The sequence below is a fragment of the Salvelinus fontinalis genome, chromosome 4, assembly GCF_029448725.1.
Source record: "Salvelinus fontinalis isolate EN_2023a chromosome 4, ASM2944872v1, whole genome shotgun sequence".
Classification (NCBI taxonomy): Eukaryota; Metazoa; Chordata; class Actinopteri; order Salmoniformes; family Salmonidae; genus Salvelinus; species Salvelinus fontinalis.
In genome coordinates, this window is record NC_074668.1 from 68,640,022 (window position 1) to 68,712,110 (window position 72,089).

The 72,089-nt window shown below is 43.7% G+C and overlaps 2 protein-coding genes across 3 annotated transcripts; both read left to right on the forward strand.

Annotated features, from left to right (window-relative positions):
• Positions 1-9,772: 9,772 nt before the first annotated feature.
• Positions 9,773-44,817, forward strand: LOC129852733 (transcriptional enhancer factor TEF-1-like). Of its 2 annotated transcripts, XM_055918394.1 has the most exons (13): positions 9,773-10,023; positions 30,880-30,944; positions 32,725-32,787; positions 32,879-32,941; positions 35,221-35,232; positions 36,332-36,466; positions 36,747-36,793; positions 37,115-37,176; positions 37,325-37,449; positions 38,713-38,886; positions 40,109-40,249; positions 40,880-41,032; positions 41,664-44,817. In XM_055918394.1, the coding sequence occupies exons 1-13, from the start codon at positions 9,822-9,824 to the stop codon at positions 41,775-41,777; spliced, it is 1,356 nt and encodes a 451-aa protein (XP_055774369.1). In that variant the 5' UTR covers positions 9,773-9,821; the 3' UTR covers positions 41,778-44,817. The 2 variants fall into 2 exon arrangements, with proteins under 2 accessions (XP_055774369.1, XP_055774370.1); XM_055918395.1 differs by lacking the exon at positions 32,725-32,787.
• Positions 44,818-48,697: 3,880 nt separating this feature from the next.
• LOC129852721 (ras association domain-containing protein 10-like) lies at positions 48,698-50,886 on the forward strand. Its single transcript, XM_055918378.1, has one exon. It carries the CDS (start codon positions 48,986-48,988, stop codon positions 50,378-50,380), a length of 1,395 nt encoding a protein of 464 aa, XP_055774353.1. The 5' UTR covers positions 48,698-48,985; the 3' UTR covers positions 50,381-50,886.
• Positions 50,887-72,089: the final 21,203 nt, after the last annotated feature.

Consider the following 72,089-nt stretch of genomic DNA (forward strand, 5'->3'; position numbering starts at 1 on the left):
CTACCAAGTAGAGATTGATCCCCGAGCGGGCGGCCCGTTGGTCGGGCGCTGGGCGGCGGGCTCTAGGCCTCACATTTGAGTGGGATATTATCAGACAGATTCACTGCACCCAAGCCTGCTGGTTTAAAGAGGCATGAAATAAACGCTTGGCCATTGCCAATAACAGAGGGAGTATTAGCGAGCTACTCTACTGAACCTTTTGCTCCCTGCATTGGGAGATTGGTATTGAAAACATTGTTCATTCGTTTATCAGCACTCCATACCCAGCAGATTTATTCATGAAACCTGGAGAAAAATCCAATACTACGTAGATCAATCGGTTTGTCCCTGTGTACGGCTAGACATTCTTGTGTTCCCCTGCACACCTTGTCATTTTCCCCTCCTTAAAGAGGCTACAGCAGAACAAAAATTGTGCCAATTGGACATTTTTGCAATACTGGTGCGCTGGGTTCGGTCAGTCAAAACTTGCGTCCATAGTCATAGATGGGGTAAAGCTTTTAATAAGCCTGTTTCAGAAAGAATAGATGTCTAACAGAAGAAACGTCACATTTCAATGTTGCTAGGTGTGTTCATCTAAGAAATGAAAAGCTTTCTGAATGTTTGAATTGTATCATTTCATGAATGTTCTATAACTTTATAACTCAAGGTCCATACCATACAGAAAGGGTTTCTGCTCGTCATTCTTGATACATGCCATTCCAGTTATAATGAACATGTTTTGATGAAGCAAACTGTAAATGGAATCTCAGTAATGTCCCATCATGGCAATATGCATAATTGGATACTTTTTGTTCCAAACATGAGGGCTTTGGCATACATTCAACATTACTGAAATAATTAGCCGAAGCCCATGGTACGCCTTTAAAACTCACAGCGAACATTGAGTTTTGTAATCACATGGTAATTATAGTTCTCCACAGTGCAGGCTTAACTACTATGGGTCATTATGGGGTGCGCAAAAGCCATTCACAGGATCATTATTGCACCCTCTGAGATAACAGCACAAAAGGACTCTACATGGAAAATTACATTTGAGACCTCTCATCTGCTATTTCATTACCCAGGTCTGTATGATCGGTGAAATGGGTTCTTTTAATTTAAGGAGCTGGATTCCATTTTAGCGTGAACGAGAGTGGTTTATGTAATCTGCCGATAAGTGTCATCTCCCATAATGCCATGTCACAACTATGGCCCAACCCTTGCCAATGCATTCACTTGTTGCCCGCTTTTGTCCTTATCTCGCTAATAAGACCATTTCCATGGTTCCGACCTTGGTGTGATAGGAGTATGCAATTATCTGTTAAGGCCCCAAGTGTTTCTACAGGTGACATTCCTACCTCTCTCTTTGGCCGGGATAATTAGTGTTCAGATTCTCAGACACTAGGAGACCAGCTCAATAGGAAACCTCACAGTCCCCATGTACCTCTCACATCTCAGGACTATCTGATTGATGCCACATGGTGTTGAAGACCTGGCATCTGGGGACAGGGATGGAGATGGAATTTGGGCGTACATAGTTTTGAGCATGAGTTCTGTGACACACTCTCTCAATCCATGTTTCAGAGGTATTTTTCACAAAAATGATGTATTTACCTATTCCTAACATCTTTTAGTTCTCTATCACATTTGACTGTCGACAGCATTATTGGCTTCAAATAGAATTTGAATGGTCACATGCGCCGAATACAACCGGTATAGTAGACTTTACATTGAAGCGCTTACTTTCGAGCCCATTCCCAACAATGCAGAGTTAAAAAGTACCTTCTAACTGCATCAGTAATGGCTGTTCTTCCATGTGGGCCTGGTGGCTACTGGAGGTTTTGTGATAAACAAGGTGTAACATGGTGTCCTGGGGATATGTGGAGTCTATGAACACCAGTAACAGGAATAAACAAGGAGATGGGTCTGTTCCATGACAGCCTGTGTGATGAGGTGATAATGATTCTCACTGCCACAGAGTCTTCTGCAGGAATAAAAGAACCCGGACCCACTCAGCAGAGAGTGAGCAGACACAACAAAATATGCACACTCTCACACAGATGTGTGCCATATAAATGTGAAAGGTCGGTGGAGATTATGGGGTTATTAAGGGGTTATTTTTAGGTTAGGTTAATTGAATAGACATTTTATGATTGTAGTTTGTAGAAATCCTTTTGAATTGATGCAGTAACCTTATTCACAAGAAGCTTGTTTTAAAACATATGGGTTGGAATGTACTCAACATAGTTGTACCGTAAATTAAAATGTCAAACCAAGCCATGGAGTTTACTAGGGTTACAAAGACAATGGAATCAGAATATAAAATATTAGGAACACCTGCTTTTTCCATGACAAACTGACCAGGTGAAAGCTATGATCCCTTATTGATATCACTTGTTAAATCCACTTTAATCAGTGTAGATGAAGGGGAGGAGACAGGCTAAGGAAGGATTTTTAAATCTTGAGACATTTGAGACATGGGCTGTGCATGTGTGCCATTCAGAGGGTGAATGGGCAAGACAAAATATTTAAGTTCCTTTGAATGGGGAATGGTAGTAGGTACCAGGCGCACCGGTTTGTGTCAAGAAATGCAGCGCTGCTGTGTTTTTCACGCTCAACAGTCTCCCGTGTGTATCAAGAATGGTCCACCACCCAAAGGACATCCAGCCAACTTGACACAACTGTGGGAAGCATTGGAGTCAACATGGGCCAGCATCTCTATGGAACGCGTTCAACACCTTTTCAAGTCCACGCCCTGACAACTCAATATTAGGAAGGTGTTCCTAATGTTTTGTATACTCAGTGTAGATGCTTATTATCTGTCCAAAAGTAATCTTGTTGTAGTTGTATTGTCATTGCTAAGGAAAAGCAGGACACAGAAAACATTCAATTATGGGAAGAATGTCTCCCCCCTGAATATTGTACATTTGACAATCTCAAACTTTGTTCCGTAGTGGTTTCCTTTGTTAGCGAAATCTCTTTCCTCCATCTTTTCCAATGACCTTGAGAGAGCGTGACACGTAAAATTGGCCCAAAGTGAAATTCTATGATTGTCAACATCTTTTGAATTGTCCATCCTATATTACTAGTGCAGTGAGCCGAGTCTTTGCATCTTTGGATAGCGCTATCGCCTTTGGAGTTCCAGTAAGCGGGTTTTTGGCAAGCACCCAGATTAGACAGTTCACTTCTCTAGGGACTAAACATATCAGTCATGATATAGTTTGTGTCATGTTTTATTACAGAATAGGGCTGAATTCTTTCCCCCTGGTATTTTACAAATGCTTACAAATCACGGTATTTCCTGCCAAAACCGGAAGTGTCATTCGAAAGCATTATAAAGCATGTCTGGATTTGATTGGAGCTTTGATCAGCATGAAAATTCAAACCTGATGCTACCTGAGCCTGATGAGACATATATTAAATACCTTTTATGAGCCACACATTAAAGACATTTAACGAGCCCAAGCCTAAAAATGCCCAAATGCCGTTATCCAATACATACAGTGTCTTTGGAAAGTATTCAGACTCCTTGACATTTTCCACAGTTTGTTACGTTACAGCCTTATTCTGAAATGGAATAGATGGTGAGAGACAGAATGCGAGAGAGTGCTTGTGTGTGCACTGATTTTAAAGCAACGATATTCGAGTGATAGGCTTTTTTAAAACTCTGCAGCTGTAATTAAAAAAATCATAATCTTTACAAATAAAAAACAAGCTGACCCCCGAAAGCCAAATGGAGATGTGTAGATTAGACGCTTATTCGGTCTTTATATTACTGTAGCATAGCCTATTCTGCAGCAAATGTAGGCCTTCCTGTCACAAGAAAAAAAGTGGTAAGTCTACATGCATTGTGAACTGCGCTCCATACTGAGATGGACTGTCTGTCCCCACCCTCAGCGTTAATTCATCATGCAGAGGCCGTAGAGAAGCCAGATTTAGGCATCGCATTTAATTGAACAGTTGCATTTCACGCCGTTGTCACGTGTGCTCCCTCTCCGGCCTCTAGGTTACCAGGCTGCTAGTAATGGGTCACACCTGTCACCATCGTTACTCGCACCTGCGCGTCTTCAGATTCACCTGGACTCACCTCCCTGATTACCTTCCCTATATATATGTCACTCCCTTTGGTTCCTTCCCCAGGCGTCGTTGTTTCTGTTTCATGTCTGTGCGTTGTTCGTGTTTCTTATTTTGTATTATGTTTCGTTTATTGATTAAATCACTCACTCCCTGAAATTGCTTCCTGACTCTCAGCGCACCCGTTACAACCATGCTGTTCATATAAATAAATTATTGTAACTTACCAGTTTCTCATACTTATTTATCCCGGGAGAAGGGAGTGGTTTTGGGCGGTAAATCCTGGAAAATCTCAGTAACCAGTTTCCCGCCATTCAACCGTATCACAGAACTCTCTGAGGTATAAGTTGTAATTTTCTTTGTTTATGCATGTTGATAAATAGATTTTTGCCCTGATTCGCTCTATCACTCTCTTGCTTTCTCACTTTCTTTTTTCTATCATTCTCTCTCTTCCTCTTTCTCTCGCCCTGTCTCCCTCCTCTCTCTCACTCTTTTTCTCTCCCTGTCTCTCTCTCTCTCCCCCTCTCTTGTGTAATAATGGATGAGACACATCAGTGCCTTATCATCCAACCAGAACAGATACCAGAAAACCTGCCATCAAACACCAGCCACGTGGTGTATCCTGTTAAGCTTCCATCATTTTGTTTTACAGATCCAAATCCCCAATCCTTGAACTGTTGGTGTGTGTGTGTGCGTATGTGCCTGTGTGTGTGTGTGTGTGTAGATGTCTGTGAGTTGTGAAAGAGGCGTGTAGGGGCACATCCTGGCTGCAATGATTGGGGAGACTTTTCAGAGAGGGGTACAGCCTCAGGAGAACCTGTGAACACACACACAGATACAATGAAAGCTATTGAACTCCACTATGATATTAAAGGCACATCAATACAAAATTATATAAACATAGGCCTGGCTTATGACCGTGCCACTGAGATTTAAAAGCATAGAATTTGCCATCCACAGTGTTAGGCTCTTAGAGAAGGGAAATTCTCATTTCCAATTTTATGTTAGAGTAGACACGATGCAAGAAATCATCCATTGTATGTGAAGAGGGTTACAGGAATATGTGTGAGGAGAAAAGTACACGCTTTGAGTACACGCTGTTGTTTCATCATTGATTTGATTTTTGGGAATTAAATTAATCAAATTAATTTAAAGTGGCCGCATTATAGTCATCACATACTTTTCATGTGGGGGTTTTGTTGATGTCGTTGTTCTTGTCCATTAGTCTTGTCATTATGATGACTTGAACAGTTGGGTTTAGTTGAGTTGGGAATTCGATTAGAGTTTTACAGAAATATTTCCAGACATTCAATTAACTGTAATGTCTCACAAAAGCCACAATGCTCTTTACCTGCTGAAGGTTGCAGGTGTTCGTATTGTTTCATAATTTTTGTACTATTACGCAAAAATATATGAATGGAGCCAGATTGAGAAGCTCCCATCTACCATACAGTTCCATTATTACAGCCAAATGCATTTTAATTAAGCATCTTTCTACTTTGTAGACATGCTGTAGGGCAGCTAATGCAATGTTGCTCTACCAGTCTAGCTCCATAATTGTATTGAAAAGTGTACAGCAAACACCTGCTTATAGTTATACGTTAGTGCACACCAGATGAAATTATCATGTTTGTTGGTGGGCTATTTTGTTTTGAGTGATGTACGATCGAGAGAAAAGCGCCTCTCCCTGGGTGGGAATGGGATTTGTCTGTAGCCTATGGTGTCCTTGTTCTGGGTATGTCTGAAATGCTTTCCCTGCTTTGAGAGCGAGGTGTAGCGACAGCAGCCCAGCCACAGTATATTGTTGCATGACTAATCTCTGTCTCCCATCTGCCACTGGGGCCTGGACAAACATCACCACTTCAGCATCATCTAGAGACATATTGCACTAATCACAACACTCGTCTCTCTCCCGGTCCAAACACACAGCCAGCTCAGCATAGCATACCTGTTATGGCTAAAGCACCCAGGCACATTCTCCTCTGTGCGTATTTATACATAAGGCTGTGTAACATAGACTAAATATTAGAGACACACTTGTTTGATTGCTGTAAAAAGTTCTTAACAACACAGTAACTCTGTTAGGTTACTATGCTCTTGGCATGGTGTGCATTTGGATTTGGCTCAGTTCATCTACATCATGTTCTATTGGTGAATTTCTTTCCCTTGCCTTTCATTACTCAAGTCTATAGGGGACAGCAATGATTTATGTTCGTCATGTAAGTGTTTTAGGGATGAAAAGTTAAGGTCTTGCGAGTCAGCAAATCCTCCATTCTCTCCTATCAAGAAAGAGAAGTGTTTTATTTTCTGTTTGCAAACATGCCCCTGCGTTTGTTTCTCCATTAAGACAGCTGAGTGACCATAGTTTAGAGGACCTTCATTTGAAGAATATTCAAGGTGTTCTATGATATTTGTCTTGTGTTTAAAAACATGTTTTATTAGTAAAAAAAAAAAAAAGTGCAAACAATGTCTACTGCTATGCTCTAATGATGATATCCCTCTGTTCAAAACATCAAGAATGACTCACTTGTCAATGTCGAGAGATCAATGAAACAAAGGGTTATCAGTAATTGAACGATAAAGACATACACATCAAACTCTGGCTAATTGAGTGAACCTGGCCTCATATTTCCTCAGCATGCTCAAGGAGGTGATCATTCGCTTGGACCCAGAACTCATCTGGTTGTCGAGGTGCTCTCCTGATAGATGCTCCTTATGGAATAGTGACAGAGGTCAATTATTTAGGGTGATTTATTACTAAGCCAAATGACTGCAGAGTCACTTCAGCCATGCCCAGTGATTAAGCTGTTTTAACTCAATAGATTTATCTGATGTTCTCTAACACTTGTTCAGGTTAATAGACTACAGCGTGCTAATGACACTGTTAGGTTAAAGTCATTCATTCAGGGGACATACTGTAGAGTGCTTCTGGCTGTGGTATCTTGGTGGGAAATAAACTTCTTAAGGTCCTTGACAATGTATTATTCCATTGAATTGACTTTGGCGAATGGTGGCAATAAACGTACCAATAACAAGAGAAATGTGTATTCTATGACACCAATATGTCCTAGAAATATGTGGACATTGTGATATAATCAATGTAACTGCCACTAAGTAAATGCATTTCTAAATAGCATTGACTTACTGTAGATCTGCCAGCTGTACGATGTGGATGCTTCTACTGGCCAAGAGAGGTACTCTTGAGCCCCTTTGCTGCCCCAGTCTTTTAAACTCTTTGTGATTACATGGCATGGAGTGTGTACCGCTGTTTCCCCCCTCAGAGTAATCCTGCAGCAGATGCGGCTGCACACCATCCTCAGCAATGGATGGAGGAGAGAGAAAAGGTTTATTTATAGTGGTTATATTAACAAAATTAATTTAGAGTACCACTTAAAATGAATGAATTAGCCTACCAACTTGTATTATACCATTTCCATGTTATGTATTACCTCTCCACCCCTACCCCCTCGATCTTTATACCCCAGATTCAAATATATACTGCTCTATTCTTTTCATGTAGCAATATGATAGGCCAAGGCTCTCTGCTGCCCTTCCCTAGCGGTAAATGCTAGTTGTGGTTGAGAGCTCAGCTTTTTGGGGGGGGACGGGGGTGGGGTGGTGGATTCAATAATTCATTGCACGCTTCAGTGTAACAGTATTCATTTCCTGGTGTGGCGCGTCAGGGGAAACAACCTGTAGAAGAGCGGGGAAACATCAGCCCATAAACACCCCTCCAAATATCAGTGTTGTTTCCCTCTTTTGGAGGGAAATCATGAGCTAGCATGGACACCAGACGTGTCCAGACACTCACGTTAGCTCTCTCTCTCTCTCTCTCTCTCTCTCTCTCTCTCTCTCTCTCTCTCTCTCTCTCTCTCTCTCTCTCTCTCTCTCTCTCTGTCTCTGTCTCTCTCTCTGTCTCTCTCTCTGTCTCTCTGTCTCTGTCTCTCTCTCTCTGTCTCTCTCTCTCTCTCTGCCTCTCTCTCTCTCTCTCTCTCTCATTTATATATATAAAATCTCTATCTTTCTGAATGGTGAACCCCTGGAAAGAGTATTCACAGCCATTTAAGAAAAATAAATACTGTATCACGGAGAATACTCATTTTTCAGAATCCCTTACGGCATTGGCAATGACAAATGCAAAGGCATGTTTTTAAAAGGTCCTCTCAAAAATACCACTATTACAACTTGACTGGGTTTGACTTGTTGAAGAAGTAAAGAAAAAATCTTGCTTGAGATCAGGTATTACAATCATGACCGTGCTGTATGTGATTACCGGTGTAGTTTATTATTCAGTCTGGGTGGGGGGAGCAAGGCTGGAGAAAAAGCCCAAGCCATTTAGTGGTCGAAATGGACGTTTTTTCCCCTCCCTCATCAGTCTGTGAGTAAGTTCTGCAGTGTCAGCAGTCAGCTCACAAAAACGGAATTCAGTAAACGCTCCCTTCACTCTCTGGGAGTTTTTTTCCCTCCCAAACAGCTTGCTCCCATCCCCCCTCTCCCCCCTCACGAACCGACATTCTAGAAGAAACATATGCTGCTAGTCCCACTTCACAACAGCTTGTGCTGCTTGAATAGGATCTTGCCTAGAGAGGAAGCGGTCGTCTGGAAGGGGAGAGGAGGATAAGGAGGGAGAGGGGAAGATAGGGAGGGAGACTGGGAAGTGGGGGGGTGCTAGAGTGAAGGGCTACAAAAACATCCACCAAATGAACTCCCCAGTTGTGATTTTCACCGTTAAAATTCAACTCAGCATGATTGTCTACAGCAATACATAAGAACCTACATTGCTTTCATGAGTCACTTTGTGGACAATAGTTTTGATTGAGGAGAGATGGACACTTTTAGTTTAGGTACTTTTCTGCCTCGAATTTAAATGTGATTTCCTTCTCCTTCGCTTACAGTTTAGCAGTTTGAATGAGTTTTTAATGGGGATCTAATTCAGAGCAGGTTGTTTACACAGCATAAATGCAAAGAAAATTGAGGAATCTCACAGTGGAATTTTCTGTCAAGGGAATTCACAATGTGGAAAACAGACTCTTTCCTTGAACAAAGAGGACAGGGGATATTTCTTTCCGTTTGAAATTTAAAGTGGTACAGATATGGTTGTGTCCTTTCTTGAGTGGGCTTCTCTATTTCTTTTTGCCTCATAAACATTCCACAGTTATCCTACATGAATTTCATCCAGATTTAAGAGCCTATTTGACAGTCCTGACAGCTGGTATAAAAAGGCTTCAACTGCTCCTGTGCAGGAGATACCAGGTGCGCTGGATATGTTTTAGGGTTATGTTCTCATTAGATATTTTATGTCTGGAGTCTTGTATTTTTTATTTGCCTGCTTATCTATTTTGGAAAGTCAAGGAGGTGATTCTACTACAACAAGCTAAAAATGTATCCTGTGATAAAGTCGCTGCACGTGACCTCCATCACATCATTTGTTTTAAATGGGAGACGACATTAAGTATTTTCAATAGTACCATTTAAAATGTCGGACAAAAACTAGCATAAAGGAACGTTTCAGTCCTTTACATGGCATCTAGTAAAACTGTACCGCAGTCATCCTAATCCTAACATCATAGGTAGACAGCCAGGCCAAGAATCCTCTCCTGTTTGGCTCACCACACTATTGACCAGTGGCCATGAGCAGTGTGTTGTCGTCTTGGAGGCAGATGTCTGTGCTGTGGAGAGTGACGGATGGTTTGTGTTTGTTTATTTGGGAATTCCAGATCTCTCCCTACTGTGCTCCAGGCTTCGGCTTGGAGATCCCAAGCACCACCATGGACCCCAGCAGCTGGAGCGGCAGCGAGAGCCCTGCCGAGGACATGGAGCGGATGAGCGATTCGGCAGACAAGCCCCTTGACAATGACGCCGAGGGGGTGTGGAGCCCCGACATCGAGCAGAGCTTTCAGGAGGCGCTGGCCATCTATCCCCCCTGTGGGCGCAGGAAGATCATTCTATCTGACGAGGGAAAGATGTACGGTGAGTACATGGGGTCAGGGATGTGGGTTGGTACATGGGAGGAAGAGCGAGGATACCCTCCTTTGTAATTATATATTACAATTCTTTTTTACGTACATTTTTTAGATGGTAGTCACAACATTTCACTTTTAAAACCAATTGCATATCATCCTTTCGCACTCAAATAATCTTGTTATGGGACCATAAAAAGTGCCCAAAGTGACTGAGGAAGATTTTCAGAGAGACAAGTGAAACAATAGACTGGGAGGGAAAATGTCAATCAGGAATTCATTTGTGGGACTTGCAGGCTGTTAAGGGCTCCTTGGCGGTGGCCATACATTCATGTCCCTTCTCTGCAGAAGTAGGAGTCTATAAGTAAAGCAGCATTAACTATTAGGCAGGGGCAGATGGCACTGTGGCTGCCACCAGCTGTGGCTGCCACCAACCCCCCCTCCCCCATTCCTGGCTGGGTGATGTCATGGAAAGAGGGAATATTTTCTTTCTGCAGTGTTGGACTCTCTCACAGCCTGTCAGTGTCAAGTGAAAGCAGAAAGCCCCTCGGGGTGTTAGTTTGCAGCTGTCATGTGATCCCTCTGGCCAAACCAAATGTAAAGTCTAGGAGTCGCAGCGAAGCCCCCTCAGCTGCCGGTACAAAGAGGCTTCAGACCCCACGACCAAGCAGCTCACCACCCCAGCACCACCTCTCTCCTACAAGCAGAATGGGAGTGCCAAAGAAACTCACTCACACTCCCCCTGCTCAGGATTAGAGCATAACAAATAGGTTTGCCTAGCAAGTTTTAAATGATTAACGCTAAGGACAAGACTCACTAGTGCAGACTGGACACGCCAGTCTCGTTTTTGGTTGGACGCATTCTTCTCTCTGATAAGAGATCAAATGGCCACCATCAGACAGTTATATTTTAGCTCAGGCACTTCTACCATTTCAAATTCCACAAAACAGCATTTAACATAAAACAGCACGTTTTGTGTCAAATGCAAACCTTCGGAGAATTGATAGGTCTTTGCTGGCTCTGCTGATGCATAAAGAATATGATAATAACCGATTCAAGGTTATTCATTTTCATAAAAATCCATTGTCTTCTGCTCTGTTTGTTTCCTGTGCTATGTAAAGGGATGTGCCATGCAGAGTGGTGTTTACAGCTATTCTGTCAGTGGTTGTGTTATTGGTGGTATTGAATGTACCTTGACCTGCCTGAGATCAGGGGGATTGAGCGGAGGTCAACCATGCCAAATGTGCTGGGTATCCGGTTGCATATATACTCACCAGCATAATCCACTGTGTCCCCGGACTGGCCTTTCACTGTGCCCTGAGCCAGAGATGTTAGCCCCTCACAGTAAAATATTGACTGAAATATACACTCATTGGCCAGTTTATTAGGTTCACGGAAATGGTTCGCTCCTACAGACAGTGAGTCACTTGGCCGTGGCTTGCTATATAAAGCAGGCAGACCGGCATCAAGGCATTCAGTTACTGTTCGATTGAACATTAGAATGGGCAAAACAAGTGACCTAGGCGAATTTGCCTTGTGTCAACAGTACAGGCTGGTGGTAGTGGTGTACTGGTGTGGGGAATGTTTTCCTGGCACACGTCAGGTCCCTTGATAACAATTGAGCAACAATTGAACACCACAGCATATCATGCCCCAAAGAAGTCAGGCTGTTCTGGAGGCAACATGCGTAGGTGTGTAAATCGAGTGGGATGATCCTTGTATTGAAATAATGCTTCAAGTACCACTGAATTTTATCAAGGGATCTGTTAATGGACAATTTATTATGTGAGTAACACTCTCTCTTAATTTTCATGCTGCACAATTCAATTGCTTTTCTGTGGCACAATGGCCAACGGATCCAAAGATGTGAAGACAACAAGCTTACATGCTGCACATGAAAGCTCTATACAAGGTTGTTTGTTGTGCCTTGGAAACAGACTGAGTCGAGTGCCAGTGTTCAGCTGTGTGAAAGAGCTTTTGAAAGACAGTGTGTAGAGGAAGATTTGGTTTTGTTTTTTTCAGGGGGCTGGGGAGGAGGGGGGACGTGGTCTTCTTTCAGTGCCTAACTAACACAAAGTTTGGTGGGACTTTGAGGCGGGAGGGCAGGGAGGGAAGCAGATTGGAACTGGTCTCAGTGTGTTTGTGGGCTTTTTCTGGGGGCAAGGCTAGCTGTTCTGTTCAGCCCTGCAGCTGTTGCTGGGTCCTAGTGCCAAACCCATCATAGCGTGAACTGTGACCCCACTCATACTCACTGAGCCATTAAGAGGACTGTAGCACTGCCCAGTATGGAAAATAGACTGCCTTTTTACTGGGACTGTTTTGATTTAAAAAAAACATGGGTATAGTGTTTGTTTACATATTATGACTTTGTAATTAAGGAAATAGTAAGAAATATCAAACATCTTACCTTCAAGCAATTTCTCCAAAAATAATTTCACTCAAATGTTATTGTTTTATTAAGAAACACTATTTGCACAAAAATGTAATAATTATCAAACATTGAAATTGTATTATTATTATTATTAGAAGAAGAATGCCCATTTTTAGAGTGTAGTCTTCTATGGATGTAGTCAGTGGTGTTGTAAACTGTGGAAAGATGCAGCTCTCAATGAGGCAATGTTGTCTCACAGGAGACACTGTGTCTGACTGGAGAGGCAAGAGGAATCTCACAACCCAGCCTCTTCATCTCCCTCAGGAATCTCACACCTTCCTTCCTTTCTCACCAATCATGAATTGTTGGGATATCTGTATGATGCCGGTGTCATTCTTTAAAAAACAGAGAACAAAGGGGATATCTCTAGAGGTACCCCCCGTGAAAGCAGATTTACCAGCAAGAGCCTCATCTTTAGACATACCGACCTGTTGCATTTCCCCGAGAAAAACTGAAGCGTTTTGTTTATGATGATAGATATGTGTCTGTTTCTCCCTGCATGCTACAGATTTCCATTAGTGAGGTGCAGGGCATCACTTCAGAATGCCACCAGAGATGATGAGAAAGCCATGAAGTGGTCCTCAGTGCTGATGGAGGGCATTGATTGGTCTGAAACGCCACAGTGATTTGTGTTTTAAGAGGGCGAGCCGGGCCCTGCCACCTTAGAGCATCTCCCCTCACAGAGCCTTGTAATCCTGGTCCACAGGGTTTGGTCCTGATGGACAGACAGACAGACCACCACCTCCCCTCTCATGGCATCTGTGACAGGTGGGGGGGTGGAGACGCAGGTATTTTGGTGATGAGAGACCCTGGGGATAGTACTGGGTACCGTGCATAAAGCTCATCACAAGAGGAACCGTCCTGAGTGCCCTTAAGCCCTTTGGTACCCCTGGGCCGAGTGCAGTTAATTAGCAACAGTCTCTATAGCAACTGCCTCATGGTTCAAAACAATGTCTAATTTCGGCTTCTTAGCCTATCGTGGCGGTGTTTACCTGAAGAGCTTTCTGGTGCCCTGAGTCTCATCGGGGCTGGCGCCGTGCCCAGTCTCAGAGGTTAATTGTGACTGGGGTGAACAACAGCACAGCTGCATGGTAGGCAGAGCCTGGCCCTGGGCTGGCTGATGAGAGGATCATGAAAAGCACAGTGAGAAAGTGGCTGTGGCCCCAAGCCCCCAACACTGCTGCTTACTTACATAATTCACCTGCTGTGCAAGCTTCTATTTAACTCAGCCCAGAAATGGGGTTGACGCATGAAATGACATGCCCCACGTTATGAATGTATTCACTGTGTATTTGCATTTACGCGCTAGCCTTGCAATACAAGTGAGTGAATCTTTCCCATTTTACTGCTGCCAAAGAAAATCTGAATTCATTAAATTTTCCCAGGTGTTGCCTATAGTCACATTTCTTGTATTTTACGCCCATCACTTTCAGAGGATGGCTGTATCTAATTCTTGTGTTCCATTGCAGAGCTGTTTAACTCTGGTGTGTGTGTTACATACCGCAGCAAATGATTCCACTTTAAATCAATGTAGATAAAGCACTGGCACAGCTATCATAAACCAGTCTAAATATCACAATATGTTTGTGTTGGAGCAGTGAAGCCGTGGCAACAGTAATGATTATGATGTGTCAAACGACCATCTGTGCTCTGCTCTTGGAGGCTGTCTGATTGGGCCCTATCTGTGCCTGGCCAATCACTACACTGTATCTGTTGAGTTTAGAGGTGGAAAATGTTTACTGCTTTCTGTCATTTCAGCTTGATGACTAAGGTACTGGTAAGACAGGGCTTTACATACGATTCTGGAGATTGGTGACACTATCAGTCCACATACAGTCCACGTATGTCTTGGTCCTTCTTGTCTTTTGAAACAAAGCTTTCCCATTACTGCTATGCTGTGTGCTCTGTCATCTCATCAGTGGGCCGACCCATGCCCCTCGTACGGACACTAAGTGGCACTTGGTTTGCAGGGATGCCAAGGATGAGTTAGGCATAATGAGCAGACCTGGCTCACCCCCGATGGCCCAGCTCTGTGCTTCTCTGGGGCCCGCCTCGCCGGCCCTGCAGTGCTTCCAGAGACAGCGAGCGGACCTGAGATCCCCCGCTGGGCGGATAATGAGGAATTCTGGGATCAGCTCAGGCTCCCTGAGTCACCTGCATTCACACAGATTGGAGTGTGCGGAACTTCAGGCCGGAGAGGCATCAGACACCTCCACAATAATCCCCTCTTTGTTCCTGAGCCATTGTGGCAATGGAGCACTGCTGTGTTTTTACACACATAAAGGAAAAATTCCAATTATATTATATTTTTCTCCTGATAAGAGGAACCCTTGAAGTGCAATCTGAGTTCAGTCTGGACGGGCTGGATGTTGGCATTGTGAGACTAGCAGGGGGTTGTGTTGAATAATGTAAAGGATTTAAAGGTCACGAGTTCATAGGTTGACACACCAAAGTTATGTAGTCATTCTGGGTCAGTCAGTGAAGATGTTTCTGCTTCTATCTGCCCGTCTCTCTGTTTGTTTGTCATCTGCCCTGCCCCACTCACTACAGTATATTTAGTTTATTCTCAGGGACAATGCTTCCAATTGTCTGCTCCTTAAAATTCTGTCGGATTTTCAAAGGGAGACTGTTGCAGTATAACGAGACTCACATGACATTTCAGCCTCTAAAATTCGAGGAGGGTACCTTTTATATGTGCTCTTTGTGCTGTCACTTTAAACCAAGCTCAACGCTGACAATCCTGCTGCTGCTTGCCTGCACCTGTTGTTGTTTTCTGCCCGTGGCAATGAAGAGAGAGACGTGTGTGTGTGTTCGTTTAATACGCCCAGCACGAAAAGTATGAGGACAGGTGATAGAAACAGGTCGGGTTATATTTAAAACTGGATTTCATATCACTTATGTAATTGTAATGTAATCAATTTACATTAGAAGGGATTTTAATCTAGATTCTCAGCTTTTTTGATGATCAGTACTGTTATTTTTTGTAGGGGTCTCCCCAGCATGTAGACCACAGTGTTGACCTGTGTTGATATTGAAGTGACCCTGTGTGTGAGGTGTGACCAGGCATGGCATGTTGGCACTTGTCTTAGATTCCTGTCTCCTGCCTGCCTGCCTGCTGCATTAACCAGCCTCAGGCTGTTGGGGGATTGCACCACGCTTGGCTGCTCAGCCAGAACAATGGGCCCTGGACTCTTGTTGTTGTTATTTGTTGACCAGTGGTTGACGGGATGCTATTGGCAGGTGCTTAAATAGTGCTAAAGAGACGGCTTGCTCGCAGACGGTGCAATAGGAACGGAGATTTTATTTGGATTTGATTTGATTTGAGATTGCGTGCAACGTTTTTGAATATTGAGGATGCTTTTGGTATATCCATATGTCAGGGTTGGATGAAGGAAAATCCTTGTAAATCTCTTTCCGCTGGATTTGTTTAGTGGCATTTAGGGACTTTTCGGTATATTATGTAAATCCATCAGCATACAGTAGCTGGTATGTCTGTTATGAACAGCAGTCTCATCTGCCGCTGATGCAGCCCGGTTTGTCTTTTGTAGGTCAGGACCTCAGTTGGTTTATCAATGTCCAGACACAGGCTCCTCATCAGAATGGAATGTACCATGGAATCTCAGATGGCTTAGAGACTGTGAGAAACCAGACCAATTTATACACAGACAAAGCAGACACACGTACATGCATGTAGGCTAAACACACACACACACACACACACACACACACAAACACACACACACACACACACACACACACACACACACACACACACACACACACACACACACACACACACACACACACACACACACACACACACACACACACACACACACACACACACACATACACACACACACACACAAGCGTACACACACACACACACACACAAGCGTACACACATAAGCACGGACCTCTGTGTCCTAAAATGATCAACACTGAGGCTGTTTTTATCATTAAATGATTGTAGAAAATACAGTGTTTGTTTTTCCCATGTAAAGGACACAATCGGGTTTTCAAGTTCCATCCTGTTCTAACAAGAGACGAAAGAGCGCTTTCTTAAGGTGCCATGTAATTCCTGACCTGCAGGGAAGAGAGAGGGTTACAGTGTGCTCAGTTGTGATTTGACCATAGTGAGGTTTGCTCAATGTTTTATCAGGAAAGGTTTGCATGTGAGAGCAGGGTTAGGTTAGTAGGGAATATTCTGCTGCCTGTGTGTGTCAGGGACTTTATGGGGTGTGTCCCAGCAGGGAAGCCTGTGTGAGTCTCTTTAGAGCTGGGCTGGTTTCAGGTTGCACGCTCCCAATTGGCTGCTTTTGTTTGAGTAAAATGCTGGAACTCTGGGCTTCTTAAAGATGCAGTGTCTTATGCTCTCCATTCATGTAGAGCATCAGTTTAACACTGATGATGGCACCATTTTATATTTATGAAACCCATTCTACTGATGAGACCAACCATTCTACAATGATAAAACCATTCTGTGTAATCAATGTTTTAATTTTTTATTTATTTAACCAGGTAGGCCAGTTGAGAACAAGTTCTCATTTACAACTGCGACCTGGCCAAGATAAAGCAAAGCAGTGTGACAAAAACAACACAGTTACACATGGGATGAACAAATGTACAGTCAATAATACAATAGAAAAATCTGTATACAGTGTGTGCAAATGAAGTAAGGAGGTAAGGCAACTAATAGGCCAATAGTGGCGAAGGAATTACAATTTAGGTATTTACACTGGAGTGATATATCTGCAGATGAGGATGTGCAAGTAGAAATACTGGTGTGCAAAAGAGCAGAAATACTAAAACAAATATGGGGATGAGGTAGGTAGTTGGTTGGATGGGCTATTTACAGATGGGCTGTGTACAGCTGCAGCGATCGGTAAGTTGCTCTGACAGCTGACGCTTAAAGTTAGTGAGGGAGTTATAAGTCGTTCCAGTCATTGGCAGCAGAGAACTGGAAGGAAAGGCGGCCAAAGCAGGTGTTGGCTTTGGGGATGACCAGTGAAATATACCTGCTGGAGCGCGTGCTACGGGTAGGTGTTGCTAAGGTGACCAGTGAGCTGAGATAAAGTGGAGCTTTACCTAGCATAGACTTATAGATGACCTGGAGCCAGTGGGTTTGGCGACGAATATGTAGCGAGGACCAGCCAACGAGAGCATACAGGTCGCAGTGGTGGGTAGTATATGGGGCTTTGGTGACAAAACGGATGGCATCGTGATAGACTGCATCCAATTGGCTGAGTAGAGTGTTGGAGGCTAATTTGTAAATGACATCACCAAAGTCAAGGATCGGTAGGATAGTCAGTTTTACGAGGGTATGTTTGGCAGCATGAGTGAAGGAGGCTTTGTTGCGAAATAGGAAGTCAATTCTAGATTTAATTTTAGATTGGAGATGCTTAATATGAGTCTGGAAGGAGAGTTTACAGTCTAGCCAGACACCTAGGTATTTATAGTTGTCCACATATTCTAAGTCAGAACCGTCCAGAGTAGTGATGCTAGTCGGGCGGGCGGGTGCGGGCAGAGTTTGGTTGAAGAGCATGCATTTCATTTTACTAGCATTTAAGAGCAGTTGGAGGCCATGGAAGGAGTGTTGTGTGGCATTGAACCTCTTACCACAATAGAAGGTTTGGAGGTTTGTTAAAACAGTGTCCAAAGAAGATGTATACAGAATGCTGTCGTCTGCGTGGAGGTGGATCAACGAATCACCCGCAGCAAGAGCAAAATCATTGATATATACAGAGAAAAGAGTCGGCCCTAGAAATGAACCCTGTGGCACCCCAATAGAGACTGCCAGAGGTCCGGACAACAGGCCCTCTGATTTGACACACTGAACTCTATCTGAGTAGTAGTTAGTGAACCAGGCGAGACAGTCATTAGAGAAACCAAGGCTGTTGTCTGCCGATAAGAATGCGGTGATTGACAGAGTCGAAAGCTTTGGCCAGGTCAATGAAGACGGCTGCAGAGTACTGTCTTTTATCGATGGCAGTTATGATATCGTTTAGGACCTTGAGCGTGGCTAAGGTGTAACCATGACCAGCTCTGAAACCAGACTGCATAGCGGAGAAGGTACAGTGGGATTTAAAATGGTCGGTAATCTGTTTGTTCACTTGGCTTTTGAAGACTTTAGAAAGGCAGGGCAGGATGGATATAGGTCTGTAACAGTTTGGGTCTAGAGTGTCCCCCTTTGAAGAGGGGGATGACCGTGGCCGCGTTCCAATTTTTAGGAATTTCAGACGATACGAAAGAGAGGTTGAACAGACTAGAAATAGGGGTTGCAGCAATGGATAATTTTAGGAAGAGAGGGTCCAGATTGTCTAGAATGGAATCTGTACTGTACCTCTATATTTTTCAACCAGTGCTCCTAAAGCCTGAGGTTGAAGCCTGTCATTGTATGACCAAGGTAAAGCCCATATGATTCTCAAATGTACAAACTGTAAGTCTGTTTGTGAAGAGGATCATGAAGAACAGGTAGGAGATATACTAGCCTTGACAATACTGCAGTGTTTATCGCAGAGAAGCAGACAAAGGAGCTGCTCTTAGAACACTTCTATATTCATATCTCAACAGCAGAGAAATGATCACATTGGGCACGTTTACTATCATTTACTATCATTTACTATCGTGTTTGGTCTGTATCACCGGCAGCTATCTCTTCCAGACTGATTGGAGCTGTCAGACTGTTACAGCCTTGAGAGAGATGATTGTGTGCGATTTCTCTGTTGGAAAAGGATAGAATTCCCTCACAACTTTGAGAGATAAGGTTTTTACTTTCAGCCTGTGTGAGTTAAAGAGAAGCTCACAGGAGAAGGAGAGGCAGACCAAAGTTGGGCTTTTCATTTACACATATTGGTCGCCGCTAACAGGTTTTTCTTTGTGTTCAGATGCCGGATTGATCCTGAGAGATTGAAAATATTGATTTAACCCTGTGAGGAGGCGGGTGGGGGTGCCTCCCTGCCTGCCAGCCAGCGTCATGTTCACACATCGGCCGCGCTCCGCTACAAGTTCCTCAGGGGACTCCTAATTACCGCCGCCCTTACAGATTAGTCCAGCAGCCAGTCCGACTGTAGCCTGACTCCCTGGTTGTTTATTTAATCCCTGCCTCCCTCCTTCTCTCTCTCCTCCTCCCCCACTACTCCTGAAAGACACACCCCGACCCAACGGCCAGGCCTGCCTCTGTAGTAATGTATTTGATGATATACTCATCACATACATGTGATCCTGGCTCCTAATTGATAGAGTGATTCAGACGAGTGCTGGCTGCGTTAATTGTTCCCCGGTGAGCGCATGTATTGCTCTGAGAGGGGGGAGTAGGCCTCAGCCGCAGGCTCGCCTGAGCAGGACAGGCCAGGTAGAGAGGACGTAGAGCCGGCAGGGCCACTGAGTGATGGGTGGCGCCCCTCCTCGCCCCTGTCCGAAACACAGTCAACATTTAGCAGAGGTTAGCTGGTGTAATCCTCTCTGTGTCTCCATGAAGTCCCGGGTCAGTAACCTGTTGATATCTGATGTCCTGTTAGCTGGAGAAAAAATACCCCACCTTTAATCTCTCACGATTAACCTGACTCATTACCTCAACCACTCACTGAGCTTTTACCCCACTTTAAGGTCAGTTAAAGTGAACTATTGATTTCATTTTGGTGTTGGCAGAAATAAATAGATTTTTAAAGAGGTATTAATTACATACAAAGACATTATACGGAGAAATTAATTGATCCGCAGTCAGATTTCCAGCCACCGAATGATACTTTTTATCCATTAATCAGGACGGAAGACTAAACACAGTGCCTTTGAGTGTGTGTGAGCGCCGATCTCCACTGGGTTGAATTATGGATGAGTATCAGGAGTCGCAAGAACTTGGCAAAAGCCAATTCAGCTGGCCACTTTCTGCGGGTGAAAATGATGGTCCATTACCACTGAATGCTTGTAGATCCTGGTTGCATACCATGCTGTTACTCACTGTGGAACAACAGTTATATCACACGACAATGATTAAGTAGTGGATATTGTTGGACGGCTCGACGACTGAATGAGAAACATTACTCAGGTTTGGGGTCTGCTGCTCTGTTTGTTCTTTGTTTGCTTAAGACCACAAATATAGCCTAGCCGTTCCATAGAAGAGCTCACCCTTTGTAGCCCTAATCATCAGAAGGAACTGCTTCTATTTTCTCAACCAATCAGCAAAGTCCTCACATTAGAAACCACAAATGAACAAACTGCAGAAATGGGACAGATGAATCACTTGAAATCAGTGTATCTAAGAGAAAATGTGATTATACTTCAATAAATATAAGATCTTATCTTCTCATAAGAACTTATATCTTCTCATATCTTCTCATAAGATCGTATCTTCTCATAGATAAATACATTTTAGACAGAAGTATTAAAAATATAGGTTTATGGTAGTTTTGCAGCGTATTCGTCTGCAACAGATTACTAGCACATCTTTTTTAGAGAATTACTGTAAATGTATTTGAGTAATAGGTTTGAGTAATAGTATGCCTGTTTCTAAAATGACAATCATGTCATTACATTTGAATGTTACTTTCTATCATTTCACATTGTATGCTAAAGGTTATGTAGGAGATTGGGAACATCATTATATCTGTCTTTGAAAGTGGACTGGATTTTGCCTTTTTGTTTGTGGAGCTCATTTTATACATCATTTTTAATATTAAACATGATATTATGTAAACATCATCTTAAAAACATAATCTGTTCGTGTTAACCCATATGTGAGTTTAGTGAGTTATTCGAGGGCATTCATGTTTTGTAAATGGGTGATATGAATCTCTGTGGTTTCTGTCTGCCACACCGGCCTGTTTGAGAAGTCCTGAAGAGGGGACACATTACTTAATGACTTTTTAAACCAAATTCATTAGCTCTTCACATTTCTTCTTCAGTGTTACATAAGTGCCCTCGTGGATTGGGTTAATTTGTTCATTTTTCTGTTTCAAATGAGCACAGAATTGTTGTGGTCTGTGGCTGTATGAATGAGAAATACCCATGTTGAGTGTTGGGGCCGAGGTCAGAGCCGAAAGCAAAGAGCCGCTGATGTTCTATTTCTTTCTCCCAGAGACATGAAGGAGCCTGCCCTACATTTACACAGGCACACAGCAGGCTCTACAAATCAAATAGTCAAATCATGGATTGTGGAATTTTGGGTGGAAGCTACAATGGATGTACAGACTGCAGATGACAAATCAGAATCCCTCAGTACGTTTCACTTAAAATAATTCCTAACAACATTCTTGAAAACGATTTGCACAACAAAAACGAACATATGGTCTTTATTAATCCTTGTTTCCTCTAACTCAGCAGCATGGCACCATGCGATGGATTATCAAAGCAAGCTGAGTGAGTAGGATGTAGAGGATGTGTATACGTGTGTTTGCGTGTGACCGTGCCCTCTCAGCAGGAGGCAGATGGACGCACACACAGACGACCTCTGGAAGATATCAAGGCTTAGATATATAAACGTTCAGTTTCTAAAAGCTAGGAGGGATGGGTGGGACGTGTGTGTGTGTCATCGTGGGGGGGTGGGGTAAACTATTGTGACCCTAAAAATGTCCCGAGTGTGTGTGATCGTCGACATGCCGACTTTGGCCTTGATGTCTTTCTTAGGGCACCACGCTTTAAATAGGGGGGGGGGTTGTTGTTAAGGAGGAGGAAGAGGGGAGGGAGTTTCTTTGAGCCACACCTTCACGGGGAAACACCTGCAGGATCTTAGCAACTTCAATCCTTTATTTTTAGAAGCACTGGAATTGTTTCAGCTAGCCTCTCGCTCAAAGGGCAGACCTATTGTTTTGTTCACCGTGGCAGCTCAGCAATAATTGTTTTTGTACAATCAACACCAATACAAACAACATACTTTTGCAGTGTGGTTATGTTTAATGGTTATAAAATCTGGGCTATCGTTATGTAAAAATATTTGTTTTATTATTTTGTCCATATTCAAATGTAGGTTACTTGAAACTGACAGCCAAATATAGGATACCATTGTCTGTCACCTGTTCAACTTCCAGGCCACAAGTCTCCTTTATTGTTAGTGACAGGTTCTCCTCTTGGCAAGCGCTGTTTCCCAGTGTGCCGCTGTTCTTGTCAAGTTAAAGGCTCTCTGCCTCCTCTACCCACACCCTGATCCAGCCAGGGACCCTCCTGCTGAATGCCTCCAGATTGTTGGTTTAGTCTATTGTGATGCTAATGTCAGCCTGAGACCCCTGAGTCATCTATCAGGGATGACAAGGAAGTCAGGCCTATTGTCTGAACCTGCTACTCCATCCACATAGAGAGAGAGGCTGGCCTCTGGCCCACACTGCATTTTGGGACAGGAAACCCAATGGAAAAGGATCAATGCTGCTCTTACTCTGCCCAGACAGGAAAACTGTCTAGCCATTTACATTGACAAGCATTCATGTAATCAACACTTACATAGATGTCTGTGTCTGTAGAGGGAGGGTGGGAGATATATATATATATATATATATATATATATATATATATATATATATATATAGAGAGAGAGATATAGAGATAGAGAGAGAGAGAAGGAAGCACTTTCTCTGGTTTGAGAAAGTCCCCTGTAGTGCTCCTTGACTTACAAATGAATGTTTTGAGACAGGAGAAGGTAATAGGTACTTTACCCAGTAGTTTCCTACAGCACGATGTTCTAAATATTGGGTTGAGATAATGACTGAGCAGTGCCCTAACATCTTACAGCGTGTTAAGCTTTCACAAGTCTAATTCAGATTAAGCCTGGGCGAAATCACATTGGTGGTTCATTTTGGCCTTTGACAAGTGACACTTGAGAAAATGACATTGTAATGAGGATAAATGATAGATATGTTTGGCGGGGCGGGGCGTGTGGGCGAGAGGTTGCCCCCTGTGCTGTTCAAGGCGTGTCCCGTGCCCCTACTAAGAGGAGAGAGTTAAAACCACATGAGTGAGCGCACCGCTGGCTGACATGGAGCCAGGCCCAGCACGGTCTCAACATCCATTGACATCATCGCCCACCGCAGGGCCAGATGTGACTGTGGTTGTGCCTGCATTAAACAAAAGTGCTGCTACAGGAAATGATCGCCTTTAAAAGGAGGGAAAAAACCTTCAGCAAAGCGTTGTTATTACCACTCAAAGGACGTAACCAAGGCAGTTAAAACGTTTAATACACCATAACCTAAATTAGCTCAATGTTTATCATATGTGGGTGTATTGCTTTGGGGCCTTTTCAGATTTAATAATCTTTTCATTGATATGCTAGTGGAGATGCTTTGTTTACAATGGCCTCTGGGTGCATGATCAATGGCTAATGTATGCACATCAAGTTCACTAATTGACCAGCTCACCCTCTGGAGAAATGTATCTCATCACTGCCATGGCTGGGCTGAGTTCACGTTCTGAAGGGTCAGCACCATTTTTTAGCAAAATGAAGCTCTCATACCATATACAGTGGGGCAAAAAAGTATTTAGTCAGCCACCAATTGTGCAAGTTTTCCCACTTAAAAAGATGAGAGAGGCCTGTAATTTTCATCATAGGTACACTTCAACTATGACAGACAAAATGAGGAAAAAAATCACATTGTAGGATTTTTAATGAATTTATTTGCAAATTATGGTGGAAAATAAGTATTTGGTCAATAACAAAAGTTTATCTCAATACTTTGTTATATACCCTTTGTTGGCAATGACAGAGGTCAAACGTTTTCTGTAAGTCTTCACAAGGTTTTCACACACTGTTGCTGGTAATTTGGCCCATTCCTTCATGCAGATCTCCTCTAGAGCAGTGATGTTTTGGGGCTGTTGCTGGGCAACACGGACTTTCAACTCCCTCCAAAGATTTTCTATGGGGTTGAGATCTGGAGACTGGCTAGGCCACTCCAGGACCTTGAAATGCTTCTTACGAAGCCACTCCTTCGTTGCCCGGGCGGTGTGTTTGGGATCATTGTCATGCTGAAAGACCCAGCCACGGTTCATCTTCAATGCCCTTGCTGATGGAAGGAGGTTTTCACTCAAAATCTCACGATACATGGCCCCATTCATTCTTTCCTTTACACGGATCAGTCGTCCTGGTCCCTTTGCAGAGAAACAGCCCCAAAGCATGATGTTTCCACCCCCATGCTTCACAGTAGGTATGGTGTTCTTTGGATGCAACTCAGCATTCTTTGTCCTCCAAACACGACAAGTTGAGTTTTTACCAAAAGGTTCTATTTTGGTTTCATCTGACCATATGACATTCTCCCAATCTTCTTCTGGATCATCCAAATGCTCTCTAGCAAACTTCAGACGGGCCTGGACATGTACTGGCTTAAGCAGGGGGACACGTCTTGCACTGCAGGATTTGAGTCCCTGGCGGCGTAGTGTGTTACTGATGGTAGGCTTTGTTACTTTGGTCCCAGCTCTCTGCAGGTCATTCACTAGGTCCCCCCGTGTGGTTCTGGGATTTTTGCTCACCGTTCTTGTGATCATTTTGACCCCACGGGGTGAGATCTTGCGTGGAGCCCCAGATCGAGGGAGATTATCAGTGGTCTTGTATGTCTTCCATTTCCTAATAATTGCTCCCACAGTTGATTTCTTCAAACCAAGCTGCTTACCTATTGCAGATTCAGTCTTCCCAGCCTGGTGCAGGTCTACAATTTTGTTTCTGGTGTCCTTTGACAGCTCTTTGTTCTTGGCCATAGTGGAGTTTGGAGTGTGACTGTTTGAGGTTGTGGACAGCTGTCTTTTATACTGATAACAAGTTCAAACAGGTGCCATTAATACAGGCAACAAGTGGAGGACAGAGGAGCCTCTTAAAGAAAAAGTTACAGGTCTGTGAGAGCCAGAAATATTGCTTGTTTGTAGGTGACCAAATACTTATTTTCCACCATAATTTGCAAATAAATTCATTAAAAATCCTACAATGTGATTTTGTGGATTTTTTGTCTCATTTTGTCTGTCATAGTTGAAGTGTACCTATGATGAAAATTACAGGCCTCTCATCTTTTTAAGTGGGAGAACTTGCACAATTGGTGGCTGACTAAATACTTTTTTGCCCCACTGTATATTTAGTGGATATTATGGCCACATGACCCAGATCTATCTCATTCACTTCTTCAGATGAGGCTCTAGCACTGATGTTTTTTTAAATTTAATTTAACTAGGCAAGTTAGTTAATAACAAATTCTTATTTACAGTGACGGCCTAGGAACAGTAGGTTAACTGCCTTGTTCAGGGGCAGAACAACAGATTTTTACCTTGTCAGCTCAGGGATTCGATCTAGCAACCTTTCGGTTACTGGCACAACGCTCTAATCACTAGGCTACCTGCCGCCCCCATGTTCTCCTGGCAGGTGACAATAGTCAGGCCACAGCACCACCTGTCTTCCTCCGGTGTCACTCACCACTCATAAGTACTTTAGAATATGGGCTGAAGCAGAAGGACATGTGGCCTACACACGTGGTATGAACTAACTTCAACTCAAACATCAATATACTGTCTCCTGCAAGATTCAGCTTCTCTCCTTTCCATAGAGCAGCTAATGATGGAAGTTGTGTTAGCAGTGATTAGTTTAAATACAGAGACAGTAATGTGATGAGGACGGAAGAGGAGAGAGAGTCAAGACATATAAATGATGAGAAGGGCTTACCAAGAAAAACATCCAAAAGGACTCATTCAAGGTAGAAAGGAGTTGGAGCGCACAACAGAAAATTACACAGTGGGGATTTTTGAAACGTTGAGAAAGACTATGAAGTTCAGAGGAAATTATTACTAAAGAGCGAGTTCAACTCTGAGTAATGCTAATGTTACTCAAAGTAGTGTGATGGAAAATTGTCAGAATATGCCCAGGGAAAGTGGAGGAGTTGTAAATAAACTGTGAGTCTGCTCTTTTTTGGGGGGCAGCAGGCTCCAGCAGCACCAGAGGGGGTATGAGTGGGGTGGGGAGGGGTAGAGGCAGTGTGGGGGCTGGCGGTAGGGGGGTGTTGGATGGGGGCTAGGAGCAAGCAGACACAGCAGCTGTGTGAACCCCAACAGTCCGGGGGGGATAGAGCGGGGGGGACTTTCCAGCTAGGCCAGTTAACCTCATTGACTACTGCAGTCTCACTGAAAAAACATGGTCTTCTTTTTACAGTTTTAATGGTGGAACGTGTTATGTGCTACAATAACTACATACCTTAGATGTTTCAAACCATGAAAGAAGTGGTGCTGCTGTATGAACCATGGCAGCTAATAGGCCTAAGCAGCAGGTCATCCATCACATGTTGAATTGAAACATTACCCTATTAAAAGTGTATTTGGGCACCCTTACCGTCCGGCAAACGTTTCCGGAGCATCGGCTCTCGGACCAACAGGCTCCGAGACAGCTTTTACCCCCAAGCCATTAGAATGCTAAATAGCCATAAGACTGCTAAATAGTTAAAGAATGGTTACCCGGACTTTCTGCACTGACCCTATCTTGCACTTACTCTATGCACACTCACAAGACTTTATATACACACTATATACACACACACAGTACACTGACACTCTCACACAAATCCCACAAGCATTCACACACACCACACACACACACACACACACACACACACACACACACACACACACACACACACACACACACACACACACACACACACACACACACACACACACACACACACACACACACACACACACACACACACACACACAAACTCTTTTACAGTCATGTGCTGCTGCTGCTACTCTGTTCTTTATTTTACTCTTATTATTATCTATCCTGATGCCTAGTCATTTTACCCTGCCTTCATGTACATATCTACCTCAAATACCTCATCTGGTACTGGTACTCCCTCTATATAGCTCCATTCTTGTGTATTTTATTCCTCTTGTGTTACATTTTTTTTAAATGATTATTTTTTAACTCTGCATCGTTGGGAAGGGCTCGGCTCGTAAGCGAGTATTTCACGGTTAAGTCTACACCCGTTGTATTCAGCTCGTGACAAATAATAATTCAGCTCGTGACAAATAAAATTTGATTTGATTTTTAATTGCAGGGGCAGAAAAAGTGCATTCCTGTGGTCAGGTTTGAGTGGACTGTGACTTTATTCTCTACTACTATTGTAACACACCCAGCAGGGCTAGGGACTAGGGTGAGGCTGTCCCAGGATCCTCCCAGGGAGGAAGGATGCTCAGGGCCAAATTAGATTTCTGTCTGAATGAAGAATCAGCTGCTGGGGGACAATCCCAGGAAGAGTGGACCGACTGGCTTTTTGTGGTGCTGTGGTTTGAGTGCCATTGATATGGCCCAGGACCTTCAGGGTCATTGAGAGTCAGAGGAGACCATTCTTACCGGGGGGGAGGAATCCACAGAGCATGCCTAATCAGCATGACTCTACTCTGGGGGTCACACCATAAATATCTAATCCATTTCCTGCTGCTTTGAGTGACAACTCTTGAAGGAGGGTTCTTGTTAACTCCCTCAGTCAACCCCCATCCCCTCGTCATGACTTTCCCCGTTTTTCTCCAGTGGGGAACAACTATCCACCCGTCAACCTGAGTGAAAATGAAATCACGTGTCCTTACGATGGTCCCAACTCCCAAAGATTGAGAGCTTCCCCTTCAGCAATTCCCTTCCAGCGCTCTGTAACTCAGGCGGATGCCCAGGGCATCATCGGTTACGATACAGGGTTATTTTTGCCCAGCAGGAAACCTCTGGAGGAGAGATGCAGAGAAGCCAGGCCAACGTAAAAGTCTGGTCTTGCGTTGGGAGAAGGTGTTAGCCAACATGTTGACAGACAGTGGAGTAGAACAGGCTGCTGCAGCGTCTTTAGGGGTAATAATTCATCCCAGTCGTATACCTCACTAAATAAGATGAACAGCTCATGTCAGCTCCGACTCTTACCTCCCACAGAGTTGAAATAAGCATGTGTGATGAAGCAGAGATGGGAGCCTTATGTTCATGTGGAGGAAAGGGTCTATGTTGATTCACAACAACTTTCAACTCCCAAATGCTATTGGTTCTCACTGTTCAGGGCATAAAAATCTGTTGATTCTTATTTTAATTGATTGTTCTCATTTGTATGAATGTAATTACTTCTTTCACTTTAGTTGAGTCAAAACGTTCATGGCATCGAAAAGCTTGTTTGATCCAATGGCAATTGTTTCCAATTACGTTATGGGCTTTTAAAAGAAGAAATTAAAAACCCAAAGATTTACTTGAAACCAACTGTACTTGAAAAGTGTGAATGAAAAGAAAAGAGCGATGGAGAAATAAAGTAATGTGGCACTGCTTAGGTTCCAGTGACATGAAAAGGCCTGACTTTAAAATGTTGAATTAGTTTTATTTTTTAATTTTATTTATTTAACCTTTATTTAGCTAGGCAATTCAGTTAAGAACAAATTCTTATTTACAATGACGGCCTACCCCGGCCAAACCGGGAATTAGAACTCTCAACAGGGATAACTTCTCTACCGCGCGACTCCAGGCACTGCGCCACATCTCCCACAGTAAAACACAAGTGTTGATTAGTTTATGGGAGACACAGTATTACCCCTTAGAAACTTTTTGTGTAGGGGGAGGGCGGTTGAATAAAGTGGATTCAGAGTGCTGAATGTGGCCAGTTGCTGTTTTAGCGAATGTTGTTTTGCAGTGGAAACACAAGAAAGAAAGCAGGCTCGCCAAGACCCACTGAGCAGTCTTTTTTCAGCCTGGTGAAGAAAAAAAAGAAGATTCAGCAGTAAGCATTTGTATGCTTTGATCTAGGAATCAGGCGTCTGCGTGAATGCCCTTATTGTCATGTTATGTGTACACAGTGTGTGAATTATTGAAAATAGCTCGGCCCCCAGGTTCATCTGGGAGAGATTACAGTGCAGGCACGCTGGGAGGCCCGGGCCGGGATTGAAATCTCCCAGATGCTGTTTATTTTTCCAGGGGAAGGAGACCAGATTCAGTCACCCTGGCCTTGTCTAAATGCTCCTTGTGAGGAGGCAGGACTTGGGTCATGACTCTCGCCACACCCCTCCTCCTGGTGCCTCGCCCACAACAATCCCCAGCCCCCGTCACGCAGCAGAGCAACACCTTTCTGGGTGTGCCAGACACATGGAGCAAGGTGTTGAGCTACACAACATGTGTTTACTTAACTTCTTCAGGTTTTTCAGTGCGTTGATTTAAATGTGCTATTTTGAAAAGGCACTGGTTAAATCTGCTACATCTTTCAAAAGAAACTGAACATTTGAAATGCTTATATGTAGAGCCAGTAGTGAAACTAGGGGCTAATACATTTGATAAAATAGTGAAAGCAAAGATCTTGGCATCCAAACCCCTCTGGCATCCAATAATAAGACTGGGAGAGACAGCCAGAGAGAGGGGGGGTGAGATAGAGAGACTCCCTCTCCCTTGACAGGTGTTGGTAATGGCAGTAACTCAAGGGGCAATACCCAGACTGAACGTCCTTTCATCTGGCACACCTGAACAGAGCGCGCTCCCTGGGTTCACAGCAGGTGGAGGCTTCTGCCTGGCTGCCTCGGTGTGACATTACACAAACAACAGGCAGCACATACAGCCCCAGCCTAACAACCCAGACCTGCCTGCCACCACCTCCACTACGCTTGTTCTATACTTCCCTTTAGTCACCATCCTCATGTGCAGCATCTGCATTAGGCGGTCCATCCACTGCCTTTCACAGGAAATGTTGTAGCTTTTCCATTCTGAGAACAGTCACTGCTCCGTAGCCAATGTACCGTTCGTTGTATATTGATGATGCTAAGTGAAATATCAAGACAAGGCCTTTCATTGAGCTGGAGAAAAAAAGCCTGTTTGGTTGTTTAAAGGACGTGTTGCATTACATGGGAGGGAGAAGTAAGTCCATGGCATTGGTTGCCTTCAGCTGGACACATAATTAGAGTGGCTCCTTACCTATAATTTGCGTATTAGTTTTGGGGTGGCGGTATGTTATTACCATATAAAAAGGCTAAGCAGGGGTCATTGTGCATCGCTGCAGCAATTAGAGGCGAGCTGAGGGCAGAAGAATGTTTGGAGCTGCCATTAATTGGAAATCACTACAAAGCCCATGCTTTAATTATCATTTAGTGAGAACAGCACTGCTTAAATTAATATATTTCCATTGCCATTATTTACAGTAACAGTATGAATGTCTGGATCAGTTTCCTTTCATAGCGTGAGGCTTTGAAGAGAATGGAATTCAATTAGATGAATTTGAAAGGCTGTAGGCTTGTTGTAAGGCTTTCGCATGCTAATGCAACATGCCCCTTTTACATTTAAATGGGATTTTTGTTTGTTTGTTTGTCGTGATGTATATAGTGAGATGTAAATGTCTGATGATTATACAGTATGATGCATATTTGACTATCGTGTGCTTCATTTGTGTCATTGTAAATTGAAAGGACACATGAAGTCCAGGATCTCAATGATGGCTTATTTTGTGCTAACCTTTCTCACTCCTTGCTTTGTGCTTTCTGCAGGTCGGAATGAGCTGATAGCGCGATACATCAAGCTTCGGACTGGGAAGACGAGGACGAGGAAGCAGGTAAGAGGGGAGCGGAAATGTTTGCATGGCATGTTAAAACTGAAGAAGGTCATCACACCTGAATGTGCCTGCTGCCTGTGTCTCTGCTGGAGAGAACACAGGGCACACACACACACACACACACACACACACACACACACACACACACACACACACACACACACACACACACACACAGACACACAGACACACAGACAGACAGACAGACAGACAGACAGTCAGTCAGTTAGTTGCATGGAGCTTTGCTGCATGCTTGGTCTGATGGGAGGCTGTCTTACCAGACCCTGGATGTGTTTAGTCTTCTTACAGTTATCCTGCATGAGACGATGCCTCTTCAAAAGCTTTCTCTCTCACATACACACACACACACACACACACACACACACACACACACACACACACACACACACTGACTTGGACACCCTCACATTACAGTAACGCAACTATAACACACTCGTTCCGTCTGGAAGAGTGTTATAAGATGGATACATTATTCAATATTTGTTGTGAAAAATGTATTTGGTGTTTTAAAATAATCACAACAGAAACTGGTTTAGGACATAGATGATAGGACATTGATTAATAACAACATTATTTTTGTCTGTTATACGTTTCCAGTTGATGTAAGCAACAGACTGTAGATATAAATAGATGTTACCCATAAGCTCCCATAATATCAGTTGGTGGGAAGGTGTCTGGCCATGAGGTCCATCAGTCTGTTTGAGCAGGAAGTCATGCTTATGGCCACTGGCTCGTAAGTCCATGATAAACACCCCTGTGTCCAGACTGACACTATAGCTGGGTGGGAATTGATCAGCCAGCTAGAGAAAGTGTGCTACGTCTCTGTAATTCACTCTCTCAATGGGGAATCACACAAGATAGAAGGTTGTTTGCCTGCTGTAATATAATTTATGATACAACCAAAAAACACAAATATTTGATATTTAATTATTGACTTGTTGAGGTGTTAAGAAATCAGTCTCAATCAGAAATCATGGTAATTTATTTGAGTTAATTAACATAATTTGAAATATTATGATTACTTCCACATTCACTGTTCTAACTAAAGAGCCCTGTTCTGTATGAGACTAGAGAAAACAATATCAGGACGTAGGTTGATTAAAATAAGGAATGTCACATTGAATTGTAATTGTAATCTTATTTTGGCGAGCTGGAACGGAGTACTTCCCCATCACCCTGCTCCCCCTATTAACAGACATGCTTTTAGGCGTTGATCATTCCCCAGTGAACTGCCTCAACAGCCACTTGTGTGTGATTGGCCTGATTAAGACCGAGAGCAGAGAAAGGAAATCCCTCTCAGACCAAGCGTTTGTCCCTCCCCCCGTCAGAAATACAGACTGACCACACATTATCTTACTATAGCCAACCACTTACATACTGAATATTTTATACAAAAGCATGACATATTTCCAAGTCTGTGTGAATGTTGAAAGCAGCATGGGCCTCTGAAACGACTTATCCGGCTCCCTTAAGAATACAAGACTGGCCGATTCTCATTCAGTACACAGTCGATCACATCTGCGCCCTGTTAATGTGTGCTAAAGAGGCCTGCATCCTTCTTAATCAGCTCACTTAAGTGACAACAACAGGCAACACAATGCTTTGTGGCTGTGAGCTTGGTGTGTGGCTTGGAGATGCTTCTATTATCCTATTGGGCAGCTCAAATCCCCCTGAAGTGTTCTCAACAAAGAGATGTGTAATCCTTTTTGTATTTTTGGTTTTCTTGTTTTTTCTCTCTTCTTTTGTTTAAAAAATGGAGGTGTCTAGTCACATACAGGTCTTAGCAAGAAAGAAAGTTCGAGAAATCTCAGCTGCCATCAAGGTACGTCTGGCTTTGCCCAGTTGCAGGGGGGCTTTTCATCGCCATGGTTACAGGCTGTTCCTTTGTTTTCCTCCCCTCCCCTACCCCGCAGGTGTCTAGTCACATTCAGGTTCTTGCCAGAAGGAAATCTCGTGAGTTTCATTCCAAGCTAAAGGTATGCGCTTTTCTGCTTTTGGGCTTGTGGTTGCTGTGTGTCGTCTTACTTCCTGTTTCCCGTGGTGACAGAGTGAATGCCTGACGCTCTGATTCCCGTAGCCTAGATCCCCTGCTTATGATTAGAATTCATAATATAACTCCCCCTCTCTCTGACACACACACACACACGCACACACACACACACACACACCTCCATAAGTGTTTTATTTCTATTTTCTTTATTGTCATTGAACAATAAGTGCATTTGCTTTGAAAACAATTGTAAGGATCTGTTTAAATACTTTAGGTTTTTTAATAATATTTTAGGTTTGTGAAAATATAAGATATAGTTATTACTAGTGTCCATAATGCAAGTCTGAAAATACATGTAGATATCATGTGAATGAGAAATTCAATATTCTCATGAGAGCAAGGCTTGCTAAATATTTTAAATCTGTTCCACAGAACTGAGTGGACACTCTCAAAAAGAGCTTAAAGAATTTCACTTTTTTTCTGTAATTTTTGCCAAGAAAAATATGTTAATGTTAGCCCAGACATCCGAAAGGCAAAGTCATCATTTTCTACAGTTAAATGAAAATGAGCCCAACCGCGTTGGATCCTTATAAAACCCTCAAAGCAAATGGCGCTCACAGTTTGTAAACTTTGTTGCTCCTTTCTTTCTGTTTGGCATGACAATGTGAACCCAGAATCAGAGGTTGGTACTGGTGTTATCTGTACTGTATGTGGGAAAGCATGTTGGCAAGATGCATTGGCTGTTGGTGAGTGGCTGAGAGCTGAGAGCTGGAGTTCAGAGGTCATCAGCAGAAGTCTGTTTACATGCCATAAGCAGACACACTATCAGCCACTGATGTGCTGCATGTTAAAAGGGTTTAGGTTCAAAGACTAAGGGTGGTCTATGAAAAAACCTTTGCCTCTTTTCTTGTTGCTGTTTTAACCTAATCATCTTCCCCTGTCAATGCTGAGTTAAGACCATGAGGAAGCAGCATCTCACCTGCCCTCTCTGCTGTTGTGCCAACCCTCCATATTGATAACTCTAGGCTATCACATTGACATTGCTATCAGTTGCCTTCTTTTCTCTGTGTACATGTGTAGCTGTCCTATTACATTCTTCCTCTGTGACTCATTTTTACCAATGTGTTGAAAATCATGTGCTAGCACCAAATATACCCTTTCAAAAATGTCTTGTGAAAAGAAATATATTGTGAAAGGTTTAATCTTGTAATAAATGTACCTGTAATTCAATTTTTTTTTACAGGGGTCATTTGGCAATGTATGTGTGTTTAAGGACCTTAAAGTTTTGCCAGATTTCTTTCTCTCTCGTCTTTATGAAGGGATGACTACATCTTTTGACTTTCACACTTTTCCCCTGTTCCCAGTGTTCAGATGGATTAATGACCCCTCATTAGTGTGTGTGTTGTGTGTGTGTGTGTGTGAGTATCAGCCAGCTGTAAATGCCTGGTCTTTCAGGCACAGTTTGGCTGTCTGAGTTAAAACAGCCATCTTTTGTACGGGTCTCTGTCTACTCTCATCTAAAGCAAATTAGAGCTCAGCAGCAAAGAGAAAGGCACGCGTCCCCCTCCATTTTACAGGGAACATCTCTGTATATCTGCTCTGTCTCTTTTCTTATCTGAGACATGTTGAGTGAAATGACAGTCATTATGGTGCCATTCTTTGTGCTACTTCTCTCAAACCATAGCTGACCATAATGATCAAATCCTCAGACATTCCAAGTCCACCACATTCTCCAAAATGTCCCACCCCACATTATTATTATCCACGTTTCACAGCAGTGCTAGTTGATTAATGAGTCTGAGGTTCCTGTACCGATACATTATTTCAGTGTAATGTTTTGACAGAGGACATGGCATGAATACTTCAAAGTGCAGTTTGATTTGAATATACATTTGAATATTTTATACCATTTAACAATGGTATTTTGTCCTTCAGGGTTTTCTTAAATTTTTGTTATGACCAAAGGATATCATGTCCTAAAAGACGATTCAATAGAATTCATATAATTTTACAAGCATTATTATAATCAAATCTGATTAACTGAAATCTGATTAATTGAATGAAATTATACGACTTTCACCTACATTGTCAAATTGATTGAAGTGATTTCTAGAAATGCTCTTTGTTATCAAGGTATTGTGTGTTGGATCATTGAAATCAAAAAATGCTGATTGTTAAAACATAAATTGTTACATCTTGCTAATGCAGGATTGTTGTCCAGAGGGATTGTAAAATTACAATAAAACCTTGTTTGTTTGCATTTAGGTTACAAGCATGGTAAGTATCAATTATCTGTCCAAGCTCCTGGCTCTGCTCTTGCCAGACCTGTCAGCTGGTTGAGTGTCTTTGCTTCTGCTATTGTACCATAGCTGCTGCTGCAGCCCAGTGACTGTCTAGTCTGTGGGCCTCTGTCATAGCTTCACACCACTCCATCTACAGATACTGTACAGCTCTTGCCAGCATGCTCGCCCTCAGCTTCTGCATGTGTTCTCATGGGGATCCTAGTTCTGTAGGGATGGGTCAGAAGTCATACTGTATACTGCTCTACTTGTGTTGGGATAAGAAACTACATTTCTGTTTGTTTGTGCTGCTGGGTTAACACACAGTAGAAACGGAATGCCATAGATAGGGTTTAGCTGGATGGTATACAGCAGACAACTGAGTGGAACTGATGCTAGCGAGTATTTCTTCACCGTTCCCTCAGCCACTAACTCACTAACTCACTACTCCACTACTATCAATGAATTAACCTTTCTTGATATCAACATTAAATTAAATGTGATTACATTTTTTCTGATACACAAAGGCTGAGAGTAGTCCTCATGTACTGTATTGAGCTGAAGCCTTTCTCACAAGGAGAAGAGTGGGGGGGACGTGGTGAGAGGAGCCATGAAAGGAACTCTTAACCAAAGCTTTCGTCCTTCGGACTTACTTTAGTCATTCTCTTTGTATGGTTAACTGTTCTGTCAGGCAGACAAATCCAACCTTGACATAAGAACTATTGAATTATGTTATATTCAAGGAATAGCGGAGAAAGGAGTTATTATTACTCACTCTATTACCTATTCTATATGGTAGGAAGTGTGTTAGAGATAGATTAGTCAACAAGGAAACGTGCTTTTATTAAGTGCATACCCGCACGTACCATTAATACAGGAATTCAGTTTTCACCTTACTCTGTGGCGCATTCCTTTGAAACAATCCACTTCTTTAATGGCTGCCGCAATATGTTTGCTTTTAACGTGCATGCTGTCCGTCATTGTTGGAGGCGAGTGTGTGTGCTTGTGTGTTTAGAAGTGTGGCTGTTGTTATCACTGTTCTATGTCCCCCATCTTGCCCTCTGTGAGTGCTAAGCCTTTTGTGACTGCTGTTGAAGGATCAGACCGTGAAGGACAAAGCCCTCCAAAGCATGGCCTCCATGTCATCGGCTCAGATTGTTTCTGCCACCGCCATCCACAACAAGCTGGGCCTGCCAGGCATCCCGCGCCCAGCCTTCCCTGGAGCGGCAGGGGTAAGAGGCCCGCCGGCAACCCACTATCGGTCCACTCAGACCAACACACCACAGAGGGCAGCCACCAGGCCCCCTGCTCCCCAGCCAACACAGCTGACGTCCCATCCAAATCACATTACACACACCAGGGTTTTATGGAAACTGACCACATCTGATAAGCACAAAATCAAAACGAATGCTATTCGAGATAACTACATGTATTAATTGTGCTGCTTGGAAGTATTTTTCGGGGATGTGTGTTTGGATGTTTTGTTGTGTATTGATTTATCTAATTCTCTAGTTTTGGCAGGGCATGATATCAACAGCCCAACCTGGATCATCACAAGAGTGAGTATCATGTTCTCTTCTCAGAAAACATGCAACGTGACAGTTTTCTATTTCTCTCCCCCTCTCTGTTTCTCTCTGTCACCCTCTTGCTGTTCCGCTCACTTTCTCGATCTCTGTCGCTCTCTATTTCCCGTATTCGCCAATATGTTCTTTGTGGGTGCAGCGGTTGAGGGGTCCATATAGAAATGAAAGATAGAAATGGATGGGGTCTCTTACAAATACTTCAGTCAGTCTTCTTTCTTCTTTGCTGTTTGTCAGTGATATGTTCAATATGTTGCTCTGTAGAAGTTCCAGACCATTGCATTTTTCCCTCTGTTTTAGCATCAAGCCGTTCACCCAACAAGCATATCCCATCCAGCCGGGAGTAACAACAACGATTTCCAGTAAGGCTTTCACTCATGCAAATTTACTTTTTTCTTAATAAGTAGACCTATAGCATTGTTTAAAATCTGACATTATAATGAGCTATGGAGATAAAATTCAGTTTGATATGTCAGAGAGATAGTGTTACTCATGGTGGTTGTGATGCAGGCTATGAGCCCACATCAGCCCCAGCCCCAACAGTCCCAGCGTGGCATGGCCGCTCCATTGGGACATCCAAGCTCCGGCTGGTGGAGTTCTCTGCCTTCCTGGAGCAGCAGAGAGACCAAGACTCAGTGAGTATCCTGAGTATCCTTTTATCCAGAGCGACTTACAGGAGCAATCAGGGCTAAGTGCCTTGCTCAAGGGCACATCAACATATTTTTCACCTACACGGCTCTGGGATTCAAACCAGCAAGCTTTTGGTTACTGGCCCAACACTCTTAACCACTAGGCTACCTGCCGCTACTCGTCACCACTCTGCATATGTATTATATGTATCTTGCATGTACCACACTACCAGGCTACTCATCACCACTCTACACCACTACACACTGCCACTGACCTATTCACTGTATCCAGACTGCCACTACCTCAGGGTTTTTTATGTGGTTTTAATGTTGAGGGAAAAAATACCCGCACGCTCTTATAGCTCTCCTTTTTCATGAAAGCATGTAAAAGCATGTCAAGATAGGGAGGGTATTGTCCGTATTCATGGCCGCTCTCATGAGACATAGCTGTCAGTCATTTCCAGCTCTTATCAGCCAGTTCTGGCCCCCTCTCAACACACAGAGGGTCTAGCTGCACACTGTCGAGGATCAAAAAGACGAGAATGAATGCACACACTAGATTGAGTTCCCTTCGCTAGTTCTGACCGACCATACACACACAGAACACTGGGATTAGGGAAAGTAAGATGGACCACAGACCCATGTCCACATCATGTGAAAAGGCACACAGACCAGCAGCACTAAGCTCATGCCTCACATTCTTTATTGTTTGGTTTGGACGTGAGCGATCTGTCTTGGTTTGTCTGCATTCCCCCGAGAATTTTATTTTGTTATTGATATCGCAGGACAACAGCCATTAATCTTGTATTTAGCTGAATATTTGAGATGGTTACATGGCCTTAAAGCTAGGCTGGAGAGGCCATGCAGCACTCTGGTACTGAAGTAAAGGGCAACAGTGACTTTGAAATAACCCTCATGATAAGATTTGACTCACTCACAACCAGAGCATTAGGACAATAGTACAGATTTAATTGTGAAGATATTCCCGGATTTGCTGGCATTCCTCTTTTTTGTCTTATGACTATATATCTTATTTATATTTTTATATCTCATAAACCATGGAGAACAGACTAACTGGTACTGTAAATTAGAATTGTTTTTCTGAGGATCTCAGCCAGCTAGATGTTCTACAGTTATTGAAAACAGAACAGTAATAAACTGCAACTTCTGCATGAGAGATCAATACTCCAAAGCATTTTTTTTAATGATTTACAAATGCGTCTTTTTTGATATTAGTTGTGTAAGATTCTCCTGTTTCCTGTCTTTCAGTACAACAAGCACCTCTTTGTGCACATCGGACAGACGAACCACTCCTACAGCGATGCCTTGCTGGAGTCAGTGGACATTCGTCAGATTTATGACAAATTCCCTGAAAAGAAAGGAGGACTGAAGGAGCTCTTTGGCAAGGGTCCCCAGAATTCCTTCTTCCTCATAAAATTTTGGGTGAGTGTCATGTTGCTAAGTATCTGCACTGGTCTGGTGACTGAATAGCACTTTAGTGTGTACAGTAGCCATGTGTGTTTGTATGAAGAAAGAGGTAAAGAAAAGATATGGAGAAACCAGTATTGGGGAAAGAAAAATAAACTCACAGATATTTAAACAAATATGTTCACAGAATTACTTACTATTAATTAGCCTGTGAAATTAAACTGGTGAGATTTAATGCATTTTGTTCTACCTTAGTATCCCCATAAAGATATATTTAATATAATTTCTCATGTTGTTTCTATAGTATAAAGCATTTCCTGTTTTACAACCCAGAGAAAACAGGATTTGGTTTCATCTCCAGTGAATGGGTTTAATCAGAGGCTAAACACTGAATATGGCTGCAGAATGCATGTTGCTATATTTGGCCTCGCATAGCAGGAGAGCTTGTGATCAAAGCACTCGCTAATTCAGTGTAATATCTCAAAACAATGGAGTGACCTGGTTGCACTCTTAATGGCTGTTTAAACATTGCATGTATTTTAGCCCAATGGAAAATGCTAACTAGCGGCAGCCAACAAAGTGGGGCTCGCCGTCGCAGCCAGAACAGCCCGCTCAAATTCCGTTTGAAGTGACCGGCCAATCTGAATTTCAAATGAAAGGCACAATCTGCACAATAATTAAAGTGTAACTGTTTTGACTAATGAAGGAGGAGGATGCTATAGAAGGAGATGTGCTCTTTTTGTCCCCGTAATGAACATGATGTCCTGGACCTGGAGAGCTGCCCTCAGAGCACTGCTCCTTTTCACCTACATGAATCAGCCTCTTAACATAACTTCATTTAATCTCCCTTAAAATCTAGTTCCAAATATGGATTACATTTACATAGTCATTCAGAAGTGGCTAAGAAGTGTGTTATTTATTTAAGACGGTCCATTCACTTGATCACTGATGCCCCGCTAGATGGTAATACATTCACAGGTGTAGGTCATTATTTATTTAAAATAAATGACGACTTTCAATCTACACTAACATTTTTCCATTGCATGGTGCGTTTACATACAATTCTGTTCTGCATGCCATTAAATTGTCATCTCATTGCCCTCTCAATAGAGGGCAGTATTGTGATGGCCATTTTTTGCTAAAACACATTTCTCGCTAAAACACATTTCTCTCACCTCATATGGATGAATAAATGAGACACATTTCTGACTAATAATGTGTTATTTGTGGTTCCCAGGCTGACTTGAACTGCAACATCCAGGATGAAGCGGGGGCTTTCTATGGAGTGACCAGTCAGTATGAGAGCTCTGAGAACATGACAATCACCTGCTCAACTAAGGTGTGCTCCTTTGGCAAGCAGGTGGTCGAGAAGGTGGAGGTGGGTAAAAAAATACATTCTGTAAATTACATATTCAGTCACCTGTTGATATCAGTATATGTGGAGGCCGAAGAAGCTCACACCTGGTTAGGTGAGGTGCTGGCAAGCAAAGTAGCACACTTCAAAAAGAAAAGCGTCACACACTAGGAGTTCAGATGCAATAATTTACGGCCAAGCTTCATCAGGGTTTAATGACAAACACTGCGAGTCACTAGTTTATATAGTTTGGAAGGACACACACAGGTGTCTGTAATCATGGCCAGCTGTGGCATGATTTCATTGGTCGATTTACAAATATCAATAGAACATGTAAAAAAGCATGAATGGATTACATACGATCATAGATACAATTAGGCTACATCATATAGGCCTACAAACACTTTATTTACAATGGATAACAAAAACACAATCATCACAGGAATGGCTTCAGATCAAACTCTACGATGAGATCTTTAAATTAAAGATCCAGACGGTCTCTAGTTTTATCAATAAATTGTCAAGGTCACCCCCTCTCTTAGGGAGGGTGACGTGTTCGATGCCGATATAGGGAAGGTATAGATATGATAGATATGACATATCTATCAGTATGTGCGTCACACATTTCTGGATGTTGGTTTTCTCTCTCCCCAGACGGAGTATGCCCGGTTTGAGAACGGACGCTTTGTGTACAGGATAAGCCGGTCTCCCATGTGTGAATACATGATCAACTTTATCCACAAGCTCAAACACCTGCCTGAAAAATACATGATGAACAGTGTCCTGGAGAACTTCACCATTCTATTGGTAAGGATTACTTCCTGTCCATCCTACTACTGCTTCCTAAAGCAGCCAATTACAAAAGCCTCTCTCACTACTCTAACCTGTGGCTAGGACCCTCCCTCTCCTTTATCCTAGCTTTCTGCTGGGCTCCTTTGGCTCCAGCGAACCTGAAAAGAGGAGCTCTGACTGGGATCTGAGATGTGCCTCGCTCCATTCACCTGCATTCCTCACATTCCACAGGGGATGTAACGCAGTGTGAGGAGCCTTATCATCTGCAGGGGAGAGGAAGGGAGGAGGGGAGGGGAGCGATCAGAGGGGGTGGGGACCCCTGTTTTAGCCATCACATGGGGGCTTAAAGTCCTATTCTCCACTGCAGAGAGAGCTCTTTTTAATGGATGTGTGGGTGTGCACTCTCAACCCTGCCCCGGTTTTGTTTGTTTCATTTTTTTCACCCACTCCTTTAAATTCCTTAGATTTACAAATTGACTAGTTTTTGTCTCACTGTTTGCTGATTGACATCTGTCCGTGGGCCTTTTAACATCGGAAAGTCCTTTTCCTGAGACCCATATTCCTCTCCAGAGACTGCTCATTGCATTACATGGAGTGGGATTGCGTTAGGTCTGAATGACTAATATGACATCTCCGTCTCTTCCAGGTGGTGACGAACAGGGACACACAGGAGACTCTGCTGTGTATGGCGTGTGTGTTTGAGGTGTCGAACAGCGAGCACGGTGCGCAGCATCATATCTACCGACTGGTGAAGGAATGAGACTCCTGAACCCCCTGGATCCTCCCTTTACATAGACTAAAGAACCTCAAAACAAAGTGACAGTGCCTCTAGCTGAAAATCACACATGCACTGCTTTTCGGTCACATTTTGTGAGTCATTGTTAGTCATTTCTTTGTATATTAATGTATGTATTTGATGTTTGACTGCAGCTGTGAATTGCGGTACAGTTGTTCTATGTTTTGATACAGGAGAAATTCTTCATTTTAAGGATGGCGAGTCAATCTTTGTTTGTAGGATGTACATATATAAGAGGCAGTATGTAAGGAATCTGTTGGTTGGGTTTAATTTGGTCAGCAGACATTATGTGTATGTTGTCTTCTTTCGCTTTGATCTTGTAATGTACACTTAGAAAACACTAGAAAGATGTTGTCTTTTCCCCATTGGTTCTGTAAACTACATGTATATCCGTAGTTGATTTGTGAGCGTATAGGTCACAGGAGGTTGGTGGCACCTTAATCGGGGAGGACGGGCTCGTGGTAATGACTGGAGTGGAATCAGTGGAATGGTATGAAATACATCAAACACATAGTTTCCAGGTGTTTGATGCCATTCAATCTGCTCCGTTCCAGACATTATTATGAGCCGTTCTCCACTCAGCCGCCTCCTGTGGTAAAGATATACAAACCGTACATACACACTTGACCAATAGGTTTTCCAAAGAAAAGCATTTTAAAAAACATTTTGGGGATAATGAAATTGCTTCACGAAAGTTAGTCGAAGGCAAGTGATTGTGGGCATCATAATAGTGAAGTTATTGCTTTACAAAAGCATCTGTTTCTTTCAGGGAAATAAGATACCGATCCCTGTGGACAATCCACGTCTTAGACACTAACAGCAGAATGAATGCACTGTGATTACACTACAGAGGCCTAGTTCAACCTGTGTCTGCCTCAGACAGGGCTTACAAGTCTTACATTGCAATAAGGAAACCATACATCTATCCTGTTCCAATGTCCTACGCTACAAACGAGTCCCTCTCTTCTGAGAAGACAGTCATTAAAATGGATTTGATTCTAAAAACATGAAAGCACTACTTTAGCTACTCTGAGTGGAATGTCACCTTGTCCTAAGCACTTGGTTCCCCTTCTAGGACATGCCGATTTTAACTTTTACGTTTTTCTTTTAGGTGTGTGGTTTAAGGATTTAGGATATCCTGAAATAACCGTGAGAAAATGGATCACTTCTTAGACAGTGGGCTGTGTTCAGTATGCAGTTACATTGCCTCTGAACAGATTATGCATTTTTTCTGGTCATTGCAGTGTAATTTCTACAAAGTCCTAGCCAGTGTCGCTGCCTTTACGTTCACACCACCCCATGAATCTGTGGCCTACACCAATTCCGAGCCTTAAACATGTTACGGACGTGTGAATTCCAAAAGATGCCACTAAAGCTGTGATCTCTTTCCTAAGCTGGGTGACTAATTTTCACATTTTGTAGGAATTCTATTACAGTACAATCTGCCAAAGTGTAACAGTGTACAGTGCCTTATTGTATGGTGTCAAACTGGCTTTGGTTTACTTTTAAGAATGTATTTTGTTTTTAACACGCACAAAAAAATATATAAAATCACTCACCAATATACATATTGGCACAAAATTTTACCACAAACACGAGTTAAACTGAGTTACTTTTTAACATAAATAAGAACTGACTTTGCCTTTCCTGTTTTGAAAGACCAAAAATACAGAGATACATACGATCTCTAGTCATGTCCTGCACTGTAGCATGGAAGTGCCTTTGGTTTAGAATCTCCAGCAATGAAAATACTAAATAATTACGAATTAAGCATTGCTAAACCAAAAAGAGATGTAATGAAACCAATCACCACATTGCCTTGCTGAAGGTTTGTACTAGATGACAAGGGACAGTGAGTGAGTCGATCCATGGTGAAATAAAATATATATTAATATAATTTGGTTTTAATAAATGATCTGTTAAGAAGAGTACCTGTACTATTCATGTGTGTAAAGTTATAGTCTGTGAAAGGCCTGTTTGACCAGACAGCAACTGATAGAATGGATGATGGTGACTCGTTCCAGCAGCTGTGAAGTCACATAGGCTTACAACTTTACCTTAAGAAGAGATACATGTATCCTGATTCTTACTAAATTATTTATGGGAACGTCTTATTCTGAATCATTGCAGAAAATGTTTCTGGTGGATACAGACAAAGTTGGTTCAATTGCTCAGTATTTTTTTGCTACAGCTCTCTGGAGACTGGAGTTCAGTAGGCATATATATTTTTTCTTTGTTGACTGTTTTATCTCCCTTTTTGCCCTGTGTACTAGTTCACGTTTATGAATTACTTACTGAGGTGTTCCTGTTTTATTGTTCTACATGTATATGATGGTTTGTGATTACATTTTGGGTATATTCCAAGCCCCAAGAGGGTGGTGATGCTGTTACTGCTACACTGCTGGTACATTTGACATGTCAGTTCCAGGCTGGAACAGAACTGTACCTCCCACGTCTCTGGGGACCAGAAGACTGTTGCCTTTGATCAGATGAATTGTCTGGAGGACACTCTGGATAAATGGACATAAAGCATGGATGTGTAACGGAATCTCGACACAAACATATCAGCAGTTTAGCTCTTGTTGTTATTTGTTTGTAATTTTGTCTAAATGTAGGTACTGGTACCTTTTTTGTTGGTTATTACCATTTTAAGATGTTGGCTTTAAAGTGAACTTTTCCATAGTTCAGATAGTATCAGAAAAACAACTATTGGGTTTGTGTGCAGAGATTTTCTTTGTAAAAAGGTGCTTTGTATAAAATGATATATCCTGGCTTTTCTTGGTACAGAAGTGTGATATCTTTTCATATCCATGACAGTAAAGCGTTGGAGCAAGGGACAGAAAATAAAACCTGCTATGTGTATGTGTTCTCTACTGCATATGGTCTTGTCTTTGCTCCGTAACATGTTGATGCCTTCTTGATAAAGTGGTAGATATTTTGTAGCTTTCTAGATACTTTGTATGTATACAATATTGAAGTTAAATAAATCAGGAAAAATATGGTCTCCCTTTTTTTTCTGTGAACAACTGACAGTGAGAATACACAAAAAATACAGACCATCTCCACATTAATACATTAAATTCGAACTTAACCTTTAGATAAATAAACATAATATGTAAGAACACATCCGCTGTACTAACCACAAATACACAACAGAGGGAGCCATTCCCTGCCTTTGGTATTGGTGCCAGCCTTGTTATAGTATCTCCATTATGTTACAGTATGTCATGTGGCAGTATTTTCAGTTATGAAACTAGATTTCATAATCTGGGACAACAATTTACAAGAAGCCCTTATAAAAACAATAATGAAGCCCAGTGAAGTCACTTACACAGGCTGCACTCTTTGATAAAGATTGTTTACATTTAACAGACACTCCTATCTAGAGCAACTTACATGGGGAATTAGGGTTAAGTGCCTTGCTCAAGGGCACATCAACAGATTTTTCATGTAGTAGTCTTGGGGACTCGAATCAATGACCTTTCAGTTACTGGCCCAAAGCTCTTAAGGTTCCTCTAGGCTACCTACCGCCCAATGTTATCATCCCTAAAGCACAGCCCTCTCTCAGCTAAAGTTCTGTGCTTCGTTCATTTTGAATAAGATGACTATTGCACTTAATTATATATATATTGTGAATGATTTATGAAGCATTTGTGTCATTATAAAATGTATCACTTTCCTTTTTGCGTAACAGTTATCATGGGTAATACTGAACGCTAACACCAGATGGAGCCATTATCAAATGAAAGACTTGTCCATTGGACCAACTTAAAAAAGACTGAAGGCCACAGTGCTGCTGTTTAGCTGTTGCACTGACATGGTCATTCTGTAACACTGTTGTAAATAGTGCTAGCATATTTTAACCTGGAGCCTTGGTATGTCTAGTGCTCTCTCATTCACTCACTCAGACATCGATTACACCTTGTAACGGTTTTATGTTGTAATGATTGTAACGCCAGTAGTTTAGTGTGCTTAATAATCAGAGACAGAACAACTCGTCCGTCTACAGAATGCCCTCTCCCTATCCTCTCTCTCCACTGACACTGTCCACATAATATCTAACAGATGTGTGTCTGTCTGTCTGTCTGGCTCATGTGTGTGAGAGGATCTGATTATGGAGTCATTTTTAAATCCATGCACAGTGCACCAGTGTAATCTTCCCAGGGGTCAGAGCTCTACCAGATTTGGACTACTACACTTCCTGTGTTTCTAGGGAGTCCTTTACACAGCTGTATCTGAGTACAAGAGGAAGAATACTGGACACTCATAATGGGTGTGACATGTTCCCTACTATGGTCTTGATTCATGGTGTAGCTGTCCTCACTTGACGGGTACCAGCAGGGGGTCAGGATTTCTCTCTTAATTCCAGATAAATCCTCGAGATCAAGGTTAGAACGCTGCCTTCTGAATCAGGAAGTGGTCGTCTAAGTGTCAGACAGTGTCTTCCCATTCGGGACAGACGTCATTTCAACGTCTAGTTTTGGTTTACATTTAGTTGATTTGTCATCTAACAAGAATTCAATGTGAAATCAACAAAGAATGTCACCATGTAATTGGATTTAGATGAAAAGTTAGGTGAAAAAAATACGAAATTCCCTTACGTTTCCCACGTTGATTCAGTGTCATCACAATTCATTATTTTTGTTGAAATTACGTGGAAACAACATTGGTTCAACCAGTTTTTTCCCCACTGGGTTGTTAAGCTGATGTTGATGATCAGCATGTATGAATAGAAAAGTGAGATGAGGCAATATATTGTGGAACCCCGCGAAGCTGGCTCAATACAATCGCTTTTCTTTTACCATCTGTTTGTTGGAGTGTTTGTCAGTCAAGTGAAATATGTGTGTCACCCAGAGAAGATGCATGGTGCAATGTATTAGGCTATAGCCTTCTACTTTGTACACTGCATGCTAATGCATTTGGTTTAAAAAAGTATATATGCTCAGCAGTAAGATAACATCTTCTGATTTAGGAATGTCAGTACCTTATTTCACTCCTCCCATTGTCACTATTTGAAGTGTTGCACAACCCCCAGGACTGTCTGCGTTTATGTCGGCATCAGCCAAGGTACATCAGCCAAGGTACATCAGCCAAGGCACCAGCCAAGGTACATCAGCCAAGGTACATCAGCCAAGGCACCAGCCAAGGTACATCAGCCAATGTACATCAGCCAAGGCACCAGCCAAGGTACATCAGCCAAGGCACATCAGCCAAGGCACCAGCCAAGGTACATCAGCCAAGGTACATCAGCCAAGGCACCAGCCAAGGTACATCAGCCAAGGCACCAGCCAAGGTACATCAGCCAAGGTACCAGCCAAGGTACATCAGCCAAGGTACATCAGCCAAGGCACCAGCCAAGGTACATCAGCCAAGGTACATCAGCCAATGTACATCAGCCAAGGCACCAGCCAAGGTACATCAGCCAAGGTACATCAGCCAAGGTACATCAGCCAAGGCACCAGCCAAGATACATCAGCCAAGGCACCAGCCAAGGTACATCAGCCAAGGTACATCAGCCAAGGCATCAGCCAAGGCACCAGCCAAGGTACATCAGCCAAGGTACAGCAGCCAAGGCACCAGCCAAGGTACATCAGCCAAGGCACCAGCCAAGGCACCAGCCAAGGTATATCAGCCAAGGTACATCAGCCAAGGCACCAGCCAAGGTACATCAGCCAATGTACATCAGCCAAGGCACCAGCCAAGGTACATCAGCCAATGCACCAGCCAAGGCACCAGCCAAGGTACATCAGCCAAGGTACATCAGCCAAGGTACATCAGCCAAGGTACATCAGCCAAGGCACCAGCCAAGGTACATCAGCCAAGGTACCAGCCAAGGTACATCAGCCAAGGTACATCAGCCAAGGCATCAGCCAAGGCACCAGCCAAGGTACATCAGCCAAGGCACATCAGCCAAGGCACCAGCCAAGGTACATCAGCCAAGGTACATCAGCCAAGGCACCAGCCAAGGTACATCAGCCAAAGCACCAGCCAAGGTACATCAGCCAAGGTACCAGCCAAGGTACATCAGCCAAGGTACATCAGCCAAGGCACCAGCCAAGGTACATCAGCCAAGGTACATCAGCCAATGTACATCAGCCAAGGCACCAGCCAAGGTACATCAGCCAAGGTACATCAGCCAAGGTACATCAGCCAAGGCACCAGCCAAGGTACATCAGCCAAGGCACCAGCCAAGGTACATCAGCCAAGGTACATCAGCCAAGGCATCAGCCAAGGCACCAGCCAAGGTACATCAGCCAAGGTACATCAGTCAAGGCACCAGCCAAGGTACATCAGCCAAGGTACATCGGCCAAGGCACATCAGCCAAGGCACCAGCCAAGGTACATCAGCCAAGGCACCAGCCAAGGTACATCAGCCAAGGTACATCAGCCAAGGCACCAGCCAAGGCACCAGCCAAGGTACATCAGCCAAGGCACCAGCCAAGGCACCAGCCAAGTTACATCAGCCAATGCACCAGCCAAGGCACCAGCCAAGGTACATCAGGCAAGGCACCAGCCAAGGTACATCAGCCAAGGCACCAGCCAAGGTACATCAGTCAAGGTACATCAATTATTATAAATTAATATTAGTAATAATACTACATGCGCATGTATACAATTATTATTACAAATGTTGTTATAATTTAGCATATCACTACTATTGTTATTGATGTGGTAGTTGTTGTAATTATTGTTATCAGTATTAGTTGTAATATTAGTCGTTTGTTGTTGTTATTCATTGATAATAGGGTTGTTGTTGCTGTTATCATGTTTTATCAAAATACGCAATCAGGTTCTCTGGGAGAGTAACAAACTTTATGGGCGGTGTTACTTGTTGTGTTTAGGAACTGTAAAGTTGTCATGTGATCAAAGCAGAGCGAGTCTCCGGTTGTACGCACAGCGCGCAAAGGGCGCAGTTGAGTGTGCTTACTTGGACACAGAGCAAACAGCGACAGCGGCTACATGGACTTCCCATCCGCTACCAACTACTTGAGGGAACGCGTAAAATGAACAATTTATCTCAGAATGTTGGATGTTGGATGTTATTCTAACGTATGTGGATGTACAATTAATTTAGCACTTACATGACAAAACTCTGTTCTAATCCGTTTCCCTCCTCAAAAAAACGGAATTTGAATGGTATTCTAAAGGGGAATAACGTTTCGTTTTAGTTTATGATGGAGTCCAAGGAAAGTAAGATATCTGTGTGGGTTTGCCGAGAGGAGAAGCTTGTCTCCGGACTGTCAAAGCGCACAACCTGTGCAGATGTGGTCAATGTGCTCCTAGAGGATCAAAACTTGAAACAATGTGTCTCTGCAGCCATGCTCTCGGGATCACCCCAGTCCTATTGCATCGTAGAAAAATGGAGAGGATCTGAAAGAATTTTGCCGAATAAAACAAAGATCCTTCGACTTTGGGGCGCGTGGGGAGAGGAGCAGGAGAACGTGCGGTTTGTGTTGGTCAAAAATGAGGCTTCTTTGGCTAACCATGGACCCCGGAGCGCAGAGGCGCGTGTGGTGCTCAGTAAGGAGAGCCCGTGCATTTACAAGGGGACAGCAAGAGCCACCATGGGCTTCTCACCTGAGAAACAACGTCGGATTGTCAGGAAAGCTTTCAGAAAGTTGGATAAAATAAATATCAAGAGGGCGCAAACCGTGTCCAAGGATGCGCCCACTGGGGAGAAAATGGAAACTTTGGTTCACCTGGTCATATCCCAGGACCACACAATCCGCCAACAGATCCAGAGAATTAAAGAACTGGACAGAGAGATAGAAAGGTATGAAGCTAAAGTTCATTTTGACAGAATGAAAATGCATGGGATCAATTACGTGCAGGACACATACTTAGTGGATGCGCATTCTGACGGTCTCTCCAAGCAGGAGGGCGAGAAGCCGTGCTCGGCGGAGGCTGTTGTCCAGTTTGAGGAGTATGCCCGACGGTGTGAGGAGGTGATTAGACTTCAGGATGAATTGGCTGAGCACGAAGCGCTCATGGACAGCATTACTGTGGAGATCCAAGAGGAACTTAACCAGAGGTGGATGGAGCGAAGGCAAGAGGAGCTGTCAAGTAAAAAGGTGGAACTCAGCGCGGGAGAGACCGCTATGTGGGTATCAACAGCCCATGCGACACACACTGACACTTTAGCCCTCGAGGCTGATACATCATTCGAGAACGATTTGCTTCTGGAGGAGGAGAGGATCAAAACGCAGCTGGATACTAGTTTATACATTGGACTGCGCTTGAACACGGATTTGGAGGCTATTAGGAGTGATTTGAATCTAACCCAGGATATTTGGGGGGTGAAAGAAAAGGAGATACGGGATTTGCTGGAGAAAGTGAACTCATTGTATATAGAGGATGACGAGACACAAGGCGAGGACAATGACCGCAACTCTGCGGTTACTGAGGCAGCAATGATGCGTCCCCTGGAGACGAAAAGCGAGTGGGTGGAGCAAGCCAGGGGGCTTTCAAAGACTTGCAATGCCAACGATGACGACTCAGACACTGGCCTGAGCTCCATGCACAGTCAGGACTCGGATAACCCACCTGTGTGCGAGTCATTGGTATGAATTGCCAGGATGCTTCAAATTCTATTGACAATTATGGGACATAATTACTGTATGTCTAAAAACTCAGGGATCTGACATAGAGTTTATCCCCACAATGAACAACACAATATAATGTATTCAAAAATGTCCCAACATGTATTGACTATTAGGTAGCTTACCCCAATACATAGTCAACATACTTGGTCACTTAAATATATGCAATTATAGCTATTCACATATTTTGCTGCCTTTTTTCAATATAAAACCCTTTGACCTGTGCCAGGATATGACAGACCTCAGTGTGATCGGTCAGATTATTATTGGTTAAGGAATGGAAATCTTTGTATTTGCAAGACTAAACAGACTTAAAATAGACCATGCTAAATGTAACACTGATCAAGTGCTAATTCTAGTTGGAAGTGAAGTAGGGCTCTGCACTTATCCAATGTGATTTTGTGGACACGCTGATGAGTCTTAAATATGAAGGGTGTATGACATACTAAAATAAAGATCATTTAAAAATCTTATGTGCAATTGCTTCATTGAAATGTGTAGAAAATGACTTTGCCTTGCCTAATCAATACTAAGTCTGCAAATTGTATGCATCAGGAAAGAGTTTGGGAAGAGTAAAAAGTATAGGATGATGTTCAATAATGCATGTGTGTGTGTGTGTGTGTGTGTGTGTGTGTGTGTGTGTGTGTGTGTGTGTGTGTGTGTGTGTGTGTGTGTGTGTGTGTGTGTGTGTGTGTGTGTGTGTGTGTGTGTTTGTGTGTGTGTGTGTGTGTGTGTGTGTGTGTGTGTGTGTGTGTGTGTGTGTGTGTGTGTGTGTGTGTGTGACGTGTGTGTGTGTGACGTGTGCGTGCATGCATGTGCGTATGTGTGAGAGTGTGTGGATGCATGCATCACTGTTTGTGTGTGTGTGTGTGTGTGTTCATACCCTTGCGGCCATGTTTGCTTGAGAGAGACGGTAAGTAGGGTAAGGGGTGGCATTTGTACTTTAGAGAGACGGTGGGTAGGTTAAGGGGTGGCATGCAGCATTACGCAATGGGATGAAAACTCCAAGCAGATGCTGGGCTCACACAGTGCAAACCAGAGCATGTACAGTACATAACGGATCAGGGATACATACAGGACGTTTGTGCCACAGTGTGAGTGAGAAAGGCCAGGGAGGGCACGAAGGATTTGGGCTCATATCCATGGGCGTCAGGAGATTCCAGGGGTGAAAACTTCCTCTGACATAAAACACACAGGGAGAAGCAGCAGAGATGCCTTTGACAGAGAGACATACAGTAGTATGGCATTACATTATATTTCCCCACAATAGCGAGTGTGAGGCTTGCTGTCTGACCCAGGTGGGGTATCACAGGATGCTACTGTATTTCACTGTTGACTGGCCTTCAGTCAGGCTTCAGATCCAGTCCCTCTCAGCCAGGGTCTCATAAGAGGATCCCCTCCTTCTCCTCCCCTCTGCCCACCCCTACTGTACCCCAGCTATAGTGCATTCTTAACACATCCCTGAACACTAGATCAAACCAGCATCAGCTGTAATCAGAGGCCTGCTGTTGGCGTTAATCTGGTTGGTCTGTTGAGCAGTGTGAGGATTGTAGCTATAAAACCAGAGCTGCAGATGCATTCAGACTGTCACAAATAACATCATCAGGGTTGTTTGCAAAGCTAATGTCAGAGCATTACCTCTGGCTCTACTTCACATTCACCACTGCAGAACATTTAACAGATATTAACATTTTATTCGTTCCGATAATATTGTTTTACATATGTATAAAACACACAATTTCATAACAAAAAACTGTGAATAAGAGTAATATTGTAATATGCTCCAATGGCCCGAATAGTTTTTCTGTCTGTCTATCACAGCCAGTGAACATCTGGACTAAAGTATTACCACACCTCGGATTGGGCAGGGCAATCATGGATTAAAGCAACATACTGTACGTTTGGCCAATAGCCTTTCCAGATGACAAAATTATAAAAGATCATAATAGGGCTGGATTATAATGTGCGTCGAAGACCAGTCATAATGAAAACCTCCAGTCTCAGTGGTAGGGTTACTTTACTCTATAACCATGCTATTTCAGAAATTATTTTATAATTCCAATCACTCTCAATTACATTAAATATATTCAGAAATTGATATTAGCATGTCACCAGCACAACACTGAATGAACTAGTATGTGATCTGGATGCATTAGTGGATGCACTCAGAGGTCACAACAGGTAGAGAATGCTAATCCCTTTTTAATGTCAATCCAGAAACACTGGCTTGAGTTTATGGGAACCTCTCGTATCCTCCTCAGTAATAAAGTCAAGGATCCATGACGCACCAGTGAGGAGGAATGCTGTAAAACTCCCTTCTTGGGTGTACAGGCTCAGGAACACATAGTGTATGTCTTCCACTGACATACACTACAGGGGCTAGGTTAGATTTTTACTCACACAAGAATGGCCACCCAACTAGTATGACATTTTACTGTTGTTGTAGCTTATGTCACTATTTTCATGAGGCTCTCTTCACACACACACACACACACACACACACACACACACACACACACACACACACACACACACACACACACACACACACACACACACACACACACACACACACACACACACACACACACACACACACACACACACACACACACACACACACACACACACACACACACACACACACACACACACACAGAGAGAGAACTACCACACTATCAGAACTCTAATATTTGAAGGTTCGGTGACTTCAGAGTAGATGAACCCAAAATAGGGCGCAGGTGTCAATCAAGTCATGGTCATGGGACACTGCATTGCTCGCGGGGATGTTTGTTTGTGTTTTAAACAAGAGAGAGAAAAAAATGTCAGCGCCAAACTGACTTTCCAGACCAATAAGCAAGGCTCCAAGCATCCTGACACTCACTACAATCATCCATTTCTCTGATTTGGCTGCTTTACAGTAGGATAGAATTTATATTTGGCATTCAGAGCCATTGGACATTGTATACAGGAACCATGACAACAACATACAAGCCAAGCACAGCAAGCACGCAGCCACTAATGCACCCCCATCCATAAGCATACACGGCATACTGAGCGCACTAACTCAAAAGGAGAAGCTACTTGAGGTGTTTCCACATTTTCTTTTGTTTCTAACATCCTGGAGTAGGAGTCCAGATTGACCAGGTTCTTATGACGCTCTGATTTTCCACCATATACAGTCGGCTACTTTGGTGGTTCCAGCAGTTTTCCTACAAAGACGGATTATAGCTAAACTAAACTCCTTACTGTATGGATTCCTAGATACCACACACACTGTAAACCAACCAGTGTTTAGTATACACACTGTACCTGTATACAGTAGGTATCCAGTGTCAGGTGTTGGATCTGAGACATAGCAGCAGTATACATTACTGCCTCCATCCTGGATGCCTGGCAGGAGGTTCTCTGTTTTATGTGTTTGATTATGATTCGAAAAATCAAAAGCAGAGGACTAACAATGGCTATTCAATATTTTGTCGCAGAGAACATCATTTACCAGAGCCTGGAACACAGCAGGGGCGTTGGTGAGGCCAACTGGCATGACCAAATACTCGTAGTGGCCACTGGCCATGTTGAAGGCGGTCCTCCACTCCATTCCGTAGATCCAACTTGGAAAACACGGTAGCCCCCTGGAGCGGCTCGAAGGCCGAGGAGATGAGTGGTAGCGGGTAGCGGTTCTTCACCATTATGTCATTGAGTCCCCGGTAGTCGATGCACGGGCACAGGTTCTTCTTCTCCACAAAGAAGAACCCTGTGCCGGCGGGAGAGGATGAAGGACGTATAAATCCTGCAGCTAGGGAGTCCCCAATGTAGGTGTCCATAGCCTTGGTCTCCGGTCCCGACAGTGAGTACAGTTGTCCCCAGGGCGGAGTGGTGCTAGGGAGAAGGTCAATCCCACAGTCATGTGGTCGGTGGGGCCGAATTGAAGTAGCCAGGGCCTTGTTGAACACCTTCTGAAGGTCCTGGTACTCCGCTGGAGTGGCGGAGAGGTCCGGGGCACCTTCTGAGTCCCCAGGAAGACGTCCCGGGGCAGGTTGCACTAACTTCAGACACTGGGTGTGGCAGAACGGACTCCAGCACATGATGGCACCGGTAGACCAGTTGATGAGGGGATTGTGTTGCCTGAGCCACTCCACCCCGAGAAGGTGGAGTGGCTGATGAGATGGAGCTGCTAGCAGCTGAGTTACTGAGGGGCTGTGGGGTTACCACCGTGATAGGCTACCTCCCAGACAACCCGCGGAATTTCTCCAGCAAACTGTCTAATGCCCGGTCATGGCGTTCAGCCAACGTTTGGAACCCCTCCATGAGACCACTAAGCAGTTCGTCGTGCCTCCCGATGGTGGCTCCTTGGGAGGAGATGGCGTTGCGCAGCTGGCCGGGGTCTGCTGGGTCAGTCATGGCCAGTTCGTACTATCAGGGTAAAGGTAAGACCCAGATGCAGACTGTGTCGAAGTAACAATGTTTATTATAGCAACAGGGGCAAAGGTAGAGGACGGCAGGCAGGCTCAGGGTCAGGTGAGGCAGAGGTCGGTAATCCAGAGGTGGGGCAAAGGTACAGCACGGCAGGGTCAGGCAGAGTGGTCAGGCGGGCGGGCTCAGGGTCAGGACAGGCAAGGGTCAAAACCAGGAGGACAAGAAAGAAAGACTGGGGAAAAGCAGGAGATGATACAAAAAACGCTGGTTGACTTGACAAACAAGACGAACTGGCAACAGACAAACAGAGAACACAGGTATAAATACACAGGGGATAATGGGGAAGTTGGGCGACACCGGGAGGGGGGTGGAGACAATCACAAGGACAGGTGAAACATATCAGGGTGTGACAGTATAAATGCACAGAGGTGCTATGAGGAAGTTCTGTAAATATTTTGGGATGTCTAATGAGAACCTCAAGGTTATAATGCAGACAAAGTTTGTTATGGCACAATGCACTTCTTATTTATTGTATGAAGAGTGTACGAGAGCATTAAAAGTATTCTTTCTAAGTCTCACACTAGCATGTTGGTATGTACGTTTATGGTGCAGAACATAAGACCAAAGGGGTGTTATGTTCAGATCATGCACAATACTTCCATAGAGTTTTAGTTAGAAAACTTTTATCCAACATCAAAGATACTTGATAACCATAAAATGGGATCTGATACTTTGAAAGCAATTAGCGTTGAGACAAGACACTATCCATGTGGAACCTATTCATGTGTGTTATTCACCCACAGGTACATCACCCATCCACCTCTCTATTGTTACCTGCTCTGATATCTCTCACCTTACACTACTAGTACAGACCTGGGATGGAATGGTGATACTGTAACAAATTGACCAGAGAACCAGAGAGAGAACTGACTTCTATCTGTAAGATCTAGACAGCCACCCTGACGTTCCCAGTCTAAACAAATGTATTGGAAAATACTATATTTCATAATTTGATTCCTTTGTGTTTGCATATTTGACAAAGTGTGACACTCCAGCATACTTATGAACATGTCAGAGGGAGATTAGTCTGAAGCCAAAACTCTAAATGGAATTAGGACTCCTCTTCCCTTTTTATACAATCGGTGTCTTTCACAGTTCTCTGCTCATCTGCCATTTCTCATAACTTACTATGCTGTTTGGCTTTTGCATTTTGAAAGAACACACATGCCCTGAGGTAATGCTGACATTTTAATACCTTTGGCTCAGAAAACAATGAATCAGTTTCAGAGTGGTCCAACAGACTGGGACACACCTCAAACAGGTTGAACGTTTTTATGCTCAGTATATGGGCTGTATTAGAAGAGAGGACAACCATCCACTGTGCTTATCAAATCCACCAAATGCAATATTTCCCCAAACCCATAAAGCCAGAATTCATACACTAGACAGCACAACCTCTTCTGCCAACTGAGCCACGGCTTGCTCTCCCCGCTTCCATCACTCAGACGCAGGCTGTATGGGAGAATCATGGCAAAAACTATCAGACACGCCAATAGCTTCTACCCCCAGACCATCAGGCTGCTGAATAGCCACTAGGCAGCTATCTGATATCCCTGTCCCCCTTATTATTGTCTCATCCACTTCTCACTTTCCCCCCTGCTGCTCCCCCTATGGACATTCTACACCCCCCCCCCCACCCCCCACCCCCCCCCACCCCCCACCCCCCCCCACCCCCCACCCCCCCCAACGGACACTTATCCTGCCACCACCCACCAATGGACACTTATCCTGCCCCCATCCCCCAATGGACATTTATCATTGCTACATTTGTAAATGTGTATATATTTGTATTGTATTTTTATTTGATTTATTACTGTCTCATTCCCTTCTCTTTTTTTTAACCAGCCCTGTCGGAGCATAAGAATTTCACTGTACCCTGCGATTAAATCTGCGACTGTGCATGTGACTAATAAACAAATCAAATCTATCTAATCCTATCAGTGGTTTACACTAACAAGCTACAGTAATTCCATCCCGGATCCTACATAAGGGGTTACAAAGTCATGGCATAACATCCATTCCATCTGGCTTCCATGTTAATGATCTTCTGACATGGCTACAGTGGCTGTCTGCACAACATCCTACACACAGAAACAACAACCAGAGACCCTATGGACCTGACCAGGCATGGGAGGGGCCCCTCACTTTATGGAGCTCATTAGGACCTGAGTGTAAGGAGCTGCCAGAGGTGCCATACACCATGAGGTCTACTGAGAAAAACACATGAGGCGGTGAAGGGTTCATCTCCCCTCTTTTCATCACGTCTCTGCACCATTTATCAGTGTATGAAAACACCCGGGCCTGGCCACTCAGTCAGTTGTGTAAATAGCTGGCTGGCTGGATGGGAGGTTTACAGTGTTCGCATGGCCTGTCATGAGGCCTGGTGGGCCTCTCACTCTGGAGAAGTTTGGAGCTGTATGGGGAACAACAACATCTCTTGTTTATCTCGGCATTGGAATGCTAACTGCAGTAAATAGCCTCCAACACTCTACTCAACAAATTGGATGCAGTCTATCACAGTGCCATCCGTTTTGTCACCAAAGCCCCATATACTACCCACCACTGCGACCTGTACGCTCTCGTTGGCTGGCCCTCACTTCATACTCGTCGCCAAACCCCCTGGCTCCAGGTCATCTACAAGTCTCGCCTTATCTCAGCTCACTGGTCACCATAGCAGCACCCAGCATGCGCTCCAGCAGGTATATCTCACTGGTCACCGCCAAAGCCAATTCTTCAATTGGCCGCCTCTCCTTCCAGTTCTCTGCTGCCAATGACTGGAATGAACTGCAAAAATCACTAAAGCTGGATACTCTTATCTCCCTCACTAGCTTTAAGCACCCGCTGTCAGAGCAGCTCACAGATCACTGCACCTGTACATAGCCCATCCAACTACCTCATCCCCATACTGTATTTATTTATTCATCTTGCTCCTTTGCACCCTAGTATATCTACTTGCACATTCATCTTCTGCACATTCTACCATTCCAGTGTTTAATTGCTATATTGTAATTACTTCGCCACCATGGACTTTTTATTGCCTGTATATAGACTTTTTCTACTGTATTATTGATTGTATGTTTGTTTATTCTATGTGTAACTCTGTGTTGTTGTATGTGTCAAACGACTTTGCTTTATCTTGGCCAGGTCGCAGTTGCAAATGAGAACTTGTTCTCAACTAACCTACCTGGTTGTCACGTTCCTGACCTTGTTTTCCTTTTGTATAGTTGTGTTTAGTGGGTCAGGACGTGAGCTGGGTGGGCAGTCTGTGTTGTTTGTTCTATGTTAAGTGTCAGGTTTAATTGACCTTGTATGGCTCTCAATCAGAGGCAGGTGTTTTACGTTTTCCTCTGATTGAGAACCATTTATAGGGAGGTTGTTTCACATTGTTTGTTGTGGGTGGTTGTCTTCCGTGTCTCTGTATGTTGCACCACACGGGACTGTTTCGGTTTGTTCGTTCGTTTATGTAGTCTCAATCAATCAATCAAATCAATCAAATTTTATTAGTCACATACACATGGTTAGCAGATGTTAATGCGAGTGTAGCGAAATGCTTGTGCTTCTAGTTCCGACAATGCAGTAATAACAACAAGTAATCTAACCTAACAATTCCACAACTACTACCTTATACACGCAAGTGTAAAGGGATAAAGAATATGTACATAAAGATATATGAATGAGTGATGGTACAGAACGGCATAGGCAAGATGCAGTAGATGGTATAGAGTACGGTATATACATATGAGATGAGTACTGTAGGGTATGTAAACATAAAGTGGCATAGTTTAAAGTGGCTAGTGGTACATGTATTACATAAAGATGGCAAGATGCAGTAGATGATATAGAGTACAGTATATACATATACATATGAGATGGGTAATGTAGGGTATGTAAACATTATATTAAGTGGCATTGTTTAAAGTGGCTAGTGGTACATTTTTACATAATTTCCATCAATTCCCATTTTTAAAGTGGCTGGAGTTGAGTCAGTATGTTGGCAGCGGCCGCTAAATGTTAGTGGTGGCTGTTTAACAGTCTGATGGCCTTGAGATAGAAGCTGTTTTTCAGTCTCTCGGTCCCTGCTTTGATGCACCTGTACTGACCTCGCCTTCTGGATGATAGCGGGGTGAACAGGCAGTGGCTTGGGTGGTTGTTGTCCTTGATGATCTTTATGGCCTTCCTGTGACATCGGGTGGTGTAGGTGTCCTGGAGACTTCAGTCTGTTCCTGACTTCAGTCTGTTCCTGTTCGTGTGTTCTTCATAGTTTGTAAGTTCTCAAGTCAGGTCTGTCTACATCGTTTATTTGTTTTGTTTGTTGTTTATTTGTTTTGCAGTCTGTTATAGTGTTTTCGTGTTTCGTCAGAAAACTATCACGCTGCGCATTGGTCCTCTGATCCTTCTCGCCTCTCCTCGTCTGAGGAGGAGGACGAAGTAGACAATCGTGACACTGGTTAAATAAAGGTGAAATAAAAAAACAAAAAAATAAATGATTGGTATGTTAATCTTAATCGCTTTGTGACAGAATAAAATGTGATATTATGTCCCATACTACATTCTATGGCAAACATTCCAATACCGTAACATTATATACTGTTACATGTGCTATTATCAATAATCATATTACCATACATCCAGACGATGCACTAGAATTATTATTTTTTCCCATACTGACAACTGTGTGGCATAGGGAATGAACTTGTAAAGTTTATGACCTGTTTTGTGTCTTGACTTAAACAGTAAAAGTAAGGTTTCTTCCCACACAAAGCACAAGAACACCATCACAGCTAGCCATCTTCAAAAAAGGATTGAGAATAGGCCTGATTTGCATTTTGATTTAGGGGGATTACATTACTGGAACCTCACAATGCAGCTTCACTGTGTGGTATAATTGAAGAGAGTTTGGGGAGTGTGCAATGGCCAGCTCATACTGAACAATGTGTCTTGAACCCCTCACGTCTCAGAGCCTGTGACTTCTGGGGGATTCTGGGATGTGTTGTTTGTCTCGCTTAGCAGTTGACATCTCGGTGACAGCTCTGTATACAAGGGACAACAAAGGTAGTGGTTGCAGTGCATGCAAACAGGGTCTTTCTAAACATGTGCTAAAGGCAGAGCAAGTAGGAGAAGGAGAGGGGCAACAGGCAAACATGGAGGAAAGGATGTGGCTTTCAGTGGCGCCAGAGAGATACTGTGTGTGCCTCTCAGTGGAAAAGGAATGCACATGAAGCAGGGCTGAGTCAGAGCTTAGGATCCCACACTGGCAGAGTCAATACCAGAACAGAAGAGAAAACTATAAATGAATGTTAGGCAACAGGTACATCCACCTTATGCAATCAATTCATTCCATTTCCTTTTCTATTTTAAGTGGTTCGAAGTACAGACAATATAATAAAATTACATGTTGGAGTATCATGGATCTTTTGTCCATGTCATGGCCGTCAAAAGAAGTGGACCAAAGTGCAGCGTGGTGAGCGTACATTTTTATTTTATTTTAGTAAATGTCGCCAACAAAACAACAAGCGAAAAAACAACCGTGAAGCTTACAGGGCTATAGTGCCACTAACAAAGATAACTACCCACCCTGAAAGGAGGGAAAAAGGGCTAACTAAGTATGATTCCCAATCAGAGACAACGATAGACAGCTGTCCCTGATTGAGAACCATACCCAGCCAAAACATAGAAATAAAGAAACATAGAAAACAAAGCATAGAATGCCCACCCCAAATCACACCCTGACCAAACCAAAATAGAGACATAAAAAGGCTCTCTAAGGTCAGGGCGTGACAGTATCCCCCCCAAAGGTGCGGACTCCGGCCGCAAAACCGAACCTATAGGAGAGGATCTGGGTGGGCATCTATCCGCGGTGGCGGCTGTGGTGCGGGATGTAGACCCCGCTCCACCTCTGGCTCACCCCACTTTGGTGGCGCCTCTGGTGCGGGGACCCTCGTCGTGACCCCGGACTGGGGACCCTCGTTGCGGGCCTCGGACTGGGGACCCTTGTTGCGGGCCCCGGACTGGGAACCCTCGTTGCGGGCCCCGGACTGGGAACCCTCGTTGCGGGCCCCGGACTGGGAACCCTCGTTGCGGGCCCCGGACTGGGGACCATCGCTGCGGGCCCCGGACTGGGGACCCTTGTTGCCGGCCCCGGACTGGGGACCCTCGTTGCGGGCCCCGGACTGGGGACCGTCACTGGAGGCTCCAGACTGGAGACCGTCGCTGGAGGCTCCCTGCCATGGATCATCACTGGAGGCTTCGTGCCATGGATCATCACTGGAGGCTTCGTGCCATGGATCATCACTGGAGGCTTCGTGTCATGGATCATCACTGGAGGCTTCGTGCCATGGATCATCACTGGAGGCTTGGTGCCATGGATCATCACTGGAGGCTTGGTGCCATGGATCATCACTGGAGGCTTGGTGCCATGGATCATCACTGGAGGCTTGGTGCCATGGATCATCACTGGAGGCTTCGTGCCATGTATCATCACTGGAGGCTTGGAGAGCAGAGCTGGCACAACCCGTCCTGGCTGGATGCTCACCCTAGCCCGGCAACTGCGGGGTGCTGGCACATGATGTACTGGGCTGTGGACACGCACCGGAGACACAACTTGCTCCGTTTGCCGTGACTCCTGGTAGCGACGTCTTTCCTCCCTCGCTACTTCAGACTGTTTCCATGGCAGGGTCTTGTCCCCTGCCATAACCTCCTCCCATGTCCAAGATGTCCTCCATTTTCTCTTCTCCCGGGCCCAGGATCCCTGCTCCTCCTGGCCACGCTGCTTGGTCCTTTGGTGGTGGGTAGTTCTGTCAAAAGAAGTGGACCAAAGTGCAGCGTGGTGAGCGTGCATTTTTATTTTATTTTAGTAAATGTCGCCAACAAAACAACAAACGAAAAAACAACCGTGAAGCTTACAGGGCTATAGTGCCACTAACAAAGATAACTATCCACCCCGAAAGGAGGGAAAAAGGGCTACCTAAGTATGATTCCCAATCAGAGACAACGATAGACAGCTGTCCCTGATTGAGAACCATACCCGGCCAAAACATAGAAATAAAGAAACATAGAAAACAAAGCATGGAATGCCCACCCCAAATCACACCCTGACCAAACCAAAATAGAGACATAAAAAGGCTCTCTAAGGTCAGGGTGTGACAGTCCAGTATTTTGTACTTCTTGATAGTGAATGCACCTGATGTTTGAAGTAAAGAGTTATTTTAGTTCAGAGATAAAGACATTTAAAAGTCTTAGTGTTGCTTGAAATTAAGGGTTGCATTACCACCCTGAATAAAAGAAGACACATTGCACATAGAACTGAAGTCCCGAGGTGTCCTATCCCTTCAGGCACTAACAGGACTTCAACATAATGCAGAATGCAGTTGAAAGACACTGAATTTGAAATGCAGCTCAGAAATACAACAGGAAATAGCATTTTATTTTCAGGGAGGCAACAGGAAATAAAGAACCAAAGGATGAGTAAAAGGCAGGATTTCATCATGTGTGGTTTATTTGGGGATTTGGGGTTCACTCCACTACTCCTCTTTGATCTTAGTTTAATCATAATAATACTGCCTATATCTAGAATCTAGATGGACTGTCACATGGGATGTTTTTCACCTGATTTCTACTTATGTAATAATAATCAATAAAACTTGCACTAATGTCTGTGAGAGTGTTGAGAGAACAAGATGGTGGAACTTGACATTATATACATCTTATACACCAACTTTCCTGTTTAGTAGAACACGTTTCAACAGTTCACAGTTACAGTAGGCTATGCATGGTCTCCCTCATTTATGGCCCTGTGTTATGAATGAACTGGTTTGGTGACATACAGGACATGCACATAAAAGCTGGGTTAAAAACAACCCATGTGCAGTGGAAACTTGTCACAGGCACTGCACATAGAGCTCAGTTTGTCTACATTTTCCAATATCCCCTCTGCCTGCTGAGACCTGACTGCTTCCTCTGCTGCATCTCATGAATAATTGGCCTCGGGGGAAAAACACTATTTTGCCCCAACTCTCTGACTTGATAATGTGTTTTGTTAAGCAGCTGCTGCAGCCTTGTGTTGTGTTAAGCAGCTGCTGCAGCCTGCCTGCCCTTTGTCTGGCTGTCCATGTTATGTGAAGAGAAATGACCATGCAGACCTGAGCTGCTCCTCAGCTGCAGGCTGTGCAGGCCCACTGCGGGTAGATAAGCAGGACAGGCCAATGACCAAGCACATGGATCATACACACAGCCTCTAATACCACTACAAACTCTAAGGTCCAGACACACCTCAGGCTGATGCTGATGGACTAAGTGCAAAGCTCCACATCTGCTCCTGTTGAATGGACCACAAGAGCTCAGCTCAACTTGCTAGCCAATCCAATTGTTCTGTGAAGAGAGAAATGGAAAGGGAATTAGAATAAGAAAAGTAAAAGGTGGAAATGAGAGAACAGAAAACCGAATGCCTTCTGACAGCCAAAAAACGTATTTAGTCACAGAGACAGACCTGGTCCTACCGCTTACTAGGAAGAGGGGAGAGAAGCCAGTCCTACTCTACCCAAACACATTGCCCTGGCCATATGGGATCTGACTGGGGCAGGCAGTGCAGACAGGGTGGGCTGTCTGTTTGGATCTTCATGTCGCTGAGAATGTCCCAGAGAATTATAACCTCGTCAATAAACCAATATACTGTGTGCAAACTCACGTCGCAATATATTGAATCTGGCAGTTAAGCCGGGGCAGTAGAGGAACATTACCGCTATCTTTGTTGACCCTCGATGGACCCGACCAGAGAGAGGAGTAACCATAAATAATGATCCTGCAGGATTACAAGAAATGCCTCAATCCATTAATCATCATGATCTTTATAGCAATTTCTGGTTTGCTTTGTGATCAGGACAGAATTCACCTTGAAAAGAAGCTGCATTTGTTTAGGTTCAGTCAAGGTTACATCCGGTGGATAAGGAGACGTAGTCATAAGATATACATTTCCAATGCCTCAAACATCCTACAGCCAGGTAGGCATGCAGTCTACAGGACTAAACCTAGAGAACAAGGACTACTCCTCTTTTTAGAGCAAACATCTCAGCTCGGTGGTGACAGGGAAGCTTTTACGTGGACTGTGGGGAAAGCTTTCACCCTAAAAGTGTAGGGCTGGGCGATATGGCCAAAATATCATAGGACAATCTTTTCCCCTCGTTTTTGACAGTATGGCGGTATTTGACAGTATTTTAATACTTCTGAATAACACAAGTTACAAATATGTGTTATGAGTAGTGCATGACCCTAGAATGGCAACAAATTAATTCTAAGTGATGTTAATAGGCTTTCTCCATTCTGATGGTTTTATTCTCAACCAATCTAGGCCAAAACTGACAGTGAAGTAGTCCAATTTGTTGAACTTTCATATTGTAAAAATCCATACCGGTATACCAGTATTCACAATATATTTCCCAACCCTGTGAGAGTGTTACCCTGGCCTGAAGAGGGAATGTGGTGAAACAGCCTTGTGGCTTTTAGAGGTCTAAAACATGTACGATAGGCCCAGAGTGGAACTTATAACTCCTCTTATAGAAATATATATATATATATATATATATATATATATATATATATATATATATATATATATATATATATATATAAATATATATATATATATAAATATATATATATATACATACAGTAGCATTCAAAAGTTTGGACGCACCTACTCGTTCAAGGGTTTTTATTTATTTGTACTATTTTCTACATTGTAGAATAATAGTGAAAACATCAAAACTATGAAATAACACATATGGAATCACGTAGTAACCAAAAAAGTGTTAAACAAATCAAAATATATTTCATATTTGAGATTCTTCGAAGTAGCCACCCTTTGCCTTGATGTCAGCTTTGCACACTCTTGGTATTCTCTCAACCAGCTTCATGAGGTAGCCACCTGGAATACATTTCAAATAACAGGTGTGCCTTGTTAAACGTTAATTTGTGGAATTTCTTTCCTTCTTAATGCATTTGAGCCAAAAATTTGTGTTGTGACAAGGTAGGGGTGGTATACAGAAGAAGTCCATGTTATGGCAAGAACAGATCAAATAAGCAAAGAGAAACAAAAGTCCATCATTACTTTCGGTCATGGAGGTCAGTCAATGCGGAACATTTCAAGAACTTTTAAAGTTTCTTCAAGTGCAGTCACTAACACCATCAAGCGCTATGATGAAACTGGCTCTCATGAGGACCGCCACAGTAAAGGAAGACCCAGAGTTCATTAGAGTTAACTGCACCTCAGATTGCAGCCCAAATAAATGCTTCACAGAGTTCAAGTAACAGACACATATCAACATCAACTGTTCAGAGGACACTATGTGAATCAGGCCTCCATGGTCGAATTGCTGCAAAGAAATCACTACTGAAGGACACCAATAATAAGAAGAGACTTGCTTGGACCAAGAAACACGAGCAATGGACATTAGACCGGTGGAAATCTGTCCTTTGGTCTGATGAGTCCAAATTTGAGATTGTTGGTTCCAACCGCCGTGTCTTTGTTGAACGCAGAGTAGGTGAACGGATGATCTCCGCGTGTGTGGTTCCCACCATGAAGCATAGAGGAGGAGGTGTGATGGTGTGGGGGTACTTTGCTGGTGACACTGTCAGTGATTTTTTTTAAATTCAAAGCACACTTTACCAACATGGCTACCACAGCATTCTGCAGCGATGCATCATCCCATCTGGTTTGCGCTTAGTGGGACTATCATTTGTTTTTAAATAGTACAATGACCCAACACACCTCCAGGCTGTGTAAGGGCTATTTGACCAAGGAGAGCGATGGAGTGCTGCATCAGATGACCTTGTGTCCAGAATCACCCGACCTCAACCCAATTGGGATGCTTTTGGATGAGTTGGACCGCAGAGTGAAGGAAAAGCAGCCAACAAGTGCTCAGCATATGTGTAAACTCCTTCAAGACCTTTGGAAAAGCATTCCAGGTGAAGCTGGTTGAGAGAATGCCAAGAGTATGCAAAGCTGTCATCAAGGCAAAATATGGCTACTTAATTTTGGGGGGGGGGGGCTACTACATGATTCCATATGTCTTATTTCATAGTTTTGATGTCTTCACTATTATTCTACAACGTAGAATAAAGAAAAACCCTTAAATGAGTAGGTGTGTCCTAACTTTTGACAGGTACTGTATATATACACACTATATAAACAAAGTATGTGGACACCCATTCAAATTTGTGGATTCAGCTATTTCCTTACTGATGAGCTCAGTGACTTTCAATGTGGCACTGTCATAGGATGCCAGTTTGTAACATTTCTGCCCTGCTAGAGCTGCCCCGGTTAACTGTAAGTGCTGTTATTGTGAAGTGGAAAGTCTAGGAGCAGTAAAGGCTCAGCCACGAAGTGCTAGGCCATACAAGCTCACAGAAGGGACCGAATAGTGGTCTGGGGCTGTTTTTCATGGTTTGGGCTAGGCCCCTTAGTTCCAGTGAAGGGAAATCTTAACGCTACATCTTACAATGACATTCTAGATGATTCTGTGCTTCCAACTTTGTGGCAACAGTTTGGGTAAGGCCCTTTCCTGTTTCAGCACGACAATGCCCCTGTGCACAAAGCGAGGCCCGTACAGAAATAGTTTGTTGAGATTTGTGTGTAAGAACTTGACTGGCCTGCCCAGAGCCCGGACCTCAACCCCATCGAACACCTTTGGGATTAATTGGAATGCCGACTGCGAGCCAGGCCTAATTGCCCAACATCAGTGCCCAACCTCACTAATGCTCTTGTGGCTGAATGGAAGCAAGTCCCCATAGCAATGTTCCAACATTTAGTGGGAAGCCTTCCCTGAAAGTGGAGTCTATTATAGAAGCAGAGGGGGGACCAATTCCACATTAATGCCCATGATTTTGGAGTGAGATATTCGACGAGCAGGTGTCCACATATTTTTTGTGTTTACTGTATATATATTGCAATGGTTGCAGTTTGATTGTTCTCCCAAGCACTTATAAAGAGAACAAAGTAAGTACATGTTCCCAGGTTTTTATCTTGAAGAGAACTCCTCAGCCCTGTGAGTTATTGCATTACATAACCAAGGCTTCTCATTTCCTTTCTCAGCCTCCTCAGAGAAACCTGAGCCATCTAAAATGCATGGTAATGGTGGAGAATCTGGAGCACCACCATTATCAGACAAGAGGAAGTACTGTATCACATGGCATGTGAATAGTCTTCCTGCTTCTTAAAACCATATCCAAATGCTTTTCACTGTGCTGAACTCTCTCAGGTGGCTCTGTTTCCATTGCACGCATTGTTACACATAGGAACATCATTTTGCCACAGGACTTGACAAGGAAACATTTTCTATGTGTCAAGTCAGATTAGGATGCAATATTTTACCCATGCGAAAAATTGGCGTATTCTTTTCCTTTTGTTTTACAGGTGTGACTCTTCTGGTGTTTGTTTCCCACACTACTGGAGAGGGTGGTCCCATCTGGCAGGGGCTGCAGACCACTACAGCCACCTGAGAGGCAGTGGAGGAATCTTGAGGGTCCTGGTCCTCTTCTCTCAGACATTCCTCTATACTGGGCTGCTTTAATGAGGTTGGGGTTCCCAGCAGCCTCAAACTGAATCATATTCAACAGTGTTTCCCCCAGTGGGCTCTCTGATAACCCTCTCCACCTCCCTTCATCTGCCGGCATTATACTCTAACTCTACCCACACAGGCATAAGCTCAGACTTTTGCACTCACGTACGAACACACATGCACACACTCACGCGAGTTTCCACACACACGGACACATGGGTGGCGCACACAATGGTACAGGACATGGCTTTGTTCTGGGATCTGGTCTGAGAGGCAGAGGTCAGCCCCGAGCCTCTATTTGCTCCAGGGTCATTGGGGGTAACAGTTGGGAAATGGGGGAGTATAATGGCAGCATGCTCTGAGGGCCAGGATCCCTCTGACTTTGGCCCATCAGAGCCAGGCCGTCCACATGGTCACTACTTCATCATGCCAGTTTATCAGCTCTTTAAAAGAGAGATAGGAACTTATTACGCACCACTCTGTCTCATTAGGATGACAGCCAGAGAGAAACCGTCATAAAATAATGCTTTTAAAAGGCCAGTATCTATGGTAATCATTGTGCCAGTCATGGTGCTTGTAGGATGAGGTCACCTTTGGTTCTAAATTGAGAATCCAAATCCATTTAGTATCTAATGGAAGTGTAACTTAAAAGGAAATCAGTGCATGGGAAGAGGGGGTGATGTCATTTTCCAGGGTTGGTTCGACCACACCAAACTCCCACAGCTTTCCTGTCCCAGCCACAGGACAGTGATGCAGATACAGGCCTTCTGAGACCCATGTCCCCTACATATTGTCCTATTCCTCCATAGCTATTTTAACTACACTTTAAAGGCTATTCCCGTGTTGAGGCCCATTCAGAGGTAGAAAATAAACCACAGGGCTATAACAACTCTCTCAGATAGGCTAGAGATGGCTTTCCCCTGCTGCGTATACACTACATGACCAAAAGTATGTGGACACCTGCTTGTCGAAAATCTCATTGCAAAATCATGGCCATTAATATGGAGTTGGTCCCCTCTTTTTGTTATAACACTCTTCTGGGAAGGCTTTCCACTGGATGTTGGAACATTGTGTTGGGGACTTGCTTCTATTTAGACACAAGAGCATTAGTGAGGTCAGGCACTGATGTTGGGCGATTAGGCCTGACTCGCTGTTGGCATTCCAATTCATCCCAAATGAGTTTGATGGGGTTGATGTCACTTCACAATAACAGCACTTACAGTTGACCGAGGCATCTCTAGCAGCGCAGAAATTTGACGAACCGACTTGTTGGAAAGGTGGCATCCTATGACGGTGCCACGTTGAATGTCACTCAGCTCATCAGTAAGGCCAATCTACTGCCAATGCTTGTCTATGGAGATTGCATGGCTGTGTGCTCGATTTTATATACCTGTCAGCAACGGGTGTGGCTGAAATAGCCGAATCCACTCATTTGAAGGGGTGTCCACATACTTTTTATATAGTGTATATCTTGAAATTACAGTAGATTGGAGAAAAAACAATGTGGCTCCTTAAACTGAGGTAAATTGAACAACCTATGAAAAAAATTGCCTCTCACCTCAGGAAATACTGTGTCTCTTTTAACGGCACAATCCTTCAACGCTCCTTAATCCCTGGAATGTGTCACTTTGTGTTGCTAGGTCCCTTTGTTCCCCTGCAGAAAGAGCCCCGCAGTGGAGTCACTAATGAAGGAAGGGACTTGAGAGCCAAGCTTTCCATTAAGGTTCCACCAAACGCCACTCAGCTCCAGCGCTCTGGGCTGAGGCACTCAGGAGCCTACTGGTATCAGACTGGGACCAGCGGTACTATGCTCATTAAGACTAGTTATTCCAGCGACAGGTGTGTTAAGGCCTGTGATGTGACCTCTGACCTCTAGCACAGTGTGGTGCTATACGGCACCTCCCACTCACACCGGGGTTGTCACATCCGTTAAAAGCAGACGTGTCCCAGGCCTGCCACCGACACAGCCAGGCCCACTGGCCCACGCCTCACTGGGTTTTATAGGTACAGGGTGTATGGACAATGCAGTATTGACCTCACACACCGTCGAACTGTTCTGTACTGTTCTATACCTTGATTAAACGTTCCTTAGAAGCTCTCAGGACATGAGGGCCCAGTAATGCTGTTGTACGGACCCAGATTTCATTGTTACTGTAGTGATGTATCTTTTTTAAATGACTCATATCACTTTGAACCGATAAGCAATTCAAGATGTTTCATCAGTGTGATTCATGTCTACAAAACTGGAGGGACGAAAACCCTATTGCTTTGACTGACAGCATCACAACTACGCTGGTTCCACCAGTCATTCATTCTCTGGTCTACAGTAAACAATTGCCATCTCAACAAACTCATCAACAAAGGCTATTTATTGTCATCCTAGAGGGGAGAGATGCTGTGAAACTCTGTTGCAGTGTGTGATGCCTGCCATGAGAGGACAGTTGGAGATTAAAAGCCACATGTTAGGAGGACTAAGACTTTCACATCTCTAATGTGCTGGTACATATTAATCAGCTTAACACAGTCTCGTACCTGGGGCAATTAGCACAGCTCCTATTTAGAATGCAACACTCCCCATTTACAATGACTGAATGTCAACTGCAGCAGATTCACTTGACTGCTCCGCTGCAGGGAAACTAGAGTCATTCGAATGCCAAGTGGTGCTCACCTGATGTAACCTGCACTTACAAGTTTGAACGCTCCCGATAACCAATGCTTGATTTAATGAATCAACTGCACATGCTGCTGACAGATGACAGCTAAAACACAGGCCACAACAAGGTGAGGGCCAACCAAAACACAGACGCCGCTTGGTTTCACGGCCGTGACTCATTCTCACCATTGTCTTGACTGACACCCTCCCCTTGCTGCCTCAGGGGTCTCATTGTGGCGCCGTATTTAGTATTGGAGCGCTGACTTACAATGTAGGGCCCCCGGGCGGAAGGGAGGAGCAGCACCTGCAACGCTGGAGATCATGCCCCAGGCTGTGGCCTCGTTCACTGGGCAGCTCTGGTCAGGGCAGTGGGTGCAGACCCAGAGGTCAGGCTACTGAATTAAATGGAAAGGAGAGTTTATGGGGGTATTTTAGAGCTCACTATAAACCAGCCTCCAAGCTTGTGAGCAACCCAGAGTTTACCTTAAATGCTCAACACAGAGGACCTCTTTCAAATGAGCATCATTGAAGGCAGGTTAAGGAAATAATGTTTTCTCCACAAACTCTCTCTGTGGTCACTCTCCATTCTCCTGTTAATGTAATCTGTGATTAGTACACTAGGCCCTACTAAATCACTGTGTGGTCCCCCAGCCCTCCATGGCAGTGGGCAGCATGCTCTGAAGCGGTTAAGACCCTTAAGATTATTAGTGTTTGTGTGACTGCCACTGTGCTGAAAAACAAATAAGGCTTTACTACCATGAGCCGAGAGAGGAGCTAAATCTTTGTTTCCCCCAATTGAAATAATCCTCAACATGACCCCTAGCGACCCGCTCCTCATTTAGGACATTTCCGCCACTCATCGACTCTGGCATGGGAACGAGCGGGAATGTCAGGTATGTGCCCTGTTTTGGAAGCGGCCAACTCTGGATGTTTTGTCTGTGCTCACAGACGTGTGTCTGCTATGGTGAGAGAGTGTTACTGCCTGTGCCAAAATAAAAAAATACACCTGCATGCATAAGGTTCAATCATGCAGAAGGAAGGGTAGTACTGATCTCAGTTGAGAAGTATTTGATCATTTTTAACGCCACAAGTCTTTCCTGACCTTGTGACCTAACAAGGAAATACTCCAGGCCCTATTCCTTATTCATCATTATTGTGTTACCATATTCACTGGGGTTGTCAGACTGCCCAAGCTTTGAATGTTGAGAATATTACAGGTCAGAGTTACAGATCAGATTTAAATACTGAAACACAGCCAGTATGTTTTTGTATGCACGCCTGAGGCAGCTTGTAGGCTTTTGCTCTGGCTCACCCATTGACACTAGCTAGCTTCTTTGACGTGTGCAACAAGGCTAAAGGGCTCATCTGCTATGGCCATTCTCTGCTAGCAGGATCTCAAGAAAAGAACAAACCTATGGAAAAGGAATTCTGCTGCAGAAGCTTCTTTAGAGACTAACGAGTTCAGCGTTCAGCTGCAACATGGATTCTCTTTGATAGACTGTTGTCTGATTAAAGACTTCATACACTGACAGCCCATAGGAGGAAGATACATGTGTAACAGACTGGTAACCACACCCATGGGTGAAGAAAGGTTGATTGTAGCCATTTTACAGCTGGACATTTGGTTGAATTATCTCCTCCAATAACATACAGGTGTACACTTATCATGCATAACAGAGGATTCCACGGGTGCACTTGGTATAAGTTACAGAAAAACACATTAACATTTCTGGGTGTTTCTCAAGCTCACAGAATGATCTTCCTCTCCATAATAAAAGTGTATGGATTTTGTCCGGGGGCAAAACTCACAAGATCTTGCACCTGAACAATTGCTGTGGCCCCCATGTTTATCACTTGGGAACGTTTGGTTTCACTCACAATGACATTGTATCATGTTACAAAGATTTTTGTGGATCACATTCTTTTAGCGTTCAGGGACATTGACAATGTGCAGACAGGGTTGAAATAGGATCCCAAAATGGTGGATGTAGTACCT

Coding starts and splice junctions, on each gene's coding strand:
- LOC129852733 (XM_055918394.1), top strand. CDS start 9,822: ATGGACCCCAGCAGCTGGAGCGGCAGCGAGAGCCCTGCCGAGGACATG. Junction 36,467..36,746: donor CCTTCCCTGGAGCGGCAGGG/GTAAGAGGCCCG, acceptor CTAATTCTCTAG/TTTTGGCAGGGCATGATATC. Junction 40,250..40,879: donor AGGTGGTCGAGAAGGTGGAG/GTGGGTAAAAAA, acceptor CTCTCTCCCCAG/ACGGAGTATGCCCGGTTTGA.
- LOC129852721 (XM_055918378.1), top strand. CDS start 48,986: ATGATGGAGTCCAAGGAAAGTAAGATATCTGTGTGGGTTTGCCGAGAG.